Source organism: Phocoena phocoena, chromosome 5 (assembly GCF_963924675.1).
Source record: "Phocoena phocoena chromosome 5, mPhoPho1.1, whole genome shotgun sequence".
Lineage (NCBI taxonomy): Eukaryota > Metazoa > Chordata > Mammalia > Artiodactyla > Phocoenidae > Phocoena > Phocoena phocoena.
The window spans coordinates 70,786,817-70,858,905 of record NC_089223.1 but is presented as its reverse complement, the minus strand read 5'-3'; the positions used below and the strand labels follow the sequence as shown (position 1 = coordinate 70,858,905).

Sequence of the window (72,089 nt, the reverse complement as noted above, 5' to 3'; positions counted from 1 at the left end):
CTTCAATAACTTGGTCTTCTCAGGAATAAGTGGTCTGCATCATGAAAACCATTATCTTATCCCATAAAAGTACATGGAGGAACAGCCTGGTAAAACTGAAGAAAGAGTATAGCATTGTGGGAGTATTTTTTGTTAAGGCAAATAACTCTAGGTGCCCTTAGTGTCCTAAAATCCTACATTACTGGATAGCATATACTAGGATATAAAGGAAATGTAAAATATAATGGGGACGTTGATGGAAAAGTGAATGTTCACATCTGTAAAACATGCATGAATGTACTTTCATACTTAAAATTAACATTCAAAGAAAGATCCCAGTGTTCTGAAGAACATGCTACAGTGACCTGGAAGTTTACTTTGTGAAATGAGCTTTTCAGTGAAGAGAGTCAGCATAACTCTTGATACAAAGGAATCTTCTTTATTTGTATTGAGAATTTATTTTTTCTAATACGTCACCGAATTTTTTTCCTATGTCTTCTTTCAGACAAGAGCTTGAGCAAATAAGTAGCAATGTAATTTAAAATAAACTGAATTGAGGCAGCAAGTTGTTAAACAACTACTATAATTAAAAGAATGGTTACTAAGTGTTTATAACATTTTTAACAAAAGTCTGTGAATTCTAGTTTGCATTTGGGTACCACTTTCTGAGTTAAGTGGTCTTAAAAATCTTTTACCTTGGAAAATTAAATATATTTCACATTAAGTGAGAGAACATGGTTTATTTTGAACTATGTAAAAATAATTCCAGCTTCCAAAATTTAGGTAATTCTTATGTTCAAAAATGCATGTGGATAATTTTTCGCATTCTAAAAAATTGAAATTCTAAGATTTTGGAGCATAGAAAATTATAAAGCTGTAAACAAGGTGGAAAGTCTAGGGACTAAGTTTATGTCTTATCTCCTCTTATTCTGCATAGTACTTAACATGGTACCTTTATATAGTATATGATTAATGATGTTTGTTGAAAAAAAAAGGATTTTGGCAACAGTTTAGACAGTAATCAGGTTTTAGAGAGTATTAGTGTCACTTAGTGACCTTCCTGCTGAAAACCTTTTGAAGCCAAACATTTGCAACTCTAGGCACCGGTTTGTTTTAAAATTAAGGCAGGGGCTTCCCTGGTGGAGCAGTGGTTGAGAGTCCGCCTGCCGATGCAGGGGACACGGGTTCGTGCCCCGGTCCGGGAAGATCCCACATGCCGCGGAGCGGCTGGGCGCGTGAGCCATGGCCGCTGAGCCTGCGCGTCTGGAGCCTGTACTCCGCACCGGGAGAGGCCACAACGGTGAGAGGCCCGTGTACCGCAAAAATAAATAAATAAATAAATAAAATAAAATAAAATTAAGGCAGGAGGAATACACATGTTCTCGTCCATAATTGCAAAGACATGAAAGCATAATTGAAATTTTTTTCTCATAAGACATCAGTTTTGTAAGTTAAACCTGTTTTGATTAGCACGTTAAGCTTTGACCATATCGTTAATAGAAATAGTTGACACTAAATGCATATTGTGCTCAGCTAGGCTCTGTTCTTAACACTTTTTATGTACTAGGCTGTTCAAGTGCTTTACATGTATTAACTCATTTCATTTTCAAGAAAGCCTTGTGAAGGTTCACACTGAAGAGCAGCCATATATGAAGTCCAAAGTCTCATTTATTAATGGCTGCTTAGCTCTGTCATAGCATTTATTTAACTGGTAATAGAAAACTAAAAAGAAACCCAACTCATGAGTCTGAGAATGACCCACTAGAACATACTGTTGTCTACAGCCAGCCAGCTGCTAGGAGGGAACATTGGGTAGGTGACATTTTCTTTCAGTGATCCATTTTCCTAGCCTGGCTTCACAGTTTTTTCCCCTTCCTTAAGTAGAGCATGTTCCCCTTGATTTTTGTACCTAATTTCATAAATGTAAAAAGATGAGGATGTTTGTTCCTTACCGTGGTCATGTAGATCCATTCATCTGAAATTTATATGTAACATTTTGTTTGAAAGTTAGATCTTTTGGGAAGGATATGGCAGGAGGTAGAAAAAAGATATTTTGAAAGGAAAAAAAAATGTAATCTTGGGAAATATAATGTTTATCTATCACTTGGACATTTTTCCTTGTTAGTTTTGACTACGAAGATGCAGGGTACCAGACTGCGGAACTTGTAAAAATGGATATTCTACTGAATGGAAATATTGTAGAAGAGCTAGTAACTGTTGTACACAAGTAAGTTGAATAGAAACTAATCACAGAATGTGAAAGTACCCACTTTTTGACATGTTTTCATTTAATTATTGGTTGCTCATTTTTATTTGACAGCTACATTTTGAAAACTTAAAGGTAATTAAATTTCCATGAACTAGTTTTTCCTTCCATTCTTTTTCCATGCTTCTCTTTCCAAACTGTTAAAAGGAGAACAGAATTACAATAGCCAAAAATAGTAGTGTCATGGAAAGAAATGTTTCCCTTACCACATGAGACAAAGTAAATGTTTTTTAAACTATGATAAATTTAGAATTGAGAACAAAAAGGTTTTTATTTTCATTAAAACTTTTATAATAATGAAAAATGAAATCCCTTGTATGTTCAAGAAATAGTGGATTGGTTAAAATAAATTACGGGGCACCCATATAATAAATCTATTAAGCCATTAAAATTATATTGTAGAGTAATACTTAGTGATGTAAAAAATGTCTATTAAGTAAAAAAGGGTACAATATATCATAAACACTATGATCCAAACTGTAAAAAACAATTAAATATAAATATGTATGCACAAAAATAACTACAAGGATGGATATATGTTTAACAGACATTCTAGAATGTTTTACAGTGGTATTCTATGGGTGAGGGAAGCCCATCAAGGATGGTTTTTATTCTCTAATATATGTTTTGCTAGATTTTCTGTATTGTTAGTTTTGCAATCAGAAAGGTCATATATGATTCAGAGATTAAGTGATGCTTATGTTAAACAAGTTCCATTTGTATCTCCTTAAGAGCCTTTACATTGACTATGCATATTAACTAGAAAGCTACTTTAAATATTCTTATTTAGGATATGTGAATAACTGCATTTTTTCTATCTCAGAGACAAAGCATACTCTGCTGGCAAAGCCATATGTGAACGTCTGAAGGATTCTCTTCCTAGGCAGCTGTTTGAGATAGCAATTCAAGCTGCTCTTGGAAGCAAAATCATTGCAAGAGAAACGTGAGTTGAAATTCATTTTTCAACCAACCCTGGTTGGTTTTAGCAGTGATATACATAGAAAATGAAAGAATATTAAAAAACTTAACATTGTCCTAAACTTTATTCCTACTTATAGATACATTAATCTCTTAATTCTACTAAAGTGATGACTGTTACTTTGAATTACTTATATGACACTTTTGGGTGATAATTATTTAGTTATTAATATATATGCTGTGAGGAGTTTTATTTCCATTTATTTTATTCAGTGACCCCACTGAATTTCATGGTTAATGAATTTCTATAAAGTTTTTATGGTTTTATCCCTTTAAGTAGATTATAAACTAATAGGAACTGGAATTAAAAAGGTGTTGGAGGTAATTCTTCCAAAAGACAAAACTAAATTATGATTTTTACTTGAAGCATTTAATATCACTTCCTCAGAGCTAGTCAGGTTGTAAATTGTAAAAGTGAGAGAGGAATGCTGGTATCATGTTAGGCTTCAGGGGTTTGCAGTAGTCTTGGGATAAATTGTAAGCCTGTATTTGCAGTGAATTTCATTTCCTAACACCATTTTGCTTTAGTTATTTTGTGTTTCATAAATGCCCAGAGATTAGGCAGAGTGAAGTTTATTTATAATAAGGGAACATCCAGGAAAATGCAATTTAAAACAGTTAGCAAATAATCATTCAAACATAAATGTGCTGAGGTAGAGAATACCTTAAAGAAGACTTTTATGTCTTCTTATGGAATACAAAAAAGTGGAGCTATTTTCAAATTTTGATCCTCCAAATTTCTCAGATACATTATAGAAATAGTTTATTGCTGCTTAAATGACTGTATTAAAATTATTTCATTTTCCCTGAAATGGGTTTTATAAAATATATCGTTCTTTATATTCCTAGTCACTCTTGACCCACATTCAGTAGAGTTAGTAATGAGATAATAACCATTTTAGTTTTTTTGGTAGTGGTAGTAGTAGTAGTATTTTTAGGTTGAGCTGGAAATGACCTTTTATAATTGTTGTAATCAAGCTCACACCATGCTTAAATTTGACCTCTTCAAGACTGCCCACAAGCCTTGACCTTTATTAACAAAGTTTGTGTTGATATTCATGTTGAATTAATTTTCTGTTTTATTCCAAATACATGAAAATAAATACAAGAGCATTTAAGCTATCTAATTATTTGCTTATGGCAATGTTATATAGGTGTGACCTGATCTTAATATGTTTACTAAAGGGGAGATTGATTTTGAAAATAAGTACTTTTAAATAGTATAAGCTATGTACTTATACAGAACTTTCTCGTTTACAGTGTGAAAGCCTATAGGAAAAATGTTTTGGCAAAATGCGTACGTATCTACATGTGTTCTATTTTGTAATATATCTATTTTATAAGTTTAGAATCAGAGGGGGTATAAATACATTGGTTTCCATTGCTGGTTTTTATAATACCCTTTATCTCATCTCCACGTTTTCTTTTTAAATAGGTAAATTTCAGCTTGACTTTAATAATAGCATACTCATTTTGATCACATTTTCCCATCTTATTTTAAAATTTTTCCTTATGTGCAACTATCTAAGAACATTTTTATAATAGTTATGATCAGGATAATGTTTGTTTTAATTTATAAGGACAGATTTTGAAGACAATAACTATGTCTTACAATGGGAGTTGAAACTGAAATCCATCTCTCCTGCATTACTTTGCCAAGTTTGCTGTTTTCGTCTATTAAAAAAAAAAAAGATTAAGTTATTACGAGAATTAAACGATAAATGCTTTTTCTAAATCCTTAGCATAGGGACTGACACATTTAAGCCTATGTGAGTCTCTGTATTAGACTACAGCTAAATCTAAAATTTCAAGCGCTTGAATCAGTAAGGAGATGGATAACTTTTCCTTGACATGCATAATGTTGTACTGTGTTTCCTTGAGGATCTTCATCTTCTTCCAAAAACAAATAAATAAATAAAGCCTTTATTCTTTTGAGAAGACAGTAAAATTAGGATCTGCTTGGGGGTAACTTTGGAAGTTACCCTTAGGAAGACACTTTGCAGGTGTCTACTTCATGGATAATAATTGTAAAGTTTTTGTAATTGTATTGATGTCTCTAGGTAATTGTAGGATTATTTTTCTGTGGAGTGATTTGGACTTGTAGTTTTTAAAAATGTTTTTCAGTATGGTGGTGATATTACCCGAAAAATGAAACTTTTGAAGAGACAAGCAGAAGGAAAGAAAAAACTAAGGAAAGTTGGCAATGTTGAAGTTCCAAAAGATGCTTTTATAAAAGTTCTGAAAACACAATCTGATAAATAATTGGTGGGAAAATATAAGGAATTTTCATAAATTAAAAATTGTGTATCTTTTATTTTTTCTTTGTAATTTATAATATGTTGAACACAACAGAGTGAAAATTATAAAATTTGCTTGTTACTTTCCAGGTTTTCAGTTTTAAATAACCTCTTGGCTTTTCTTTGAAAGAGAGTCATGGGTGGATAAGAGCATAGATTCTGAAGCCATATTGCCTGGTTTCAAATTTCTGTTCCACCACTCACTAGGCAAAGTGACGTTGGCCAAATTACCCTCTCTTTGTCTGTTTACTCTTTAGTAAAATCAGGATTATACTATTACTTACCTCCATAGGCTGTGAAGATGAAATATGTTTAAAATATTCAGAAGACTGCATGACACCTAGTCAGTGCTCAGTGAATCTTAATTTTTCAAGCATATTCCTTACTCACACTAAAAGGCCCTGTACTTAAGATTCTATCTAGTTTCAAGCCCAAGATACAATATTTTCATAATCACCTTAAATATCAACTTGTTAGATGGATATATTTAGATATATATGAATCTGTTATTAAATATTCAAATAACAGCATCTAGACATGTGCTGTGGTTTTTCATAAAATTTTTACAAATGTTACTTTGAAACTAGACAGTTTACATATGCATATAAATTAAAATGATAGGGGCTGTCTTATTCTGAGAATTAAAATGCATTTGTGCAAAGTGATAGATGTTTGATATTAGCAGCAGCTGTTATTAATGACAGTTTAATAATGATTGCCTAGATTTCATAATTGAGGAGACTGAGTAAATAACTTACTTAAGGTCACATAGCCAGTAAACGGTTGTCTTACTTTCAAAGCATGTCTACTCAAGTCAATAAACAAACCAGAGGGCAGACTGTATTACAGTAAGATAAAATAATTTAGCCATTGATTTTTGTCCTTTACTTTGAATGAATTGAATGAGGTTAATGTCTTCTAGGGATAAGACTATCAGTGATAAATTTTATACAAGGTTGTTATGAGATAATTACAAATTCAGATAGTGGGGATTTACCTAAAATTGTGTATGGAGGTTAAATAACCCGTGGCTTAGTCCTAGTTACATAAATTAATCAACTGTCTTCCCTATTTCTTCTAGCTCTGGTAGAACAGATGAATTATGAGATCTCATGACCAAAGTGTCAGTATTTTAGAAAATGGCAGTATTTTTGAAACTAGAAAAGCATTTTAATGTAATTTCTAAGACAAGACGTTCTACCATTATTGCCAGGGGAAAGTTACAAGTTGGTACCTGGCACATAGTATGTACGGTGTGTCTACTATTTAGTATTTGTGTCTTATTAGTATGCTTACAGTTTGGATACTTTATTTTCCCCTTTAACCTCTGACTTTTTAGGAAAGTTTATTTGTAATAGTAGTACAAAAAGTATTTTCCAGGTTTTTTAGCATACTCTTAAGTTCTCTCCCCTGGCCACTCTCCTAAACATGATTGAGAGTTGTGTATCTCCCAGAGGGCCTTATATTACTAAGATTTTTGTGTACGTTAAAATAACAAACTATTAGTATTAGAATAGCCACGATTTATTGAGTTTAATATGTGACAGCCACTGTGCTGAGCTCTATAGACAATCCCCTCATTCAAACTACATGGCAGTGGAGGTACAGGCACCATTACCATCCCATTTCACAGGGGAAGAAGCTCAGACTTATGTATCAGTATTGTCCAACAACATCACAGCTCTTGACAGCCGGGATTCAAACAGTGGTTTCTTTCTCCAAACCCCAATTCTTAGCTACCATGCTTTATTGCCTCTTGTGGGAATATCTTCAATAGACTTAGTTTTTTGCTTAACTGCAGCTTAGCTCCTGAGTTAGGGAGTTAAAGTAGCAGGAACACAGTTTGCTGTGGACCTTGAGTATATGGACTTCGAACTTACAGGGCAGTGATGGAATGGAGAGTTTAGACTCTGTTTCAGCTAGCACATTTAAAGCACAGAAATAACAGCTGAACCGTGCACCAATCTTTAGCTTTTTCACTAAACTATATGACCTTCTAAGGTAGTTTGCACTAACCAATACTTTATTACCAGGTGTGGGACTGGGAGATAATGCTGATTTCACTTACTGTTCAAAAACCATTTATTAATACTTAAGGCTATTAGAAGTTCATTATCTAGAATTAAGGCAGCATATTTTATCTTAACAGTCCTATTTATTTTTAAATTTGCTATTTAAATGTTTTAAGGAACTTAACTGTAAATACATTTCAATCACATAGGCAATTAGCAGGTATGTAAGTGATGCTTCTACTAGGTGGACTTACAAAAAGCAAAATATGCAGAGAAAAGGAAGCATATTTTACTTCCCAAGGAGCAGAACTAAGAATTATAGGCAGAGACATTGTCTTTTAATTTAAATCTAATTGCATAATGACAACAAATAAAAAGTAAACACAAGCTCATAGCTACTGTTAATTGTTATTCTTTCAGATGTATGTGTTCAATTTCACTGTTGGAAATAAAATTTAGATAACTTACATTTGTTTATTATAAGCTTTATTTGAGTTAAAGATAAAAAACAATATACTTTTATTTGCAATTTAATAATGCAAGTTGTTATGGCAGTCTAAAATAGTTTACAGTAACTTTATATTATACTTCATCATATGATCCTTTTAGACATTATATATATGTAAGGAATAAAGCTAACCATTTATGAAGTTTAACGATAATCAGAAAATTTTCTTCAAAAAAAATAATTTCCTTAAGTGTGTTGCTAGGTATAAAGCTCCTAATTGCTAAAATACTTAAATTAAGTGCATGAACCCAAGTCGTTAACTAAAAATAAGAGCACATCTGTTTAAAAAAGTGCTACAGAAGGTGGTGCACAAAAAACATGCACTTATACATACTTTCCAAAAGGACGTAAACTGTACTTTTAGGCACTGCAGTCTCTTCAAATTTTCTGTACCAACAATATATAGCAGGACTTTTGATGTCCAGATGCTACTGCAGGAAGATGACTAAGGCAACCACGTGCAGAAAGCTTGTGCAGAGAGAATATTATAAAGATAGCATTCCAGAAGTAAAGGCTTGCAATGATAGTGGTTTGATACCTGAAAGGCTTGGAGTGTCTTCCTGTGATTAAAAAATTAAAATCTAATAATGCCACTGGAGTCTTATACATGGTACTTTACGTACAGAACTGTCACCTTTAAAATGACTTAAAATTTGTAAACAGGCAGACATTTCATTTCTGTGCTATGTTATAGAGTGACTGTGGCTTCTGTAACAACTAGCTGATCCATTGTGAGAGCCAATTACGTACGTCTAAACCCTAGTATAAAATGGACACATTGTAAATATGGAATGTTTAACATATAGATATTAGACTTCAAAAATGACAATATTCAAAGATTCCCCAAGTTTCATCATATTGCATAGCTGAAAATGCATCTATGTATAAAAGTGTTCTGTTCATTCAAGCAGAATTTTTTTTTTTTTTTTTTTTCAAGCAGAATTTTGATCCAGTCTCCTTCCGTTTGCTTCCTTCATACTGTATAGTGGATCCACAAGTTTATTGTGCACGTGCATTAAACCTTAAAGAAAAAAAGCACAGTTCTAGTTGTATTTCTGATTTTGAACTATATCTCATTTAGAAAACAAAAGATTTAATATTAAAATACAAGTATACTGGCTCCCATCTAGTACAAAATAGTTAAATTTATTGGAAAAATGCAAATAGAAATGTTTCAGAATGTTTAGTTTTAACTACCTAGCATATATCAATTTAGTTATTTATGAAACCATGGATCTGGAATGGGTACAGGTTCTTTGTGAGTAACCAGAAGTAGGGGCAGTTCTTGTCTTTAGAACTTCCTTCAGTATGACAAAATAACAAATTTGAATACTAATTACATCTAAAAGTCTGTTGAGTTTGACCCTCTGCCAGTTAATCTAACAGATTCCAACAAGGGGCTCAGAACTGTTGTTACATTAGTTCTCTAATATATTACCCTATCCATTCATCTGGCAAATTATTTTCTACTATTTTGACATGTGTATTTACAATAGGGGTTGATTACAAGCCACACAGGTTTACTAAAACAATAAGATAACCTAAATATCAATTTCCAAGTAAATTTAAATTTCACCTTATAATTGGTATGCTTGTAAACTGTCCTTAATTTTATTAAAGCTTCTTGGGAAATATATTGCAGTTATTCATGTCTTAATGCACATATATTGTATTTGGGGAAATAAACTGTCCCAATTAATGAACTAAAGATTTTATATTGTGCAGGTTAAAGAAATCAGTTAAATTTACCAGGTTGTTAAGAACATGGAGGCTGGGGAAAGGGACTCATAATGTGGTTTTCTTAGGAAATGGGATTACTGGATCGAGGAGACAGGGTACTTGTTAGTAAGAAGGTGTACATTGTCAGAAAGGCTGCAAAAGCACTCTAAAATCCAAACTGTGAAGACCCACTTTTAAGAGATAAGCAAAGGGACATGCAGAGAACACTTAAATATACGTGTAGTAGGAGAAAAACCAGGAGTGAACAGTCTTAAAAGGAGAGAAATATTCACTCGTGAAATTGAAAGAGAGAATGCTAATTAACTCAACAGTTCACTTCAGTGTCTAATCAGCACCTCAAACTTGTTAACAACATCCAGACCCATTTTCCCCTTCTAAACCATTTCTTTAAAAATACTGTATATGGTGTTACCCTCTGAGGAGCTGCTAAAGCCAGACAACTGAAATTCACTGTTGATTTTTTTCTCTTTCCTTTTTAAATTCAGCAGCAAGACTGGTGGGCATTACTTTCAAAATATTGATATATCCCAAATTAGCTACATTTCTTCATCTCCACAGCACTGCCCTTAGTCGAAGCCACTTTCATCTCTAATCTGATTACCAACTCAGCACCCTACTTTCATCACTTCCCATTGTCCAGTTTTTCTAAAAACAGAAGCTAGATAATACCATTTCCCAACTTAAAATTCTCCAATTGCTCTTGTCACTTAGAATATAATTTATATTTTATTCTGTTGTCTTCGTTTATCCTTCTGATCTCGTGTCCTCCCCACTCTCCCCCTTTTGTGTTACACTCAACCCTGGCTTTGTTGCTATTACCTCAGAAAGGCTAAGCTTGGTTGTAGTACAGGGTCCTTATATTTGCTGTCTCATTCAGCCTGGAATGCTCTTCTCCCTGAACAAAGCATGATGATCTCCTTTTGGCTTTTTGGGTCTCAGCCCAAATGTCACCTTATAATGAATTACTGTTTCACTTTCTTTAGAGCAATTTTCACTCTTAGAAAATGTTTTTCCTACCATGTCTCCAACTAGAATCTGAGGTCCAGGACCTTAAATTTACTGCTCTAAGTCCTGGGTCTATAAAGGTCATGATACATGTTGGGAGCTCAAGAAACATTTACTTTAAAAAATCTGTGAAGATTCAGTGAGATGGTCTCTGGAAGCTTTTTTTAAATTTAAAATGAATCTAGAACATATATTGTTAAAAAGGAGGCAGGAGAAAAGGAGGGAGCAGAGACCAAGATTCTGTAGTTCAAGGTCCTGAAGACAGAAAAGTATCAAGGGCACTGGCAGAATGGCTAGACATGAAAGGAAAGGATGCTTAACGATTAGGATAAATTTAAAATCTTGGAGGTAGGACTGTGGAGGGACTGAAGTTAAGCCTTCCATGCAGCTGGAGGGACAGAAGGGTCAAAAGGTTAAAATAAGTAATGGGAAGAGTTTGAAGAAAGCAAAACAAGGAGCACAGCTAACCCAGGAAATGAAAGAATTATGTATAAAAAGTACCAAACTAAGCATAAAGGCACTTGATCGGTTCTGCCTCCACCTCAGGTATATGGCAGCCATTTATCCATCTGGCCTTACTTATAAAATGGAGTAACCTCAGCTCAAAAATTTAAAAAAGAAAGCAATGTACTCAACATAGTGCATAAAAGTCTTATAATGATGTTTGGTATATATGTCTGAGATAATGTAATCTCTGATACTTGAATGTTTCTATAGTGACAGTTCCATAAAGTTATATAACCCTCCCTTCCATGCTTACCAGTGCAGACAAAAAGCCTGTGATAAAAATCCATGAGTACGTGGACAAACCAACAAATACTTCATTCATTAGACTGTTTTATGCAAACTATCCCCGAGGCTGGATTTGAAGCACACTGGTTTATTGGCATTTGTTCTTTGCTCAAAAAATGTTAATACATACGAATATTTTTCTCAGGGCTAATAAGCCCTCCCCCCCCAATACCCTTTTGAAAGGGCACTGATATGCAAGCCCTCATTTGCCTTTTCACTCTTAATTTTGTTTTTAAAGTATAAGCTAGCCCCATTTTATCGGTATACTTTGTTCTCTATTAAGAGGAACTTTTTCTGCGACTGTGTTAGCTCATCCTTACACCTGTGCTATTATGGCATTCTCTTCAAATCTAAGTGTTACCATCTTCTACAGCTCTCAGTCCCATCAGCCCCATTCAAGTTTTCATCAACTACTATTTAACTATAAAAATCTCTCCCTTAACATCCCTTGGACTTCACAGTGATTTACATAATTTAGCACTTAAACTGAAATGGTATCAATGTCATGTGTCATCCATCTACCTGCCCAAACTACCTAGAATTTACCAAGTGTCTCCAGTGTACTAGGTAGGTACCCTTTGAGATGCTCAACTATTGCAATGAACCAAAACTGAAGTCCCTACCGTCATGGAGCTACATTTTATTTTCTCGAATCACTTAGCCAGTTTTATGAAGAATGCCAACTACTTTCAGGCAGGGATACTTGTACTTCTTTCGGGTATAACAACACATGAGACAATGTACTTGAAGGCACTGTAACCCATGTTTCTTGGCTGATGACATTAACTGGAAAATATAGTTTACATTTACCAAAAATAAACATTAAAGGGTAATTTTTTTATACTGTAAAAGTATATATCTGCTAATGAAAAATATTTACCAGATAATTAGCTCTAAATACAACCAATCTTATTTAAAACAATATTTAACTGAAAAGTTTAACAACCAGTATGTAAAAAGCAGCAAAATGGAGATTGGAGAGACCCAAGAGAGGGGACAACAAAGACAATGGTAATCTCAGCCATGTGGTTTAGAAGATATACCTCTTCCAGAGTATCAGCTCTTTGAGGATCATTCTACTTGATATAATTCATCTATCATTCACTTAAAGCTTTGATCATGGAAAGAATACATTAGAGCTTAAAAACACACAACTTAAAACATCAGGATAAACATTAAAAATCCAACTCCTGTAAAGTTTTTTAAAAACTAAACACTGGCTATAACTTGTACATAACATAAAGCTAGTTCCAAACTAAAAAGAATTTTGGAAATTTTAGTACTTGCTTTCTAAATAATAAATCAAGTGTTTACTATGACTAAAGGTAAAAACTGACAACGTTCTACACAAGAATGTGATAAAAATAAATAACTGCTTACTTAAATCATAAACAGAAGTAAATTCTAATGAGTATTGATAAAAATGCATAGACTTTCTGATGTTGCTTGAAGAAGAAAAGTTAAATATAATATTTTATAGTTTGGTTCAATCTGAATTCATTCAGCCTCAATCAAGCTATTGGAGCTATTGGAGTAGGGCCTAAAAAGGATAAAACAAAAAGAATGTTCACCGTGATGATGTTGTCTTGAAAATATATTATCTCAGGACATAAAACATAGGTTTTATTTTTTTAAAAACAACTAGAATAAAACAAATTATTAAAATGTTTTCCTGTGATTTACTTGTATCTTTCAAAAGATATATACTGAAATAAACTTCCATATGCTAATGATTTTTATTGTTTTAGATGTAGTTAACCTAGACTTCAAGAGCTAAATAATTAGAACCCTTTAAGATTCCTCTTGACACTTTTAAAGGGATGGCAGAAGAAACAGTGATGTGAATGGTATTCGAAGAATTACAGATTATAACTAAGGGATTCATTTCCTCCAGTATATCTTGCAGTGATATAATAATAAGGATATGACAAATACATAAAACTACATTTATAACATGTATAAATTTATGAAGTCATTCTACCTAATATCAAAATATCTTACTGTAAGATGAGGTCTATATATATAGCCCAAAACAATATTGCAAATCCATTTTTCTCCATATTGAAGGAGGCATCCTGACAGAGGCTGATGTCCTGAATCTCTTCAGAAATATATACAGCTCCAATGGAAAATAATTTCTAAGTGACTTTAACATCCCTACTAAGCCTGTTAATTCACCTATAAATGGGATTATAAGAGTACCCATGTCATAGAATTGTGAGATTTAAGTAAATCCGTAAGTATAATATGCTTAGAATAGCACCTGGTCATATAACTATTGGCTATTATTAAATGTTTACTTCACTAAAATGTAAAAATTTTCTGATAAAAACTAAACTGACAAAAATCAGACAAGTATAGGGGTTTATCTGGGGATTACTGGTGCTAGAAAATGGCAATGTTAAATGAATCTCCTCAAAACTGTTATTAAAATATGTGGATAGGTTTTCCCTGGTGGCACAGTGGTTGAGAGTCCGCCTGCCGTTACAGGGGACACGGGTTTGTGCCCTGGTCTGGGAAGATCCCACATGCCGCGGAGTGGCTAGGCCCGTGAGCCATGGCCACTGGGCCTGCGTGTCCGGAGCCTGTGCTCCTCAAAGGGAGAGGCCACAACAGTGAGAGGCTCGCATACCACACACACACACAAAAATATGTGGATAATGAAGATTCCTTTTATTAAATTTTTCAAGGAATCTAATATTTGTGATGAAACCTGGACTACATGGAAATAGATCGGTAAAACGCCATCTAAGAGCTCTTATTCACAACCCATAACTGAGCTATTCTCTGCTTTTATCTGTCAAGTTACTAACAAGCTAACAATTTTCAGTTTAATTTGGTATATTTGTGACTTGGTAAAAAACTGGTAATTTAACTGATAAAAATAAAAATGACTGGAAGTAATCTAAGTGCTTAACACTAAGGAAACCTTTAACACCTTTTATTAAAGAGATTTAAAACGTATTTTCATTCATATAGTATCAGTAGTGCACTTATTACATACTTTGTGAATTACTGAACTATATATATGGCTCATTACATAATATTTTCATATCAGCTATATAAATACAGGTGCTTTGTAAAAAGTACCTATTTATACAGCTTGTTTATGTGTGTGTATTTATATGTGGAGTTGACTCAAGCAGGGAATGGCTTCTAAACCGAGTGTATTCAAAATTGTCCTTGAAAATCTCTTAAACACCTATCACAGCAAGTGTATATGGTTTTATATAGATAGATAGATATAAACACGTGTGTGTGTGTATATATATATATATATATATATGGTATGGTAAAGTTTAAAAATTACTGAACTAGACTCTAGGAAGAAGCAAAAGGAAGCTAAATATGCAGAAGTCTGGGCAAACTCTGCTTACTTGCAGAGTTTATTCCATACTGTTTGACATTTAGCAAAATTTATTGTGAAGATTAAATGAGATAGTGGGCAACCCATCTTATCCCCTGATTTCATTCTAAACATAGCTGAGAGGTTAGGGTGGGACAGGTAAACAATGAAAAAATTAGAACGGACATATATACATTTCCTTTGGGGCTATTTAATCTTGTATATTCAATATGAAAGTAAAATATTTAATTTTGGATTTCAAGAAACATCTTGTTTACTGGAAATATAGATTGAAGAGGTTTTCTTCAAGAAAAAATATTAGGAAATTACTTTGAAAGCTAGTATTATCTGAAGTGAGACATTTCTAATCCTCAGCACAGTGCCAGTTTTCAATAGGCCACAATGCAGAATGTAACTCCCCAGTCATACTAAGTTTTAATTGTCATCTACAATGGAATATTCTCCCAGTCTGCTTTTGAAATTTCAGTGCTCACCTTTAAAGTATTTCACAGTTTTAACTCTTAATTCTAAAGTAGCATCTTCATCACATACAAAAATAGTTCGGGGATGTTGCTGGAAGGCTGAAACAGTCCACATGTGATTGACTCCTTCTTCTATTGCTTTGTAGAGAGCAAATGCCTTGTGTGCACCTGTTATGAGGATCATTACCTGAAAAATCGTGGACATTACCTGTCAATTCTTAAAACATGTTCCAAATGAGTAAGAAGCTCTATTTTTTTTAAACAAAGAATTTAGCACCAGTATTTTTCTGAGGGTTAAAATAAAAATAAACAGCTCCATATTTCTTCATAGTTCAAGGTATTTATTTCTGCTCTTTAAGGTAACAGGCAAGCACAAAGTGTATCTCTACTTCTGGCTGAACAAAGTAAAATAGTGTCTTGTAATGGAGTATTATTGAATATACCATAATGCCTATGATAATTAACACATTAAATACTGATGTGCAAGAAGAGACCTGGGAGAATGAAGAAAAAGAAACAAAAGGGCTGTTTTGCAAAAGCAGAGTTACAGATCAACAAAGAATTTATATAACCAGAAATGATATATCAAATTGCTCTAGCCCAGATAAGCAATAGATATTACTTTGGAAAAGCAAAAGACTCTGAAATAAGATATTTTAAAAGTAATCTAGAGAAATGAGCCTAAAGATTGTTTCACTGAACGGGTTCTATCTAAAGCTGTTTTGGAACAAAACTAGATTTAAAGAAGGGTTCAGAATCTACTTAAATGCAGGAACTGTCCTTTAAACACACATAACTGAGACCATCCTTAGGTACAGAAAATCCAAGGTCTTTGTCCCAGATCCCTGATAGCCTATGAGATAAGTCAAAGAATGTATGCAAATGTGAGTGAGTGTATACAGGTGTCTGAATGAATCTTTTCTTTAACATTTTTAGCAGTAAATCAATCCTGTTTTTACAAGTTAAACAGTTTATGTAATGTAATAAATCTTTAAACATGTTTTTTTCTCATTATTTTTAAAAAAATGAATGTTAAAGTGGTTGTAATTCTAAAATATCTGTAACAATGTAAAAATTCTGTATTTCACATTTTAGAACCAGACCTTCTAAAACAGGGAGGAAATTAAAGATTAATGAACCAGATATTACTGTATTTCTTTTATCAAGATTCATTACTTTTCATTTTGAAGCTATATTTGATTAATATCAAAGCCCATGAATGAAATAAGATACGTATGAATTCTTACTGCTTTTACTGATACTTCTTGTTCTTAAGTATAGAGATCTAGGCTCAGTGAAGAATTAATATGCCATCACCTATAATTAAAAGCATTTTTTAAAAATTAGCAATGCTTGATATAATAAGGTAAGCACAGCACTGATTAATGGGTCTATTAGTTTTCCTTACTGGAAATTAATATTTTTTTCTTAGGACTGATACGTGTTACAGAGGAGTTTGAAAAAAAAAATATTCAAGTTCTTTGCTCCATCCTGTCTTCTAATTCAGAATCTTTGGGATTAGGACCCAAGAATCAGGGTCCCTTAAGTGATTAGTATGCAATCTGGCAGAAGTCCTTATCCTAGCACTTGAAAAGGCTTTTTAAAACTATTTTCACACACACTACATTAAATGAGAATATGTAGTGATTGCTGCATGATGGATATTTTCTGAAGTTTAATTTATTTCAGGAGTTTTAAAATGTGATTTGGTGGTTTCAAAGTTAAACACCGAACTTAAGCACTTTTCGTGAATTATTCTCTCATTTAACTACCCACATCAACAGCGTGAGATAAATACTATTCTTACTCATATTTCACAGATAAGGAATGAGGCACAGATATTCTGTAACTTGCCCAAGGTCTTGGTAAGGCTACTATATAAACAAGAGGTCTGATTCCAGCATCCATATCCTTAACAACTACAATAAGACATATATAACCTTTAATTGAGAATTAAGAAGAAATATCTGGAAAATCAGAAATTGAAGAAAATCCCTCTTGGAATATAATTTGACGTTGATAATACGTGATTATTTCTACTCTATCTGCTCCACTATTCTCAAGGAGAGTATTTCTTGTATTGTGAAAAAGCTTAAGAGTAGCCCTATCTGAAACCAAATCTTAAGGATAAGCAGAAAAGAAAAGGGGGCACTTCAGACAGTTATGGGGTGGTCAATAAAAAGCTAGAAATTTGGTAAGGCTGAGCATAGGGAAATGAGATGGCTGAAAACTGAATTTTGATAATACAGAGCATTTTATGCCAAAGAGGCTAGATATCATCTTGTGGTGAAGCAGCAAGGAATCAGACTCTTCATTATATCCATGAGTAGTAACTATGTTTTGGGGAAAAAAAAAATTCAGGCTGTAATAGAGAACAGGAAAGGGAAAGAATGGAGATAGCCATGATTTAGGATGCGTTTGCAATAATCCTTAAAAAACTGATATAGACCAGAAGTAAGGCAGCTCCGATGGATTTATCTCTGTTCGATGGAGGGCTGGATCCTTATTTATCTCTAAGTTAAGTGGTGGAATGTGGTGACTGATTAGATGTGAAGAAGCTGAGAATGACACACGTTTCAAGTTCAGATAATTTTCATGGAGGGTGTTGCTATTCACCAAGGGAGGGAGACAATTTTGGTAGAAAGATGAATTTAAATTTTGAACAGTTTAAATAAGGAGTCAATTGGAAATATGAAATCTGCAGCTTCAGAAAAAGAACTGGCTAAAGATACGTACTGGTAGTTATCACTGTATTGAGCGTAGTTGACCTTTTTAGAATAGTACTAAATCTACCAAGAACAGGGTTCCAGGGCTTCCCTGGTGGCGCAGTGGTTGAGAGTCCGCCTGCCGATGCAGGGGACACGGGTTCGTGCCCCGGTCGGGGGAGATCCCACGTGCCGCGGAGCGGCTGGGCCCGTGAGCCATGGCCGCTGAGCCTGCGCGTCCGGAGCCTGTGCTTCGCGACGGCAGAGGCCACAACGGTGAGAGGCCCGCGTACCGCAAAAAAAAAATAAAAAAAAAAAAAAAAAAAAAAGAACAGGGTTCCAAAGTGTGACTGCCCAGAAGTATGCATAGTGAATACACAGTGCTAGGAGATGACCCCCTAGGTAAGAACAACATTCAAAAGGCAGATGGAGGAAGAAAGAGCCAGGGAAGCATACTGAGAAAGAATGGTCAGAAAGAAAGAAGAGTAATGGTAGAGGTTTATGACAGAAGAAATAATCCATAGGAATAAATGATGAAAAGAAGCCCAGTAGGATAAGACCTGTAGAAAAGCTGATGGTCTTAACAATTAAGAACTTGTCACTGGTGACTTCTGTGACATTCAGTAAGTCAACAAAATCAAAAGATTTTTAAGTTTTACTGGTTTTTCCTTATGTCATCACAAGAATAAACATTCAAATTATTATAATTATATATAATAAGCAATTCTAAAGATGCTACAGTAATTAAAAACAATTTGTGTCTTTTCTTTTGGAATTACCTTTAAAATATAAAGCATTATCTTGAAATATATCTCAGTAAAAACAAATTTTAATCCTTTGAGGGTAAATGTGGCTTCCGTCAAACAGCCAGAAGTCAATAAAAATCAGATCTGGTTCAGGTAGACAGCCAAGCTGTGGATAGAACCAACTTTGTCCAAAATGAATTATGGGCAAAAGTAATGCATTCAAACTATTCTCAACAGTTACTGAATACCTATTATGTGACAGGCAGTGTACTGTGCTAGATATACATGACTCATAAACACTTGGAGATTATAAACTAATGAGGAAGGGTATTAAACAACGAAACATACAGAAACAATTATAAACTGCAAAAAGTGCTATAAACAAAAACTGTGGTAAAAGAAAATAATTTTGATTATAAGAATTATGGTCAGAAAATGGAACTCTGAAAGCTGAAAACGGGTGCCATTTTAGCTAAGCAAGGGCTAGAGAAGTAGAACATTTCACAATTAATTAACATCAATGTAAGGCCTCAAAGCAAGGAAGGAGTGAAAATTGAGGGCAGTGACTTGTGTGGTTCATTACCTAGTGGACAATTCCCAAGTCTTAAGAAACCTGTAATAACTTCTGGGTTGTCACTTCCAGGGTCTGTACAGAAGGTCCTCATTATCTGAGTTGCCAAAGTGTGAAGATACTTATTGATGCACTGACCACTTAAAGATTTGTCTCCCATTCAAACCTACTTTCCACTCAACAGTGACATCTGTCCCACACATGGATTTAAATTTTAAATATATTTGCAGTTATTGAAAATGACACTGACGAACAGCTCACATCACAGTTAAAACCACTGGCAGATGAAAATGTGTACACATGAAGCCCATTAAAATCGAAGATAAAGAAAGTCATTAAGTATAATCATGTGATACTTGTTTCAAAAGAATGCTATGAAAAATCTAGCAAGACAATAGCCAAGACAGTGGAAACAACCCAAGTGTCCATCAACAGAGGATTGGTTTAAGAAGATGTGGTACACACACACACACACACACACACACACACACACACAATGGAATATTACTCAGCCATAAAAAGACTGACATACTGCCATTTGCAGCAACATGGACGGACCTAAAGAATATCATACGAAGTGAAGTAAGTCATACAGAAAAAAACAATACTATATGCTATCACTTATATGTGGAGTCTAAAACACAATACAAGTTCATCTATATAAAACAAAAAAACTCACAGACATAGAAAAGAAACTAATGGCTACCAACGGGAAAGGGGGTAAGTTAGGAGTATGGGACTAAAAGATACAAATTACTGTATGTAAAACAGATAAGTAACAAGGATTTACTATATAGCACAGGGAACTATTCAATATCTTGTAATAACCTATAATGAAAAACAATCTGAAAAAATATATATATAACTGAATCACTGCTGCACACTGGAAACTAACACAGTATTGTAAATCAACTATAATAAAGCACTAAAGTCCTTGGGGAAACTACTAAATAATAAGAGTTTTGCCATAATTTTCTTTAGAGTCATGCTGGGAATGAATACTGTGAGGTGAATAGCATCATATAATTTTGTTGGAAAAGTCAAACAAAAGAAAAAAAATCAATGTTTGAATAATTCTGTTAATTCTAAGAATTAGCATAAGAGTTGCACCGTAACTTTAATTTTGTTATATGTAAGAAATCGTTTTGCATAACTTTCATATTTTAGAACTAAGATTGCTCTAATTTTTTTCAATTTATTTACTATGAAATTTCAGTCTTTAAAAGGTCTTTCTTCATAAACCAATTATCGTTAGATGTAAAACTCCATTTTGAATGACAGTTCTATTTGTGCATTCAAGTCTAGATATATTTACATTAAGATCAGTTACTCATTCACCACACCTTGTCTGTACTCTTTCCTCTGAACCTGTCCAATCCTGCTGCCAGAAGGGAATGGAGTTTTGGGTTTCCATATAATTTAACCACTTATAATCATGATCTGACTATAATTTGGTCTGTTATTCTCAGGGCAGGAAATGACAGCCCAATTAAAAACTAAAAAATTTGAGTCTACTGTTCAGAACTCTTGCCTTCTTAAACATACCAAATTTAGAACAGATCCAGCCCTAAAGGGGTTCTTTTTCCACTGGAAACCAACTGAGCTATCCTCCTACAGTCAAGAATCACATTACATGAAATTATCCTAAGCCTCCAAAAGCAGTTTAATGTTAATTATGACTGCATCTTTGTTGCAACAGTCCTTTCACAAGACTATATGATCAGTGTGATTTTAGGACCTCAAATTGTGAAACAAGAAGAGGCAAGTAAAGCAGTACCCCAAAAGAGATGGTGCCTAATTTTTAGTTTCCAGCTCCAAAGACTTAATTTACTTGAATTCTAAACATGGCAATGAGCCTGAAAGAAATTACTGAAAGCTAGACAACAATTTATACTGCAAATAGGATTAACCCAAAATAGCACTTATTTGACACCACAATTTCTCCAAAGTCTATAGACATCAAAGGAAAAACATCAAAGAACATTTAATTCTTACTTCTCTAGCATCCATCACTGTCCCCACACCAACTGTTAGAGCCATAGTTGGCACTTTTGATAAATCTCCATCAAAATATTTAGCATTTGCCAAAATGGTGTCCATTGCTAGAGTCTTTACTCTTGTCCTTGATACTAAACTGGATCCTGGCTCATTGAAAGCAATATGACCATCTGGACCAATTCCTTTCAAAAGAAATACATATACACACACATATATACATAAGTAAATAAGGTTTCTCAAAGTTCAACATGATTTAAAGACCAAAGAAATAGTCATAAACACGCTTACCTTGTTTTATTTGATAGCTGAATTTCTAATGCTGCAGTAAAAGATTTGTTCCTGTATTTGATTCAACAAGTATTTCAATGTTTTCCATATGCTTAGCATTGAGCTAGCATGATTCTAACAGCAAAATTAAGTATCACTTTATAATAATACTTTATAAAGCAATTTCACATGCATCCTCTCAACAACACATATATTTAACAATCTTGTGACATAGTCAGGTTAACCATATCTATTTACCTCATCTCCCCCTTTTTTTTAAGCTCAAAAGGAAACTTTGATGCTAAAGGATAATATATGATTTGTTCAAGGTAAATAATTTAGTAAATACTAAGACAAAACTCAAATCTAAATCTTCTGATTCCTAACGCAGTGGTCTTTATATTCACACTTTAACTTGCTTGGTTCTAGTCTAGATGGGGCAGTTAACTACTGGACCTCCCTGTAGTATAGTTTCCTCACTTATAAAAATGTTTAGATTGGACAAGATATTATCTAAGGCAGTAGTTTTCTTCAAACTTTGACTGCAACCTACTGCAAGAAATACATTTGACACTGCAACCTACTACACATATAAATACAATTAAAACAAGAATTGCATGAAATAATACCCTTACGAGGAGCCATTCAAGCTATTTTTGATTACATTTTGTTTCATTAACAAAACGTACAAAGGGAAATGGTGGATGTGACTGACCATATTGATTTCATGCCCTAATAATGTGTGACAACCACAATTTGAAAACTCTGCTTTAAGGAGATCTACTGCCAGCTGAAATATTCTAGGACTGCCTCTAAAATATAGATAAGAATATGACATTTCTTATTTGAAGGAAATTGGAGGTAAATCTTTTCATAAAATCAAGAATCTTTCTATGGCTTAAGTAAATCAAGTTTTATATACATGGACCCTACTTGCTAGTCAGATTTCTGGCAACTTCAATCAAAAAAAAAAAAAACCCCACAAGTTCTCTGGGTCAAAATACCGGTTATACTTATATTCTGCATATTTAATGATATATAGGTGTATCTTATTGGCTCTTAACACACAATTCTAACAACTTTTTCCCAGGCTACAACAAAGTAAAATATGACAAAGAGTAACCTGGTTTTGAATGAAGAAGGAAGAACTGAAAACCTTAGGAAGCAAATATGAACTACCAAAGCACAATAATCTAGGAATTTTTAACAATATAGGATTAATTTTTAATCTAGTACGTAAAGCCAGACCTGTATGTGGTTAATATGTATGGTTTGTTTCCACTATTAAGTATATATATGCTTGTCTATTTTAAATCACAGATATGCATATCTCTCTAGATTTGTAAAACTGTTCTGCTTTTCCTCTTAAGTATACATCTACCTAAATACTTTTAATTATATTTCTCTATGGAGGAAAGGATGGAACCAGGAAAATAAAAGAGTTCCAGAAAAAAATAGGAGGTCCTCAAAGATCAGTATTAGTGGTCTCACCGTTGATTTGGGTCACACAAGTGTACAGCAAAGCTGAAATTATCAGGAATGGTTCATGATGGAGAAGCGTCAATACATTCCCTTACTATCAGTAACTATCAAAAATTGAGCTTTTCCTGATATAAAATTATATTTTTAAAATGTTCAGAATGTTTTACAAAGCCTTATAAAATTTTCTTAAAAATAATCATGAACTCTAAACACCATGGTTAATTCTTATTCAGTCTTTAAGTGTAGACTAAGACATCAACACCTTTTTTTTTTTTTAATTTATTTTATTTTTGGCCGTGTTGGGTCTTCATTGCTGTGCACAGGCTTTCTCTAGTTGCGGCGAGCGGGGGCTCTCTTCATTGCGGTGCGCAGGCTTCTCACTGCGGTGGCTTCTCTTATTGCTGAGCACAGGCTCTAGGTGTGAGGGCTTCAGTAGTTGTGGTGTGCGGGCTCAGTAGTTGTGGCATGCAGGCTCCAGAGCACAGGCTCAGTAGTTGTGGCACACGGGCTTAATTGCTCCACGGCATGTGGGATCTTCCCAGACCAGGGCTCGAACCCGTGTCCCCTGCATTGGCAGGTGGATTCTTAACCACTGCGCCCCAGGGAAGCCCGAGATAATCAACACCTTTATGAAACATCCCTAAAACCTCTGAGTCTGGATTGTGTGTCTTTCCTGTGTCTATAGTTCTGTGGGCTAGAAGGTAAACTTCATGAGAGTAGACTTTCTCTTCTTCATAACTGTATCCTTACTATTTAGAACACATGACACACAGGAGGCCCTCAATAAGTAACGGTTGAATAAATGAATGGATGGTTGGTATTGTTCAGAATGTTCAGTACAGTTTTTGCCCCCTTCTACCCTGCTCTGCTCCCCTCACAACAGGGGCTAGACCAATCATAACACCCTATATCTCATATCGTTTAGGCAGAACTGTTGTGATCTAAGGACAAGTACTTAGGCCACGCTGAAACAATCAGAATTTCTCTCTATAAATCTGAAACTTGACCAGGAACACAGAAAGAAAGAAGGCATCTAGAGCTGAGGCATTTGATGACAGCACTGCAGGAGAGGATCAGGTGAGTCCCTGCTTCAGTTGATCTGGTTCTTGTTCTTTTAAAGACTTGTTTTTTCCAACTCTGATATCAATTCTGTGAGTTACCCCAGAATTATTCCAATAAATTCACTTTTAGTCTCATTGGTAGACTACATTTACTTGCAAATCAAAGAATCTAATCGTGTAACCAAAGTAGAGGGTTAAAAATTTCCCCAGTGTCTTATTTTTACCTTTTAAACACAAATTATCTTAAGATAATTTTAAAGTTAATAATGCTTTTAGAGTCTATATATAGGTTTCCATGTTTGTGTACTTTATTGCTGGGTATGGATCAGGAATTGCATGATACACCTTATTCTTTCTCCCAACAATTCTGTCATCAGATGAAGAACTTCTGAGTATGTATTTCCTCCTTTCTCCTTTCTATAGAGGGAAGGGAACTCTTGCTCCATTTCCCAGGAGTGAGCAATGGTGGATTAATACTCTGGAGCTCTTCTCTGGTCTTACTATTCCCAAATTCAGAGGGGAGGAGTAGGAAACCCCATTCTGGCCTCAAGCCCAACCTGCAATCTCTAATCCAACTTTACCTTTAATAAAGCTGATATTTTGATCCCATTTGGCTCAGTTCTTAGTGTTTTTATTAACCAAACCCTGGAACAAAAGAAGGGTAAGTGGTAAGACCCAGACACCAAGCCTCATCTTGAATATCCAATGATAACAACCTAGATCAACAAAGGTGAAGAATCAAATGAGATTCTTTCATGAGACAGATCCAATAATAGGGTATCCCAAACAGGGAAAAGTTCAAAGAAAATGTAATAAGCCAACCCTCCGTTCCCTATACACAATTATATGTCCCTTCGATAATAAATATAAACTGTCAGACCCTGGATTAGCCCACGACTACAATGAAGGTATTAATGGAAGAGGAAAGGAAATCCTGTTAAATTTTTTTGCAAGGGGAGAACTACAGGAAGTTTAAGACAAAAATTGGTTAAAAAACAAAGTTCTTTTTAGTAGTAAGAGTCAGTGATAAACATAAATAATTATGATTATGCTCCATTAGTTTCAAAGGTAGAACTAAGGTGAGTTATTGTGAGGAAATGCACTGAAAAACTTTAGCTACAAAGAAACAAGAAGTGGCTTAAAGCTATGGGGAAAGAAGAAAGTTTACTATAAATCTCTGAAAAGAGAGATTAAACCTTAAACATTACACTAAGCTAAAATATTTTCTGGAAAGTAGGCAAAAGGGCAAAATGGAGTTAAAGAGCTCTTATCAGTTTTTTTTCCCCCAAGTAAATTCTACTTCCTGGCATTGAGACCCCAAGGGATTTGTCACAAGAATCCTTATGTAAGGTCAATAAATTAACAGGAAAAAATAAGTCCTCAAATAAAGAAGTAAAAAAATACTATTTATGTTATCCATTCAGCCATTTTTAATACTAAAGTTTTAATAATTGCCATATCTTTTTGTATAATGGTAAATGAGTGAAAATATTTCTTGATATAACTAAGATAAACAGTTTAGGTATATTATTTTACAGTAATTCTACTTGATTTTGGTAGAGTTTAGAAAATCTAAAGAATGCATGGGTAGCGCACTCCTTAAACATTTTCAAATATCTACTGCCTTGGCCTTGATATTGGTAGGCGCAAACGGTAATTATCTCAGAATTGAGCAACACAGACAAAACTAGAATGCAAATGTTTTCCAGGAATAGTGAAGTAATATTAGCAAGTTTTATTTAAAAAATAGATACTTTCTATTTTGAAAAGCAAACTAGTCTAACTTGGATTCTTGCTCAGATAAAAAAACCATCCTATGCAGGGGACGCGGGTTCGTGCCCCGTTCTGGGAAGATCCCACATGCTGCGGAGCGGCTGGGCCCGTGAGCCATGGCCGCTGAGCCTGTGCGTCCGGAGTCTGTGCTCCACAACGGGAGAGGCCACAACAGTGAGAGGCCCGCATACAGCAACAAAAAAAAAAAAAAAAAAAAAAAAACCATCCTAGACTGTCTATTTAAGAAAGTAATTGATATTAGTTATGCTAGGTAGAGATAACAATTTCCTCAAAGAGAAAAACTTCAGTCTTGCTGGATACCCTTAGAGGTAAATCAGTAAAAGAGCAGGACATTCAATGAACTAAGGAAAAATTACTTCAGAAACTACACCTCAGAGACAGAGTGGAGTAGCACTTAATGGATTACCAACTACATACCAAGCACTGCACAAGGCATTTTATACATGTTATAATGTGGTTAATTCTCATCAATTCTGAAATGGTTAATATAATCTTGTTTTACAAATAACTTAATTATATTGAATTAGTATACTGAACTAGTTTACTGAAATCAATAAATTTCCTAAGATCTTACAGATAGTAAGTGGCCAAAACAGGATGCTAATTTTTGTCTGACGATAAAACCCAATTTTCTCCAAAGGCAACCAAACACCTCTACAATACCTGGCCACCTCAACCATAAATTAACCTTAGTACAGGTCTATTGAAGATCTAATTCATATAGTTTTGAGCAGTCTTCTAATAAATTAATTGTAAGATACACCTGGATCTAATGGATATATCTATCTCTATATATCTAATGTTAATTTAGAGCTTTAGTATGTTTAGTTGAATACTAAAGAATCTGGCAAAAAACAATTTTGGTTTCAGTTTAGATGATGCACTATTCATATGCTTCATACTGATAGCAGAAAACCGTATTGTCATTACAAAGGAAGAGATTCTTTCACCTCTTCAATGGTAGATCATGAACACACAATATACATACACATATGTATGTTTGTGTGTGCATGTATATATATAAATTTCAAGTGGAATTTAGTTAATTAAACATTTACTTTAGAGTTTATTAAGACAATTATACAGCTTAATTCATATTAACTAAAGGCTGATGATAAAATTTTACATTCTTAACTGATTTCTTAGTGAAATGAAGCAATTTGAATGATCAGTAGAGAAATGTTAAAATCCACCTGTTCCACATGCAGACTTTCAGAGATTTAACGCTGTAATTTGATAAGAAAGCTGGGTTGGGGTTTTAAAGAAACAGTAAAAGAATAAGAGTATCACTGAGGAAAAGAAACATCACTCGTTTTCTAAGATGTGGTAAACTATCAGTTCTAAAGAGGTAATTAGGCAGGGATTAGGACCTATTTCTCAAGCCATAATTTAAACAATCCCCACTTGCAACATTAAGATTATTTTTTGATGAAAATAAAGTAAAATAGAAATCAATAGCTGAATAAATGGGTATTACAGACAGTCACAGATGTTCTTTACATTACACAAAGGTAAGTTTTTTTTTTTTAAAGCACCTAATCCAAATATTAATAAATGATTAATGACAAAATGTTTTACGTACCTCCAACAAAAAGATCAATTCCTCCAGCTTCTTTTATTTTCTTTTCAAATGCATCACATTCTGCTTGTAAATCTGTAGCATTCCCATCAAGGATATGAGCATTATTAGGATCTATATCAATATGCTTAAAAAAGTTATTCCACATATAAGAATGGTAGCTTTCAGGATGATTTCTGGGAAGTCCTAAATACAAAGTTAATAAATAAAAATGTAACTATTTCCAGAAATAAATCTAAAGTTTACTTTTCTGATTAAGCCATAAATGCTATTTAAAATATGTAACATTTCTATACCATATTCAATTTAAAAGCATTTTTATATGGAATATATGCTTATTATGTGCCAGGCATTATTTTAATCACTGTACATGTATGTATTAATTAATGTGTACAATGTCTATGGAAATAACTATTATCAATCTCACTTTATAGATGAACAGAAACACAGAAAAGTAACTTTCCCAGGGTCACAGAGCTCACAAAGGGGCTGGAGCACAGAAGTCTAGTTCATGTACATGTAATCACTATATTCCCCTTCTCAAATACAAAATTTTAACCAAATAAAACTGATTTATGTGTTAAATTCAACATAAATTAAATGGCCACACAACTGAGATCTTGATCTACGTTCTTCCTCTGTTATTCCTATTTACATACAAGGTATACTAAATTACAACAGTTCTTTGACAATGACTCAGGCTACTGTTAAAAATGTGTACCTATAAAATTTAAATTTTAACACAGAGTTTATATGTATCACTGATCTTTCTAGTTAAGCAAGGTCACAATCAATAAATTATAAAAGCTTCAAGGCTACAAATAGCCTTATATTTAAAAAATATTTTACTAATTACTTTTACATACATATTAATTCATTTACCCCCACAACAATACTGGTTTTAACTTTGCCTTAAGAAAAAAAGAAAAAGAGAGAATGAGAAATGTGAATGAATTGGCTCAAAGTCGATGGAGCCAGGACTGTGGCATAGCTGAAGACGAATGCAAATCTTCTCATTTCTAGTCTCACGGTCCTTCTACTATGTCATGCTGTCATTACAAAAATATTTTTTTTATATAAACTCCCAACCCCACTACAAGGTAATACATTATACTCTAGAAATATATTCATATTACATTCAAAACAAATTTAAATAATGTTAATATTCTCAATATATTAATTTTTTAAAAAATATAACATGTCCAAATAATATAGCTTACCTACATATTCATCCATGTTAAAGGTCTTCACATATTTAAAAGAAAGGTCTCCATTCTTGTGATATTCTATTAGTTTTTTATAACATCCTAAAGGTGTACTCCCTAAAACAGATAAACATTCCATTTTCTAACATAACTTGAAAATCTAATTTAAAAAAAAGTTTATATTAACCTTATTCTCTTCTTAATAGTATTTTATATTTCTAATTTATTAGGCAAACAATTATTAATTTAAATACACATTCAGTTAACAAATATATGTTGAATTAGTCTCTCTACAAGGTAACCTAAAATTTTAGTAAACTAGAATTTGCTGAATAAAGCTGGGAATCTGTCAACAGAAATTACAGCTTGGAAAATTATTCTTGTGTCGCTGGATATTTGGAATTAATGGTGTATATTCCAGGATTAGAAACTTCTAGAGAGCACATGTGAATCAGAAGAAAAATAAATGTCCCACCTTTAGAGAAAAAACTATTTAGAGAAGGATTTGTAGCATAAATGATACATAAATAGGTCAAGTATTGACCATTCAATGAAATCAAAAGTGAAACCAGAGCTGAATTTAAACACTGCCTCTACTTTCAAAATAGAAAGTGGCAAGGATTGAGTGAGGAGGCTTATCCTTTAAGTTTTTAACTGGAGCTCCTGTTTCTCATTTTGTGTTATTTTCAGCATATATCAGCTAAAATGTATAAAGTAAAATGATTTCTAGGAAATGGGATCTTGGCTTTGGATACTTCATCTGAGTTCTTAATGTTATTGTTTTATAAGTGTGATTCTTTTATGTTTTATAAAATTAAGATCTGCTTGATAGTGCACCATGAAACGACACAATAAAGATAAATGAATTTAGCCACTTGAGGATGGCCTCCCTTTGTTTTTTAAATTTGCTGTATTTTTTCATTTTAACTACAAATTCAAAGACTAGATTGACTACATTCTTACAACAAGCAACCTGGCCCACACAATCCTGGTCAGAGTATTGGTTTCTAGTCTGCCCACCATCACAAAACAAAAGAAAACACCCAAACACAAAATTTCTACTCAAGAGGCAGGGAGAAGTATGGCAGAACTAAGCAGTCTCTGGCAAAAAAAAAAAAAAAAAACCACCAGAAAAACAAAAAAACAACTAATACAAAAAAAATCTAGAGTAGTAAAAAAACTGACTCTCATTTAAGATGACAGAATAATAGAAGTGGCTAAATATCACACAGACAGGTTCACAGAACAGAAGACTAATAGGTTTTCTTAAAGTTAAGCACACATACTGTTTTAAATTGTCATTAATAATTTAAAATTTATGTGGTCAAACTTTACAATTCCTTCTCAAAGAACTACAGCCCACTAACATGAAACCTGGATAAAAGATGGATAAGTAAGCTCTTCTTTCTCCTTTTCTAGAAGCATAACAAACTTTCTGTGTGTATCTTTCAGTGTCAAGAGAATAGTTATAGGACTCCCTCCGTAATTTAAGGACATATGAACATAAAAAGAAGTCACAATAGTGATAAAAATCACATTCATTTTCTACTTTTTAATCCAAGTGGCTGAATAGAAAAAAATCAATGGAAGATATGGTACACGGTGAACTGGTAAAAGAAACTTCATTTTAATATATTTGCTTTGCAATACTCATTTACTAACATAACTAATTTAGCAAGTGCTTACTATGATTCAGATAAAACAAAGATTATGACTGTTTCTACCCTAAAAGAACTCACAGAATATGGATAGACAAGTACAAAGTAACTATAACACAAGGAAAAATATAAATAACCTATAAGAAGTCTGGGGCAGTATAGTGAATCAAAGAAAAAAACACTATAGTCTTGCTTGTGGGAGAAAGGATGAAAGACGGCATTTCAACTGAGTCTTTGAAGAAGAAGTGAAATTCCCATAATCAAAGAATGGGTTAAGTTGTAATTGAAAATAGAAAAAAGATGGGGGAGGAGGTTCAGAGATGACACTTGTATGCCTACCATGCGCTAGATGCTATGCTGGTGTTTCATACATTAGCTAATGTAAATCTCACAAGTTTGGGAAATTGGCATTCTTTCCCATTTTGAAGGTGGGAGAATTGGGGTAAAAAAATTAAGGAATGTGCCAAATATCACACACACGGCAGTGAAGCCAGATATTCAAGAGATTCTCATAAAGTTCTTATTATACAGTATGCTAGCAGCAACATGAGTGAAAGTAAAGCCAGCAAGTTCAGGCCTGTTCTTTGAACTACAAGCAGTGTAACCTGCCTACCCTGATTCAGTGTAGAGGAATAGTGGGAATAAGTCTGGGAGGCAGGTTGGGCCCACAGCATGCAGGCCCTTAAATGTCAAGCTTGTCAACATCACTTCAATAAATATATTACTGAACAGGGCTTCCCTGGTGGTGCAGTGGTTAAGAATCTGCCTGCCAATGCAGGGGACACAGGTTCAAGCCCTGGTCCGGGAAGATCCCACATGCTGCGGAGCAACTAAGCCTGTGCGCCACAACTACTGAGCCTGCACTCTAGAGCCTGCGAGCCACAACTACTGAAGCCTGCGCGCCTAGGACCCATGCTCCGCAACAACAGAAGCCACCGCAGTGATAAGCCTGCACACCACAACCAAGAGTAGCCCCCACTCACCATGACTAGAGAGAGCCCACACGCAGTAGCAAAGAACCATCACAGCCAAAAATAAACAAATAAATAAATTTTTTTTAAAAAGATATATCCTGAACAGATATTCCCCAGAATTGTGCTTGGTGGGGCGTAATTACAACATAGCATGTTGTTTACAGAAATGTATGTTCAAATTTCAAAAGCATGGGGTGGGGGGAGGTAAGGATGGGGCATGATTAACACTGTCATTGGTCAATGAAGGAGAAAAGTAGAAAATGTTAACAAAGGTTTTCCAGAGATATACCCTTGGCAGATGTATTATTAGGCAGTAATACTATCCAAAATAAAGCAGAAGAATTGCATATCAAAATACACAAAAACATGTTTAGCACTGCTGGCGTTTATGGCTCTGAAGCCTTTCTGCTCCCATACTCAAATTACTGTCTATTTCTTCATAATTAAGACAAAGTGATTAAGGCAGCTAGTCTGAGCATGGCCCAGGTTTACAGAAGGCAAACTGATACAGAGGCCATGTTCAACCACTGGGGCTCACATATCAGAACTGTGGGTGCTGAGGGGGCCCATTTCTGGTGTGCACAATTAAAAAAAAATCCTCTTTGACATTCTTACCAACACCTACTGCCATGGACCGAAAAACAAAAAGCAAAACAACAAACAAACAAACAATCAACTTGGTGAGCTAACAGTATCTTTCATGGAAATTATGCAAGTGAAAAACAATTACGATTGTAGCTTTTCTATAGTTGACATGTATGGGGGGAGGAGCAAGAGGAAAAAGTACTGTTTAAACACACTTAAGAGAACCTTAAATTTACATAGTGTTTACAGTATACAAGGGACTTGCTCTTACTTGAGCTTCAAAACAGCATTGTAAGCTATTAATTTCCTTATCTTCCTTAAAAGTAAGGAAAACAAGATTATGGTGTAGAATAAATGCCCTTCAGTCACCAAGAAAGTAGCAGCTCTGATTCCAGGTCCAATACTCTTTCCTATGTAAGTCAACAATATCAAATAAAGTACCATGTATCAGTGACACTACTTGGTAATTTTTTAAGAAAAACCTTAACCGAGAACTAAATCCAATAAAGTGTATAATTAATGCTTATGTTCATTCTGTCATGAAGACATACCTGTCTTCAATTTTTCACCTGTAATACTTCTAAAATAGAAAATAATCACAGAAATAGCAAAGGGCTAATAAGCTAATATGAGGCATATGAGGTAAAATTAAGAGGCAGTAGTACATATTTTAGGTACCTCTTAATGATCAATGAGAAGGCTAATCTCCCAAGAAATTGCATGAATAGTGAAAGCAACATCCCTAAATACAAACAAAAGACTACTAGAAAAAGGTACAAAAAATATCATGACCATGACCTGAGCTATATTTCCTTTTCAATTCTGGAGTGGTAGGTGAGACAGAATTTTAACAAATAGTAATGAAACTTAGATACCAGATATGTCTGTATCTATATATTTGACTTGATATCCTAATATGTTAAATCAGAGATATGACAAGAAATAAACAGGAAACATATTTTACTAAGAAAAAGCCTTCAATCCCACAACCTTGAGTACCTAATATGGAAAAAAAATGGTGCATTACCTGTTGGCAAACCCAGTGTAAAATATCTGTCCTGTCCAGGTCTGAATTGAATGATGCGATTACAGATGTATTTGGCTGCCCATTCACTAGCCAAGTCATAGTTATCAAGAATTACAAGCCTCATTATGGTGATGCACAGCTTCCAGGACAAGAAGTTCAAACCTGAGAAAATTCCATTGTAGAGCACTTTAAGTAATTCACAGTCAAACAGAAGTAAAATACATTGATGACTTTAGAAAGGACAGTACTTAAGAAAGACATGCTTCTATACAAATACAATCTATACTTTTAAAATAGTAATAATGGCTGTTCTCTTTTGGATGAACTTTGAGTTCTGGGCAGTGGGCTAGGTCATTTAAGTACAAATATCAATTCTTACAACAACCTTCTGAAGTACATACAACATCCAGTTTTAGATGAACAGAGGGACTGACACAATTTGACTGAGTTCACACAGTTACTAAGTGACAAAGCTGAAATTTATATCAAGGCAAATTTACCATAAAGACATCACACTGCACTATCTCTACAGGTATACTATATAAAGCAACATAAATCTAAAGGCAAACAAAGCAGCACTCATTTATTGATTGCAAATTAATGGTAGTAATGATTACTCAGCACCTTTTGGGTTACTTACTAAAATCCAGAACTCTCCCTATGAATGATGTAATAACCAAACCTCCCTTCTGTATAAAAGTGATACCTGCACTTAAAAAAATTTCAGTCAATACAGAAAGATAAAAAGAAGTTAAAAAAAAAAATCGACCCAAATCCTGCCACTCCGAAATAATGCTCATTACTATTTGGTATACATCGTTCCAGCTATCTATCTAATGCACACATATAAATAGGATGTATAGAAATAATTTCTAACAATGGGATCATACTAGACATGCTATTTTTAACAAAAAGCATAACGAATTGAATTCTTTCTGCATTAAACAGAAGCAAAAGAAAATAAAGTGAACTAAAGAAACTGCTGATCTCTGGGGGAAAGAATTATTCACAAAAAAGCAATTTCAGTTCCTAAAAGTATTCTAAGGTTAAGAAAAAATATTATACAAATATTAAGAGATCAGCATCATTTAAAAACTATATGATTCCATTTTACACAACATGTGAAAATTGCATTCTTACACTTCCTCCCACCCCGATTTCTGTAAGATGTATTATTTTATACTGCCAAGATTTATAACATTTACAATGTGTTCTACAACTATAATTCCCAGATTTTAATTCTCAGTTTTATTATACTTAAATGGATTTGTTACCCACACCAATCCTTTCACAAATGGCTTCAGCAGTCCTGAATTCTGTACCCACAAACCATACATACAGAAGTCAAAATCTTTACATTAGAAAACACTGAATCTAAATATGTCCTTAAGAACATGATGATTTAGATTCTGGCATAACAAAAACTTACAATCACCATGATCTAGAGTTATGGCACAATAACAAGAGATAAATATCATTTACAGACAATAATTTACACAGTTAAGTCATGAATTCAGTCCAACAGATGGACTTGGCCTCCATTTAAATTCATTAATAATCTAATGGCAGAAACAATTTCAAAGTTACACCAAAGAATCAGAAACATTTCCTGGCTGTTTTAACCATCAAGAGATATACTTATCTCTAATAAGAATATTCAGCAAAATGACTACTGATAAAAAGAGAAAAAAAAAAAAAAAAAAACCCTGTAAGGTGAGGAGGAGGAATGGCATTAGAGCTTTCCAAGTGTCTTCTGTGTTTTGGGGCATGCTATTTCTTTTCTCAGTTCAACACACTTGTGAGGGAGGGCCTCACAATGCCAAGCACTAAGCTCTGTAGACACAAAAATGACAAAGATAAGGATCCTACTATCAAAGGGCTTAGACTCAATAGTCTCTGGGGAAGAACTTATCCTCATTTTTCAGATAAAGAAAAGTGCAACTCACAAGTTTATTACTGATGTTATAAAGCTATTAAGTGGTGGAGGGCCTATCTGACTGAAAGATACATGCTTCCCAAAAGTGCCTTATAAGGACGAATCACTTAGGATGCCTGTTAAAAAGATTCCCCAGACCTTTCCCTGGACATGGTGTTTCAAAAGATATGAAATGGGGTCCACGGAATCTGCACAAATATCACAGGTGATTCTTACAATCAGGATACATTTGGAAAATAACATCATACAAGATGACTTCATTGCACAGAGGTTCAAGTAAGCCTCTCAGACCAAACACAGGCACGTTTTGCTTTCTTAAACTCTTCCGCGAGTCTACAGTTCAGTTCTAAAAGTCCCAAATGAATCACCTCACCCAGAGAAAAGTAGAATGCCACATGTGTTCAGATTTTTAAATATGTCTTTTTCCAGTTTTTGCCAATCCTCACACATCTGAACTGCTGCTGCGGTCGACCATTCTCTGACATCTTGACCCGACAGCACTCAAAAAATGACACAGCACCACCCCTGCCCTCATCTTCCTCTGGTGCTGATTCATTTTGGTGTGCGTCCCTTGGACAAAGAGCTGCCAAACACAAACCTGAACTTTAAAGCTGGATGGGAACTTCTAGACGACTTGGGTTACACAGCTATTTTAGAATCTGTACTAGAATCTGGAATCTAGGCTTACAGAATCCCCGCTCTGCGCTTTTTCCCTAAAACACACTACACCTGACCTCAAAAGATTCCTGAAGCCCGACCAGGAAGGGGGCTCTCAGAGCAGGGGTCCAGGTCAGGGTCCCGACGAGAGGCGAGAAGCAGCAGAGAAGGCTGTGGTCCCTGCCCGGAAGGCGAGGGCTGCAAACTCACCTCACCTGCCAGGCCGCTAGGCCCGTCTCTCCTTAAACCCTAACGAATGCAAATGAGGATGACTATTACGAATTTGTAACAAGTGTCAGGAGAAGACTGCCAAAGAGCAGGGGCCAGGAAAGCCCCGTCCCGAAGAGGACGACCAGTCAAGTTGGAGGCTCCCGGAACCCCCATCCGCCCCGCGTCCCCGTCTCCGCATAGAGCCCGCCGGTGGGTGCAACAAACAGCCGGGCCCCCGCCCGACTCCCCTTCCAGGCCCTTCCCGTGTACTCACCTGCCGACCTACCGGCTCTTCTGACGCTGGAACAGCGAAAACAACCAGCAGCCAGTCAGCCCGGAGAAACACCAACCAGCGCGAGGAGCGTAAAGCCTAAGGAGCCGGACGTAAATCTAGGCGCCGAGGGGAAGGCGGAGCGGCCTGCGGGTCCTGCGCATGCGCGCTGGTGCTGCGCATGCGCGCGCCTCCGGCTCGCCCAGAGTGAGCTGCAAAGAGGTCTTTGTGAGTTGCGCGAGACCGGAAATCTTTACTTAACGTGAGTCTCAAGTTGTTGGGTCGTCACCTCGACGTTGTTCGTTTTTCATCTCTCATAGGTTGAATGGCGGTAGATTCTTTGGGTTTATGAGATTTAGCATGTAGGACTACAGTGCTCATACATAAGCATTACTTTAGTTCCTGCTTATAATAGCAATATAAATTCATGTCTCTCTACCCCAAGCTATTGAATGTCTACTTTGCAAGCACAATGACAACTAAGCGCTTTTTATCAATAAGCTCATCAAAGTTAAATTTAACATGCTGCAGAAAGGCAAATCTTGGAGTGGCTCAATAAGCGTAAACTCTAGAAGGAAATTCTGATGAGATACGAATTTGTGCTGAGATTCTAGGAAAGGGGTAGAAGAAGCAGAATCTGCTTTGAACTGAGTATCATAGATCTTTGTTCGTGAGGTGGATGGAAGGAAGCAGGGCTGGGGAAGTTATTGTTAAGAAAGCAGCAGTCACTCAAAGGAAGGGTCTTGTGGCCTCACCAGGTCCCATTAGAAACACTCTTTAGAGTTCTGGGGTGACAGGCAGACTCAAGTTTCCTTGGACACTGCAAAGTTAAGATAAATGTGTAATGCTACAATCCCAAATTCCTTATCTGAAGTTCTGCACCTGGGTTGTAAATCCACCCTGCTTCTCTGGATCAAATGAACCCCCCTGGCTCACATTTTTAAGGCAAGAGTAGAATGTTCCATTCTCAGATAAAACTTCAAACAGCAAAATTTCTCACAAACTGGTACTAGGGGACAGAGTTTTTTGGCACTATAGCTTTGAGTTAGTTTACAAAGAGTTTCAAATACCACCCCAGTACTATAATTTATCATCTAACAAAAATCTAGTGTGCATCTACTGTAGTCAAAAAGACCTACAAATAATAAAAAGAGCCTTGCAGGGAATATTATTGGAGCATAGAGTGATATTTGTGAAATGTATTCTTTCTCAATGGTTTTACTTCTTCATGTGTTTCTGACACTAGAAAAATAAGTTCTGTCCCTGCTGTAAGTGCTGACAATGGTTAATTCTGCTTTGATTGCACTGTTTCATGTCCTGTCTTCCTTTTCTCCCAAGTTGGTGTTTCTCACCTCTTGCAGCCCATATGCCATGCTTTGTATAAGATTAAAGCAAGAATTACTGCCATCAAAAGCAAAATATTTAATACTAAACAGAAAAAAGTTGTTTTTGACAAGGACAGGGACAAGTATGCTGAGTCACTCATTTTTCCATTCAATAAATATTTAGTGATTATGTGTCAGACACCAACATGAGGAAAACAGACACACAGTCTTTGCTGTCAGTGAACTAAGAGTCTTGTGGGGATACAGACATTACCCAGCAAATCCTAATAAAGGAAAGTAGTCTCAGTCATGAGACTCTAATTGAGACATTCCTTTATGTTCGGGGATGACCTGGGCATAGAAACAACCTGTGTCTTGTCCTCCAGATAAAGCCCCAAGGAATGATAATATTAACAGAAAGATCCTATGAACCAAGGTTTTAGATGAAGAGTTTGGTAGGAAAATTTTAACAAGCGATCACCCAGGGAAGGTGACAGATTTACAGCAGCATAAGAGCAGTACAGTAGAGGTAGCTAGATAGGTGACAGGAAAATATGCCTGATGACAGCCCTGGTCTACTACAGGTCACAAAGAGAAGCATCAAACAGCAGTCATACCCTGTCATCCTGATAGCTGGCACGGAGCTGAAGTTAGCTGATACAGAGCCTGAAATTGTGCTTCAGTCAACATGTATCATGCAAATGGAGGCCGATGGACAAAAGATGTTTCAGCAGACACCAGTGAGGATATATACTGAAGACCAAAATGCAGAGGAAGAGATACCTATCCATTAAGTGGATGTCAGAGAAGAGAAAATGGCCCCAGAACAGATGCCTCCACCGATGTAGATGCCAGTAGCCTCCCCACCTTAGATGCCATCCTAAGTCAAAGGTGGGGAAGAGGGATAGAAATGACAGAATTTACATTTGAAATGACTAAGGAAACACTAAAACAATTAAATGAACCTGAAAGATAACTTTTGTTTCCTGCTCTCATGAGAATGGGGCTTGAGGGAGAGATTTAAGTAAAAGTTACATTAAAGCTGTATATTATATAGAGATATTACGGAAAAATAAGAAATGGCACATTGGAATTTATGGCCTATGCAATTTCTATATGCTACAAAAGGTTTTAGTAGGGTATACCATGATCAGATGTGTATGTTAAACAAAAATTACCCTGTATGCCTGTAAAGAATAGACTGAAGTTGGGGCAGGAGTAGATCAGGGAAAGCTGGATTTTGCCAGAATGAATACAGAGGGGGATACTGTAAGCCCAGGAAATAGTTTGCACAAAGGTATGCAGGCAGGAAAGTAAAAGGCATATATATGGAATTCTGAATGACTACCAAGTGGCTAAGATAGGATGTATTTCAAAAACTAGAGAAAATGAATCTGGAAGGCTATGCATACAAATTGGACTTTATATTGTAAGCAGTGGGGAACCACTTAAGCTTTATGAGTGTAGTAAGAGACTAGCAGATTGTGTTTTAGGAAGAAGGAAGTAGAATGAGTAGGGATTGTACGATAGCAGCAAAAATCCAGACATAAAAAGACTCTAGGCTCATTTTCTATTTTCCCTGCCCCAGCCATAGTACTAGGCATTTCACTAATTGCTGAGAGTTTTTGGTTTTGCTCTGTTTTATTTTGTTTTTTATCAAGAATGTTAGGTTTTACCAAACGCTTCCTGTATCTATTGAAATGATGGTGTGGTTTTCCATTTTAATCTGTTGGTGAATTATGGTGATTGATTTTTGAATATTAAATATACCTTGCATTGCTGAGATAAAGCTGACTTGGGCATGGCTTTTCTTGTCATGGTCATGGACTTTCAGTCAGAAGCAACTAAACATTTGCCTGGATAGTTTTTGACAAATGACTCTTTCCCCAAGAGTGGCTTGAGTACTAGGCAAGAGTTCTGAATTAGACAAAATAAGAAAAGCCTTTCAGTGGCTTCTTCCAAAGTTCTTCTGTCTTAAAGAGAGAGGTAGGGCTTCCCTGGTGGCGCAGTGGTTAAAAGTCCGCCTGCCGATGCAGGGGACACGGGTTCGTGCCCCAGTCCGGGAAGATCCCACATGCCACAGAGTGGCTGGGCCTGTGAGCCATGGCCACTGAGCCTGCGCGTCTGGAGCCTGTGCTCCACAACGGGAGAGGCCACGACAGTGAGAGGCCCGCGTACCGCAAAAACCAACCAAACAAACAAAAAAAAAAAAGAGAGAGAGAGAGAGGTAAAATAATAATGACTGTTTTGGGGAATGAGGGTTTGAAAGTGCTCCAGCCCAGTTTTTCTCCCTATAGTACTTGGAATGTAAACTTGTTTTTGTTTTTGTTTTTCCCAAGGCTACCATAGTTCTGGGAGCAGGGAATGGGATACGGGTAAGTTAAAACAAACAAAACTGACCATTCTTATTGATAGTCCTTCAACTTTCATGAAAAAGCTTCCCAGGTTGCTGAAAGACTTTCAGTAGTCTTCACAGTTTTCAGAAATGTAGATTTTTATAGTTTGTCAGTTTTCTTTTTGTTTTTATGGGGGGATAAAATTTTGGATATCCTTACGCTGCCATTTTTGCTGAAATCCTCAATTGATTACTTTTTGAGTGAGCGTTGACAGTTTGTCTTTCAAGGATTTTTAAAATTTATGTTGCAAAATTATCGGCATAACACTGTAACATTCGTTGTTATCTGTGCAATCCTTAGTGATTTCACTGCTCTCATTTCTGATATTGGTAAATTGTATCTTCATTTTTTTTCTCCCTAATCACCGTGGTAAGATGTTTATTAATTTAATTGATCTCTTCAAAGAACCAAATTTTGGATTGATTGAGTTTTGCATTGCTTTCTGTTTTCCATTTCATTGATCTCTACTCTGATCTTTACTATTTCCCAAGGTCTGCTTACTTTGGGTTGAATTTTCACTTCTTTTTCTAGTTTCTTAAGTGGAAGCTAAGATTAATGTTTTGCAACCTTTGTTATTTTCTCATATATACTTGTAGTGCTGTATATTTCCCCTCTTAGAACTGCTTTAGTGGCATCCCACAAATTTTTATATCTTGTCTTTTCATTTTCATTCAGCAGAAAATTCTTTCTAATTTCGTTTTTGATTTCTTTTTGACCCACAGGTTATTTAGAAGTGTATTCTTAGTTTCCAAATATTTGGATATTTTCCAGATAGCTTTCTGTTTTTTATTTTACTTCATTTTTCTTCAAAGAACATCCTTTGTATGACTTAATTTTTTAAAAATATATTAAGATTTTTTGTGGCCCAGAATATGGTATATTTTCAAGTTCATTAGAAAAAAAAAAATGTGAATTCTATTTTGGGGTGGATTACCCTGTTAGGTAAATTAGGTGAAGTTGGTTGATAGTGTTCAAATTTCCTATATCTTTACTGATTTTATGTTACTAATTTTATGAATTAATGAGAGAGTAGTTTTGAAATTACAGACATTTGTGTATTTTTTGTTGCCATTTTATCAGTGTTTGGTTCATGTCTTCTGATGCTCTGTTATTAGGTACATAAACATTTAGGTTTATTATGTACTCTTGATGAATTAAATACTTTATCATTATGAAAGGATCTTCTTTATCTTGAGTGATATTCTTTGTTCTGTAATCTTCTTTGTCTGATATTAGTATCATCATTCCAACATTTTTTTGATTAGTGTTTGAATGGAATATATTTTCCATTCTTTTAACTTATTCACATCTTTATGTTTAAAGTTTTAAAAAAACAGATTTATTGAGGTATGATTGATATACAAAAACTGCACATATTTAAAGTGTACGAGTTGATGCATTTGGGCATATGCATACACCCGTGAAATCATCATCATAATCTAGGAAATAAACATACCCATCACCTCCAAAAATGTGCATATGTCTCCCTCTTGCCTTTAGTTAACATGAGATCTACCCTCTTAACTAAAATTTTAAGAGTGCAGTACAGTATTGTTAATGTAATAGGCACTATGTTACACAGCAAATCTCTAGAACTTGTTCATCTTACATAACCGAAACTTTATATACATTGAACAACAAATTCTATTTTCTCCTGCCCCTAGCTTCTGGCAACCAACGATCTATTCTCTGCGTCTATGAGTCTGGCTATTTTAGATACCTCATATACGTAGAATCATGCATTATTTGTCCTTCTATGACTGGCTTAATCAAAGCGTAATGTACTTCTAGTTCATCCATGTTGTCTCATATGGCAGAATTTCCTTCATTTTAAGGCTCAGTGATATTTCATTGTATGTGTATATCACATTTTATTTTTTATCCATTCATCTGTTGATGAATATTTGGATTGTTTCCATAGTTTGAATATTGAGAATAATGCTGTAGTGAACATGGGAGTTAAGGTATCTCTTGGAGATCCTCATTTCAGTTCTTTTGGATATATACCCAGAAGTGAAATTGCTGTATCATATGGTAGTTCTGTTTAGTTTTTTGAGGACTCTGTTTCCCGTAGTGGCTACCAGCAATGTCCAAGGGTTCCAATTTCTCTATATCCTCACCAATATTTGATATCTTCTTTGTGGGGGTCAAGGGGATAATAGCCATCCTAACTGGTGTGGCAGGATAGCCACTGTGGTTTTGATATGCATGTCCCTCATAATTAGTGACATTGAGCACTTTTTCATTTTGGTCATTTTTATGTCTTCTTTGGAGAAACATCTATTCAACTCCTTTGCCAATTATTTGAGTCATTTGTCATTTTGCTATTGAGTTGTAGGAGTTCCTTATATATTTTGGATATTAGCCCCTTACCAGATATGTGGTCTGAAAATATTTTCCCCCATTCCGTAGGTTGTCTTTTCATTCTGTTGATTGTTTCCTTTGCTATACAGAAGGTTTTCGGTTTGATGTAGTGTTGCTTGTTTATTTTTGCTTTGCTGCCTGTGCTTTTGGTGTTATCTTCAAGAAATCATGGCCAAACCAATGTCAAGAGTCTTTTCCCCCATGTTCCTTCTAGGAGTTTTACAATTCAGTCTTACGTTTAAGTCTTCAATCTTTTTTGAATTGATTTTTGTATCCATTTCATGATTTTGCTTGTGGATATCCAGCTTTCTAAGCACCATTTGTTGAAGAGACAGTTCTTTCTCCATTGTGTACTTTTGGCTCCCTTGTCAAAGATCAGTTGATCACTTATACTTGGGTTTACTTTTGGGTTCTCTATTCTGTTCCATTGGCCTATATGTTTATCTTTATGCTAGTTCCATACTGTTTTAATTACTATAGGTTCACATTATATTTTGAAATTGGGAGGTGTGATGCCTCCAGCTTTGTTGTTCTTCCTCAAGATTGCTTTTATTCTTTGGGGTCTTTCTGGCTTAATATTACTTATAGGATTTTTTTTTCTAATTCTGTAAAAAATACCATTGGGATTTTGATGGGGATAACATTGAATCTGTAGATTGCTTTGGGTAGTATGGACATTTTAACAATATTAAGTCTTCCAATCCATTAATGTGGGATGTCTTTCCATTTATTTATGTGTTCTTTAATTTCTTTCATCTGTTTTTTGTAGTTTTCAGTGTTTTGTAGTTTTCAGTCTTTCATCTGCTTGATTAAGTTTATTCCTAATTACTTTATTCTTTTTGGTACTATTGTGAATGGGATTGTTTTCTTAATTTCCCTATATGGATAGTTCTTTGTTAGTGTAGAGAAACAAAACTGATTTTTACCTGTTCATTGTATACCCTGAAACTTTACTGAATTCATTTATTAGTCCTAACAGTTTTTTTGTGGAGTCTTAGTTTTCTGCATATAGGATTAGGTCATCTACAGAGATAATTTACTTCTTTCTTTACATTCTGGATGCCCTTTATTTCTTTTTCTTGCCTAATTGCTCTCACTAGGACTTCTAATATTACATTTAAAAGTGGCAAGAGTAGGCATCCTTGCCTTGTTTCTGATCTTAGAAGAAAAGATTTCAGCTTTTCACCATTTACTATGATGTTAGCTTTGGGCTTACTATATATGGTCTTTGTCATATCGAGTTAAATAACTTCTATACCTTGTTTGTTGAGAATTTTTATCACAGAGGTGTGTTGAATTTTGTTAAATGCTTTTTCTGTATCTATGATGATAATCATGTGATTTTTGGCCTGTATTCTGTTAATGTGGTATATTATGTTAATTGATTGGAATATGTTGCACCATTCTTTTTTTTTTAACATCTTTATTGGAGTATTATTGCTTTACAATGGTGTGTTAGTTTCTGCTTTATAACGAAGTGAATCAGCTCTACATATACATATATCCCCATATTTCCTCCCTCTTGCATCTCCCTCCCACCCTCCCTATCCCACCCCTCTAGGTGGTCACAAAGCACTGAGCTGTGTTGCACCATTCTTGAATCTCAGGGGTAAATCCTACTTTGTCATAATGTACGATTTCTTAATATGCTGTTGGATTCAGCTTGCTAGTATTTTGTTGAGGATTTTTGCATTTAGTTCATCAGGGGTATTGGCCTGTAGTTTTCTATTTTTCTCTTTTGATTATATGTCTCTAATATTTATTATTTCCCTTCTTCTAATAACTTTGGGTTTGGTTTATTTTTCTTTTTCTAGCTCTTTGAGGTGTAAAGTTAGGTTGAGCTCTTTTCTTATTTTCTAATGTGGGCATTTATCACTATAAACTTCCTTCTTAGAACTGCTTTTGTTCCATCCTTGTTTGATTTATTTGTTATTCAAGAGAGTGTCGTTTAATTTCAACATATTTGTGAATTTTCCTTCTTCTGTGATTTCTAGTTTCATTCCTATGTGGTCAGAAAAGATATTTGATGTGATTTCAGTCTTCTTAAATTTGTTAAGACATGTTTTGTGACCTAATAAAATACAGGGTATTTTCCATCTCAAACACTGTAGTTTTCATCTCTAAAAATTTGATGGAAGTTTTTTTTATTGTCCATGTTTCTACTTAATATATTCAATCTTTTCTTTAGCTTCTTGAACATATAGAATATAGTTAAGATAATTTTTTTAAGGTCCTTGTCTACTAAGTTTATTATTTGTGTTATTTCTAGTTCTCTTTCAATTGATGGATTTATATGTTTTATTCTAATTGTGGGAACAGGAACTATGTCTGTCTCTATGAGTGGCTCTGATACTGTTTCCTCTAATCTTTTCAGGTGGTTCTCTCAGCCTCAGATAGTTTCCTTAGCTGTGTTTGCTGATCAGTACTCAACTGAATACTCCAGGGGAACACTCTTCAGAACTTTAGAGTTCTCTCTGTGTGCATCTTGCTTCTCTGTGGTACTCTGCCTTGCAAACTCTAGCTACCATGGCTTCCCTGGATTCTCATCTCTCAACACAGAGACACCATGGGTCTCTGCCTGCATCTCCTTTCCCTATGCTACAGTGTGGAAACTTTCTCTAGACATTAACCTGGGACAATTGTAGGGCTCACTTTTTTTGTTTCTCATCACTCAGGGATACTGGTCCTTCATTGCCTGATGTTTTGTGTCTTGAGAGATGTTGTTTCATTCTTTTTTTTTTTTTTTTTGCGGTACGTGGGCCTCTCACTGTTGCGGCCTCTCCCGTTGCAGAGCACAGGCTCCAGACGCGCAGGCTCAGCGGCCATGGCTCACGGGCCCAGCCGCTCCACGACATGTGGTATCTTCCCGGACCGGGACACGAACCTGTGTCCCCTGCATCGGCAGGCGGACTCTCAACCACTGTGCCACCAGGGAAGCCCTTTCATTCATATTTTGTCCAGCTTTTTAGTTGTTTAAGTCAGAAGGGTGAATCAGATCCCTCTGACTCTATCTCAGCTGGATTTAAAGAATGGCTGGATCCTCAAAACACAATTTAATGAATTCTTATTACCCAAATTCTGTTTAATTCTGAAAAGTAAATTGCTGTGGCCAGTGAAAAAGCAATAAATTTTCTTCCGCTGGTTGTTACAACCTATTTGCTTCCTATAAAAGTGACTATTAAACTTTCAGAGACTTTGTTGAAAAATCATTATCAAGAATTACATATTGCATGTCAAGCATAAAACCTGATAGAAAAAAAAATGTTATGTTCATGGAATCAAGTTCAAATTTCTCAGATAATAAAAATAAAAGGATTTTATTTAGAAGTTTTATACCAATTAAAATTTAATATCTTTCTTAATACTTTATATTTCATTTTTTGTCTGACTTTTGTAATATGAAGAAATTAATAAAATTTTCCACTAGCCTGATATAGATGCCCTCAAAACTCCTTTAGTTTACTTCAGTGTGCTGTACATATTTGATCTTTCTCTGTGTAACCCCTCACATGAAAAGTGAGTCTAAATCCTGAAAGACCCTTTGCTATAAGTAGCAACTGTAGAGGTGGGGATGGGTGTGAGTGAGCTCATGACTTGGTAGGGGGCACCCAGAATGTTTGTGTGTGTGCATAAATGTATGTTTTAGTTTTCCTTGTTCAGAAGGTATAGTAAAAGCAAAAGGAAGGTCAGATTTGATTTAGAAAGGAGATCATTTTATAGTCAACATTGCATTACTAGACATCTTGTAGCATACTGATTGCAAAAATGGCTTCAATCCTCTATCTCTCCTTAGATCCACACTCTATCTATTGTGACTGTGCTTGGCGGTGGCTTATTTTACATGATTGTTATAGCAATTGCTTACTGATACACATCTGTTGTAATGCATTGGAGAAAGAATTCAATAATATGTGGATCCTTCCACACTCAAACGTGTTGGCAAAGCTCTCACAGATGTTGGATATATCTGCTGAGCTGGGCTTCTTGACTCCCAAGCAAAGATGTTGCCTTACCTTTTGCATCATGCAGGGGTGAATGTTTGTCAGATCAGGTACATTGGCTCATGACTCTGGTCTCTATGGGCAAGGCAGGCAGTGAAAGCTGCCTTAAAATTTCATAAGTTATCATTCATAATTTTAGCCAGATACTTGAATATACGATAAAATGAGGCAAAGCATTCCCAGGGCAAAGTGGAAAATGCTCCTATCATCCATTTTTAAAAGAAAATATGATACATAGTCTGAGAAGGCAAATGGGGGATTTAGATTTTTAATGTAAGTGGGGTTTTGAGTCAGTCATTTGGTTGTAAAGAGAGACTGGGAAACTTGACTTGAAGCTACCTTTGCAGAGCAGGCTCTTTGTTTTATTTTTTTATTTATTTATTTTTTTTTAAACATCTTTATTGGGGTATAATTGCTTTACAATGGTGTGTTAGTTTCTGCTTTATAACAAAGTGAATCAGCTATACATATACATATGTTCCCATATGTCTTCCCTCTTGCGTCTCCCTCCCTCCCACTCTCCCCATCCCACACTTCCAGGCTGTCACAAAGCACCGAGCTAATATCCCTGTGCCTTGCGGCTGCTTCCCCCCAGCTATCTACCTTACTACGTTTGTTAGTGTGTATATGTCCATGACTCTCTCTCGCCCTGTCAAAACTCACCCTTCCCCCTCCCCATATCCTCAAGTCCGTTCTCCAGTAGGTCTGCGTCTTTATTCCTATCTTACCCCTAGGTTCTTCATGACATTTTTTTCCCTTAAATTCCATATATATGTGTTAGCATACGGTATTTGTCTTTTTCTTTCTGACTTACTTCACTCTGTATGACAGACTCTAGGTCTATCCATCTCATTACAAATAGCTCAATTTCATTTCTTTTTAAGGCTGAGTAATATTCCATTGTGTATATGTGCCACATCTTCTTTATCCATTCATCCGATGATGGGCGCTTAGGTTGTTTCCATGTCCTGGCTATTGTAAATAGAGCTGCAATGAACATTTTGGTACATGACTCTTTTTGAATTTTGGTTTTCTCAGGGTATATGCCAAGTAGTGGGATTGCTGGGTCATATGGTAATTCTATTTGTAGTTTTTTAAGGAACCTCCATACTGTTCTCCACAGTGGCTGAACCAATTCACATTCCCACCAGCAGTGCAAGAGTGTCCCCTTTTCTCCACACCCTCTCCAGCATTTATTGTTTCTAGATTTTTTGATGATGGCCATTCTGACTGGTGTGAGATGATATCTCATTGTAGTTTTGATTTGCATTTCTCTAATGATTAATGATGTTGAGCATTCTTTCATGTGTTTGTTGGCATTCTTTATATCTTCTTTGGAGAAATGTCTGTTTAGGTCTTCTGCCCATTTTTGGATGGGGTTGTTTGTTTTTTTGTTATTGAGCTGCATGAGCTGCTTGTAAATTTTGGAGATTAATCCTTTGTCAGTTGCTTCATTTGCAAATGTTTTCTCCCATTCTGAGGGTTGTCTTTTGGTCTTGGTTATGGTTTCCTTTGCTGTGCAAAAGCTTTGAAGTTTCATTAGGTCCCATTTGTTTATTGTTGTTTTTATTTCCATTACTCTAGGAGGTGGGTCAGAAAGGATCTTGCTGTGATTTATGTCATAGAGTGTTCTTCCTATGTTTTCTTCTAAGAGTTTGATAGTTTCTGGCCTTACATTTAGGTCTTTAATCCATGTTGAGCTTATTTTTGTGTATGGTGTTAGGGAGTGATCTAATCTCATACTTTTACATGTACCTGTCCAGTTTTCCCAGCACCATTTATTGAAGAGGCTGTCCTTTCTCCACTGTACATTCCTGCCTCCTTTATCAAAGATAAGGTGTCCATATGTGCGTGGGTTTATCTCTGGGCTTTCTATCCTGTTCCACTGATCTATCTTTCTGTTTTTGTGCCAGTACCATACTGTCTTGATTACTGTTGCTTTGTAATATAGTCTAAAGTCAGGGAGCCTTATTCCTCCAGCTCCTTTTTTCGTTCTCAGGATTGCTTTGGCTATTCGGGGTCTTTTGTGTTTCCATACAAATTGCGAAATTTTTTGTTCTAGTTCTGTGAAAAATGCCAGTGGTAGTTTGATAGGGATTGCATTGAATCTGTAGATTGCTTTGGGTAGTAGAGTCATTTTCACAATGTTGATTCTTCCCATCCAAGAACATGGTATATCTCTCCATCTATTTGTATCATCTTTAATTTCTTTCATCAGTGTCTTATAATTTTCTGCATACAGGTCTTTCGTATCCTTAGGTAGGTTTATTCCTAGATATTTTATTCTTTTTGTTGCAATGGTAAATGGGAGTGTTTTCTTGATTTCACTTTCAGATTTTTCATCATTAGTATATAGGAATGCCAGAGATTTCTGTGCATTAATTTTGTATCCTGCTACTTTACCAAATTCATTGATTAGCTCTAGTAGTTTTCTGGTAGCATCTTTAGGATTCTCTATGTATAGTATCATGTCATCTGCAAACAGTGACAGCTTTACTTCTTCTTTTCCGATTTGGATTCCTTTTATTTCCTTTTCTTCTCTGATTGCTGTGGCTAAAACTTCCAAAACTATGTTGAATAAGAGTGGTGAGAGTGGGCAACCTTGTCTTGTTCCTGATCTTAGTGGAAATGCTTTCAGTTTTTCACCATTGAGGATGATGTTTGCTGTGGGCTTGTCATATATGGCTTTTATTATGTTTAGGAAAGTTCCCTCTATGCCTACTTTCTGGAGAGTTTTTATCATAAATGGGTGTTGAATTTTGTCGAAAGCTTTCTCTGCATCTATTGAGATGATCATATGGTTTTTCTCCTTCAATTTGTTAATATGGTTTATCACATTGATAGATTTGCGTATATTGAAGAATCCTTGCATTCCTGGAATAAACCCCACTTGATCATGGTGTATGATCCTTTTAATGTGCTTTTGGATTCTGTTTGCTAGTATTTTGTTGAGGATTTTTGCATCTATGTTCATCAGTGATATTGGCCTGTAGTTTTCTTTCTTTGTGACATCCTTGTCTGGTTTTGGTATCAAGGTGATGGTGGCTTCGTAGAAGGAATTTGGGAGTGTTCCTCCCTCTGCTATATTTTGGAAGAGTTTGAGAAGGATAGGTGTTAGCTCTTCTCTAAACGTTTGATAGAATTCACCTGTGAAGCCATCTGGTCCTGGGCTTTTGTTTGTTGGAAGGTTTTTAATCACAGTTTCAATTTCAGTGCTTGTGATTGGTCTGTTCATATTTTCTATTTCTTCCTGATTCAGTCTTGGCAGGTTGTGCATTTCTAAGAATTTGTCCATTTCTTCCAGATTGTCCATTTTATTGGCATAGAGTTGCTTGTAGTAATCTCTCATGATTTTTTTTATTTCTGCAGTGTCAGTTGTTACTTCTCCTTTTTCATTTCTAATTCTATTGATTTGAGTCTTCTCCCTTTTTTTCTTGATGAGTCTGGCTAGTGGTTTATCTATTTTGTTTATCTTCTCAAAGAACCAGCTTTTAGTTTTATTGATCTTTGCTATTGTTTCCTTCATTTCTTTTTCATTTATTTCTGATCTGATTTTTATGATTTCTTTCCTTCTGCTAGCTTTGGGGTTTTTTTGTTCTTCTTTCTCTAATTGCTTGAGGTGCAAGGTTAGGTTGTTTATTCGAGATGTTTCCTGCTTCTTAAGGTGGGCTTGTATTGCTATAAACTTCCCCCTTAAAACTGCTTTTGCTGCATCCCATAGGTTTTGGGTCGTTGTGTCTCCATTGTCATTTGTTTCTAGGTATTTTTTTATTTCCTCTTTGATTTCTTCAGTGATCACTTCATTATTAAGTAGTGTATTGTTTAGCCTCCATGTGTTTGTATTTTTTACAGATGTTTTCCTGTAATTGATATCTAGTCTCATGGCGTTGTGGTCGGAAAAGATACTTGATACAATTTCAGTTTTCTTAAATTTACCAAGGCTTGATTTGTGACCCAAGATATGATCTATCCTGGAGAATGTTCCATGAGCACTTGAGAAAAATGTGTATTCTGTTGTTTTTGGATGGAGTGTCCTATAAATATCAATTAAGTCCATCTTGTTTAATGTATCATTTAAAGCTTGTGTTTCCTTATTTATTTTCATTTTGGATGATCTGTCCATGGGTGAAAGTGGGGTGTTAAAGTCCCCTACTATGAATGTGTTACTGTTGATCTCCCCTTTTATGGTTGTTAGTATTTGCCTTATGTATTGAGGTGCTCCTATGTTGGGTGCATAAATATTTACAATTGTTATATCTTCTTCTTGGATCGATCCCTTGATCATTATGTAGTGTCCTTCTTTGTCCCTTTTAATAGTCCTTATTTTAAAGTCTATTTTGTCTGATATGAGAATTGCTACTCCAGCTTTCTTTTGGTTTCCATTTGCATGGAATATCTTTTTCCATCCCCTTACTTTCAGTCTGTATGTGTCTCTAGTTCTGAAGTGGGTCTCTTGTAGACAGCATATATAAGGGTCTTGTTTTTGTATCCATTCAGCCAATCTGTGTCTTTTGGTGGGAGCATTTAGTCCATTTACATTTAAGGTAATTATCGATATGTATGTTCCTATTTCCATTTTATATATTGTTTTGGGTTCGCTACTATAGGTCATTTCCTTCTCTTGTGTTTCGTGTCTAGAGAAGTTCCTTTAGCATTTGTTGTAAAGCTGGTTTGGTGGTGCTGAACTCTCTCAGCTTTTGCTTGTCTGTAAAGGTTTTAATTTCTCCATCAAATGTGAATGAGATCCTTGCTGGGTAGAGTAGTCTTGGTTGCAGGCTATTCTCCTTCATCACTTTCAGTATGTCCTGCCACTCCCTTCTGGCTTGTAGGGTTTCTGCTGAGAGATCAGCTGTTAACCTTATGGGGATTCCCTTGTGTGTTATTTGTTGTTTTTCCCTTGCTGCTTTTAATATGCTTTCTTTGTATTTAATTTTTGACAGTTTGATTAATATGTGTCTTGGCGTGTTTCTCCTTGTATTTATCCTGTATGGGACCCTCTGTGCTTCCTGGACTTGATTAACTATTTCCTTTCCCATATTAGGGAAGTTTTCAACTATAATCTCTTCAAATATTTTCTCAGTCCCTTTCTTTCTTTCTTCTTCTTCTGGAACCCCTATAATTCGAATGTTGGTGCGTTTCATGTTGTCCCAGAGGTCTCTGAGACTGTCCTCAGTTCTTTTCATTCTTTTTTCTTTATTCTGCTCTGCAGTAGTTATTTCCACTACTTTATCTTCCAGGTCACTTATCCGTTCTTCTGCCTCAGTTATTCTGCTATTGATCCTATCTAGAGTGATTTTAATTTCATTTATTGCATTGTTCATCGTTGCTTGTTTCATCTTTAGTTCTTGTAGGTCCTTGTTAACTGTTTCTTGCATTTTGTCCATTCTACTTCCAAGATTTCGGATCATCCTTACTATCATTATTCTGAATTCTTTTTCAGGTAGATTGCCTATTTCCTCTTCATTTGTTAGGTCTGGTGTGTTTTTATCTTGCTCCTTCATCTGCTGTGTGTTTTTCTGTCTTCTCATTTTGCTTATCTTACTGTGTTTGGGGTCTCCTTTTTGCAGGCTGCACTTTCGTAGTTCCCGTTGTTTTTGATGTCTGTCTCCAGTGGCTAAGGTTGTTTCAGTGGGTTGTGTAGGCTTCCTGGTGGAGGGGACTAGTGCCTGTGTTGTGCTGGATGAGGCTGGATCTTGTCTCTCTAGTGGGCAGGTTCACGTCTGGTGGTGTGTTTTGGGGTGTCTGTGGCCTTATTATGATTTTAGGCAGCCTCTCTGCTAATGGGTGGGGTTGTGTTCCTGTTTTGCTAGTTGTTTGGCATAGGTTGTCCAGCACTGTGGCTTGCTGGTCGTTGAGTGAAGCTGGGTGCTGGTGTTAAGATGGAGGTCTCTGGGATATTTCCACCGTTTAATATTATGTGGAGCTGGGAGGTCTCTTGTTGACCAGTGTCCTGAAGTTGGCTCTCCTACCTCAGAGGCAGAGCCCTGACTCCTGTCTGGAGCACCAAGAGCCTTTCATCCACACAGCTCAGAATAAAAGGGAGAAAAAGTAGGGAGAATTAGTAGAAGTATGAGTAAAGAAAGAAGGAAAGGAGGAAAGGAAGGAAGGAAGAAAGAAGCAAAGAAGTAAAGAAAGGAGGGAGGGAGGGAGGGAGGAAGGAAGGAAGGAGGGAAAGAAGGAAAAAAGACAGAAAGAAAGATGATACAGTAAAAATAAAATAAAGTATAATATAGTTATTGAATTAAAAAATATTTAGAAAAAAAAAAGGGACGGATAGAACCTTAGGACAAATGTTGGAAGCAAAGCTATACAGAGAAAATCTTACACAGAAGCATACACATTCACCTTCACAAAAAGAGGAAAAGGGAAAAAAATCATAGATCTCGCTCCTAAATTCCACCTCTTCAATTTGGGATCATTCCTTGTCTATTCAGGTATTCCACAGATGCGGGGTATATCAAGTTGATTGTGGAGCTTTAATCCGCTGCTTCTGTGGCTGCTGGGAGAGATTTTCCTTTCTCTTCTTTGTTCTCACAGCTCACAGGAGCTCAGCTTTGGATTTGGCCCTGCTTCTGCGTGTAGGTCGCTGGAGGGCGTCTGTTTTTCGCTCAGACAGGACGGGGTTAAAGGAGCCGCTGATTCGGGGCCTCCGGCTCACTCAGGCCGGGGGTTGGGGGATGGGGGAAGGAGGGGCACTGCGTGCGGGGCCGGCCTGCGGCGGCAGAGGCAGCGTGACGTTGCGGCAGAGGCCGGCGTGACGTTGCACCAGCCTGAGGCCTGCCGTGCGTTGTCCCGGGGAAGTTGTCCCTGGATCCCGGGAACCTGGCAGTGGCGGGCTGCACAGGCTCCGCGGAAGAGGGGTGTGGAGAGTGACCTGTGCTCGCACACAGGCCCCTTGGTGGCGGCAGCAGCAGCCTTAGCGTCTCCCGCCCGGCTCTTGGGTCCGCGGTTTTAGCCGCGGCTCGCGCCCGTCTCTGGGGTTCGCGCTTTTAGCCGCGGCTCGCGCCCGTCTCTGGAGTTCCTTTAAGCAGCGCTCTTAAACCCCTCTCCTCGCGCACCAGGAAACAAAGAGGGAAGAAAAAGTCTCTTGCCTCTTCGGCCGGTGCAGGCTTTTCCCCGAACTCCCTCCCGGCTAGTCGTGGTGCACTAACCCCTTCAGGCTATGTTCAAGCCGCCAACCCCAGTCCTCTCCCTGAGCTCCGTCCAAAACCGAAACCCGAGCCTCAGCTCGCAGCCCCGCCCGCCCCGGCGGGTGAGCAGACAAGCCTCTCGGGTTGGTGAGTGCTGGTCGGCACCGATCGTCTGTGCAGGAATCTCCCCGCTTTGCCCTCCGCACCCGTCGCTGTGCACTACTCCGCGGTCCCGAAACTCCCCCCTCTGCCTCCCGCAGTCTCCGCCCGCGGAGGGGCTTCCTAGTGTGTGGAAACTTTTCCTCCTTCACAGCTCCCTCCCACTGGTGCAGGTGCCGTCCTTATTCTTTTGTCTCTGTTTTTTCTTCTGCCCTACCCAGTTACGTGGGGAGTTTCTTGCCTTTTGGGAGGTCTGAGGTCTTCTGCCAGCCTTCAGTAGGAGTTCTGTAGGAGTTGTTCCACGTGTGGATGTATTTCTGGTGTATCCGTGGGGAGGAAGGCGATCTCCGCGTCTTACTCTTCCGCCATCTTCAAGGTCCCCCCCTCTTTGTTTTAAATTAGATTTTAGGTTTATTTAGGGTTGTTTGGGGTTTGATATACTTGGGGGAGGGTTTAAAGTCACCATGCATAAGACTAACCTTAACTAGGGGTCCCCCAACCTCCAAACACTGAGGTAGAATAAGAGAATACTCTTATAGTTAGAATAAAAGGGGTTGGGTAATTGAGTAAATGAGAAATACACAGTGGTCCTCACACTTAGGAATGAGGGGACAACCTCCTGATAATTGTTAAGGGTGAAACAATAGTCTATGTGTAAAAGGTAGAATGCTAGAATGGATGATTACTGACTTAAATGTTTCATTGAAATCAAATTCTCTTAAGATCTGCCTACTATGGTTTATATCTTATCATATCTGCTTTTATTATAGAAAGTTTCATTATGGGCCATATTGTCATCTATCTGCAAGCCATCACAATTAAGTTTCTGCTCCTTTAAATTAAAACAAGAACTTTTGTCTTCAAAACCCACAAAAAGTAAGTAAAATTTAAGAAATTTATGTCAGCTCTGAGATTTTCAGAAGATTTCTTTAGATAAGAATCATAAAAATGCAGATGGTAAGAATATATAATTGGATTTAGGGAATTTCAATTTTAATAACATAGACTAAAGCACTGTCTCTTGTCTATAATTTAATAAGGAAAATTTTCCTGGGATCATAAACTATGAAATTTTTATTTCATAGTTTATTTCATAGAGGCTTCTCAATGACAACTAACACTAAGATTAAATAAGAGCTTTAGAATTAAACGTCACAGCATCATTTTATTGAAGATTATATCTTTGTAAATAGTAGCTATAAAACTAAATCAATGGATTATGAAATTTTTACCACTAGAAGTTAAGGAGAAGAGTTTATGGCAAGCTAAATCAATAATTTAAGATTGTAGACTAAAGAAATTAGCGGCAATATTTTTTAGCTGATAAAATTATTTGTACCATATAATGAAATGCTAAATCTTCATACAGAAGTTTTCAAATGGAATGTAAACTTATGTAATAATTAAAGTAAGTCCTAAATAATCTCCATGAGGATAGGGACCTTGTAGGTCTTGTCCACAGCTGTGGACTCAGCACCCAGCCTAGCACCTGGCTCATAGCGAGTGTGTGATGTTCACGGTGTTGTACTGAATATTTCAATTTAAAGTTGGAGCTGCTATGCTACACTTAGACACAAGAGGGCATGATGGAACCTGGTATAGGACAGGCTGTGCTGATTTTCTTATAAACTGTGGTTTTTGTTTTTTCCAGTTGTTCTTTGTGAATAGCAGGTCACTCTGGCTGACCTTCTATAGCATAGCAGTAACATATAGTAAGGACTATTAAAAAGCTGAAATTTACTGAAATTTACATTTACTCTATATAAAACTTAATAACTACTTTCATTTATAATATTTAAGAGATTTACCAGAGAACTGAAAAAGAAAAACACAAAATAGAGTGATGTAAAATTTTAGGATATTTTAAAAATAGCAACTCTTCCATGCAAACTGGAGCTCTATCTCAGATCACTGCCATAGAAATCAGGCTTTTATTTGGATAGCATACTCTTTACATTGCATTTTTGCCCATTTTTGTGAGTAGTGAACTGAAGCAATTTAGTAAAAGAAAATTAACCTTGTAAAGAAAATGTATTCTTCAGCATATAAAACAGTGATGATAAGCAAGGGCTGGAACTGGAACAGTAGCCCCCAATATTTTATATGTTGGGGAGATGGAGGGAGGTTTATTGAGCATCCTGGACGCTTGGCAGGTGGCTGTGCTGGTTCTATAAAGATCCAAGGCACAGACACTTCCTGACAGTTGTATATTACAATTGTATAGCCATTATAGATCACTCTTACCCTCCTGTTTTCCAGCTCTCTCCCATGGGCTTGCACTGCCCTCATAAAAAAATGAAGAGCCTAATAGATAGCCAAAAAAAAAAAAAATCACTTGTCTCTAACGAATTCCCTATATATTTATCTTACTTGGCAATGGTCACCATGCCAACATGGCTAAAATTGATAGGCATTCTTCATCTTCTTATTTGATCTCTGGGAAGCATTTAATACCATTGGCCTCTCTTCCATCTTAAAATATTGCTCTCTCCCTTTTCTTTTTACTTTCATGGACTTTCCTTTGCAGTCTGTCAAATGGGCTTCTCTTTCCAAGATTCCCTCTTTGACCCTCTCTGTAATCACACTGTGTCTGGACACTTTTGCTCTGTGACTTCAGTTATATTGTCCCAAACTTATATAACTCTAGCTTAGCTCTCAATCTTGAGCTCTAGACCCCTATGAAACTGAGCTCTGGGCTTTCCAGCTAGAAATTCAAATGTGTTCAAAGATATCGCCTCACTCCCTACCCCAAACCTGTTTCTCTCTCATTGCTTCGTCCATGAATGACAATACCATCCAGACAATGGTCTAAGCCAGGTGTCTAAGCAATCCTTTAGAGTTCTCCTTCTTTCTCAGCTTCCACAGCTAATTAGATCCTCTGGGAGACACTATTGGTTGTCTCTCCAACAGCCAATTCCAACCTTCTCTTCACTGTTGTTAGAATCTACCTCCCACTATAGAGGCTGAAAGAGCCAGATTTTGTTCTCTCAACTTTCCTTGCATTGAAGGCATGGGCATTTGGCCCACTCTGATTAATGGGATTCTAGGAAAGGTTTTCCTCTCTGATTAAAAAACAAAGAGATGTCTGTACAATGGAGGTCTCCCCTTCTTTCCTGTTGTGGGCATTGCTGTTTGAGGATCCAATGCTCAAGGCTGCTGCTTGAGACCATGAAAAAGAGAAAAACTACATGGAGAAGTCAACCTGGAGTTCTGACGGGCATGTGGAAACTGTGCCTGACTCCGTTCTTCTTATGTAAGAAAGTGACTCCCAATTACTTTCGTACTTACACTTGAAATTTTCTGACTTAATGTTGTAAGGATACAGCTTGAAGGCCAATTGATTTTAGCTCCTAAATATCTCTTGAATCTGCTTCCTCCTTTCAGTCCCTTGGTTAACCCCTCTGTTGGGCCTTTTTCATTCGTGCGGGGATTGCTGCAACAACAGCCTGACTGATGTAACTTCTTCCACTCTTGTTTCTTCTTCTCCAGGACCACTTTCCCTCTGATATCAGAGGGATTTTAATTTCAAACTTCAAATCAAATCACACCTCTTCCCTTGTTACAAAATTTTCAGTGGTTCCTCTTCAATAGTAGTTAAGTAATCAGACAGTTGCTAAGCTTCAGCTACTACTTCAGCTGCTAGATCGATTTCCCACATTTCCATAAATGTGGTTGGTAAGGAAACAGTGAGCTTAAGTGGATTGAGATGTTTATCACTCATGAGACATCAGGCAGCAGGAGTTTCCCCTTTGCTCTCCCCTCATGTCACGGGGGCGATGCAGAGTGGATCCTGGTGGACCTTGCAAACATACTGGATGTAGGTCACAGCTGAGCTTAGGAAACCAGTTTTTTTTTTTTAGGATTTATTTATTTATTTAATTTCTTTATTTTTGGCCTCATCATTGCAGCGCATGGGTCTTAGTTGCAGCGTGTGTGCTCTTCATTGTGGTGCATGGGCTTCTCTCTCTAGTTGTGGCACGTGGGCGTCTCTCTCTAGTTGTGGCATGCGGGCTCCAGGGTGCGTGGGCTCTGTAGTTGTGGCATGTGGGCTCCAGGGCGCGTGGGCCCTGTAGTTGTGGCACGTGGGTTCCAGAGTGCGTAGGCTCTGTAGTTTGCAGCACACAGGCTCCCTAGTTGAGGCGTGCAAGCTCAGTAGTTGTGGCACGCCGGCTTAGTTGCCCCGCGGTATGTGAGACCTTGATTCCCTGACCAGGAATCGAACCCACGTCCCCTGCATTATAAGGCAGATTCTTTACCACTAGACCACCAGGGAAGTCCCAGGAAACCAGTTTTATAAGGGGGTTGCAAGCTGCAAGCCAATCTGTCTATTCTTTGCTTCCAAAGGAGACATTACCTTAAGTATCTTGATCAGGAAACAAATCTGTCCTTAAACCTGGAGAGAGACACTCTTTTAGTCTCCGAGGATGTTTATTGTATAAACATCCCTGAAAAGATAACCTGAGACATGCAGAAATGCGATGGAGAATTGCTCCCAACAAATAGGAACTAGGTTTGAGAATCAAACAGATCTGGAATTAAGTTCATATGTTTATATATATTAAATTAGATGGCTTCCAGATTTATTTCTCCAGCCCCAGAGTCTTTTCCCTAGACTCTAGTCCTATATATCCAACTTCCTACTTGACAATTTCTAGTTGATTTGAACGTCTGGTAAGGATATCAATCATACAATATCCAAGTCTAAGCTCCTGGTATTTACCACCAAACCTCTTCTTCCCAAATATTAATGGCAATTTACCTTTCTCCAGCTTCAAACCTTGCTGTCATTCTTGTCTCCTCTCTTTCCCTTACACCCCCATATTCAGTCCATCTGCAAATCCTGTTGGCTCTACTTTCAAATATATTGAGAATCTGACAACTTGCCACTCTTCTACTGTTATCACATTTGTACAAAGCACTACCTCCTGCCGTCTGAATTATTGAAAACATCTTCTAACCAGTCTCCCTGCTTCCTCTCTTCAGATTGTTCTCAGCATAGTAGCCAAAGCAATCCTGTTAAAACATATCCTTCTACGATCAAAACCCCATTTTCCTATCTGGAACAAACACCAAAGACCTGACTATGAACTACAAGGTCCTGTATGATCTGCCCCCTCCACCATTACATCCAGATCTCATCTTCTGCTCTTCCCTTCTCTCCCTCAGCTCCAGCCACATCAACCCCCATCTCAGGACTTTTCTACTTGCTATTTGTTCTTCCTTACATGCCTTCCCCTTAGGTATCTGCTCACCCAACTCCATCACTATTTTTAAGCAATTACTCAAACGTTGCCTTCTCTCGTGTATTCTCAGCCTACTTGACAAATACATCTGGATGCCTAACAAGCATGTCAAACTTACCACGTTCAACAAGAAGGCCTTCCTGAACATCTTACTTAAAATTTCAATCTCCATCACCTTCTGTTTCACTTCCGTGTTTCATTTATCTCTATCTGCTAAACTGTGTGTGTGTGTGTGTGTGTGTGTGTGTATAAAATATACTTAATTTTTATTTTCTTTGTTTTCTGTTTCCCTCCCTAGAGTATAATTTTCTTGACGGTAGGTATTTTTATCTGCTGTCTTCACTACTGTAATCTCAGCATCTGGAACACGCCTCTCACACAGTAGGTGCTCAATAATTATTTGTTAACTGAATGAGTTTTGGCTTTATCCCTTATTTTCCGCAGGCTTTGGAAAAGTTAGTTAAACTGAACCTTATCTTTCTCATCAGTAAAAAGGGAAAAACAATAGCACTACCTTGTTGGATTATTGTGAGGGTTAAATGGTATAATGTGCATAAAAAAATTAACATGCATAGTGCCTGGCACACACTAGGCAGTCTGATTCCCTAGGGCTGGAGGTACCTCACCATCCCCCTTCCAGTTTGTATCAGCCATGAATCCTCATAGCATTCTGCGTCTTACATTGTACATTAATTGTTGAAGTTACTGTCTAATTCTTGTTTGTCTGCCTAGCTTGGTGTTTGACTTATAGTAGGAACTGAGGGAAAAAAAGTAATTTGGTAGGTTACAATTTGCTTTAAATACATTATCTAATTTGATCCTTAGAACTAACCTGCGTGGGGAATAGACTGGTAAAATCATAAGAAAAAGCAGGTTTAGCGGGATTCACAGCATTGCCAGATCTTATCTGGTGATGATTTTGTTGTTGTTGTTTAGATAAAATGAGTCTCACATTTTCTAAATGGTACTGAAATGAAAGCATTTTTTGAAACAGAAGCAATCCATATACCCATGAACATTATGTGAGTTCTTCAGTTCCCAATTGTGTTGGACCTTCCCAGGCTTAATTTAAACATATTTTTACCATTTTGATGAAATTGTGTTAGAAGTGAGATATCACCTTTATTCTCCTCATTCTCTTGTGCTTCACTTATATACCTATTATTGGTAGATCAAACAAAAAAATGCCTAATTTTGTTAAGTAGTTTGTTCTTAAAGAAGAGATCAACTCACAACACAAACAACTCTTGTCTTCTCAAAAATAAAATATAGCTCATTATTATGTGCTATTTGAGGATTTAAAAATATATTTGCCTCTAAATTATGTCTGAATGGCATTAATTAAAATAGTTGTATAATCAGTATTTAAATATTCATTAAGTCTTTGCTAATATCTTTTCTAGTAATTGTTTTGACAAAGTAATTTATAGAAAACATCACTATCTTATCAACTGAAAATTTTCATCTTACAAATAAAGATAGTTTGTGAGTACCAATAGATGATTGAAATAGGAAAGATATTTGACAAGGAGGGAGCAGTTTCTTGGCATCTGGGGAAAGCTGGAACGATTTTTCTTGGTGTATTAGTTTCCTGTTGCTGCTGTAAAAATTACCACGAACTTAATAGCTTCAGGGAGCACACATTTATTATCTTATCGTTCTGGGAGTCAGAAGTTTGCAGTGGGCCTCATTGGGCTAAAATAAACGTGTCAGCAGGGCTGCCTTATTTCCTGGCTGTTCCAAGGGAGAATCCACTTCCTTAACTTTTCCAGCTTCTAGGGGTTTCCTGGATTCCTTGGCTCGTGGCCCCCTTAATCTCCAAAGCCAGCAAAGTCTTTCTCATGATGCCATCTTTCTGGCTCTGACTCTTCTGCTTCCCTCTTCCACATTTAAGGGACTGTCATGATTAATTACATTGAGCCCAGCTGGATAATCCAGGATAATTTCCTTACTTTAACTTCAGCTGATTAACAACCTTAATTCCATCTGCAACTTTAACTCTCTCTTGCCATGTAATGTAATGTTCACAGGTCCTGGAGATTAGGATATGGACATCTTTAGGGGCACATTATTTTGTCTACCATAGTGGGTAACTCAAAGATAGAGGCCTAAAATGGTATAAGATTGTACCATATAATTATGTTTGTTTGTTTAGGTAAGGAGTTAAGGGGTGAATACACACTACAATTTAATACTTGCTCACATCTCAGTTTGCTATTTATTTTAAGAAGTTATCATTTTAGAAAGTTCTGATCATGCTTTGTGATCCAGATTGAACCCATCACTGGCAATTACCTTCTTTAACAGTACTTATTTTTCTGCTGGCTTGCCACTTTTATGTTTTTTAGCAAATGATTTTTCAGTTATCAATAATATATGCCAATTGAATATGAACTGCCCCATACTTGATGTCCCTTTCTTGTTACCTTCTGGCAGGTAGTGAACAATGTTATTCGTTATACTAATTTTAGCTCATATAGATTTCTACCCACCACCAGGGGAAAGGGTTTGCATTAGAAATAGCAAGAGATGCAAAAACAAACAGTAGTTTTCAAACACTTAAAGCATTTACAGAACTTTTTCTTCAAATTATATATTCTGTGGAAGTCTGTAGACCATTATTTGAAGCACATAAAAACCGAACTCTGTTGTTGGCAGAGAGAAAGCTCTAACCTCACTCCTCACTTTCTTGGCAATTCCATCTTGAAAAAGAGTAAATTCATGTGTCCTCAGGAAAGGTACTAGGAAGTTAAGGATGAAACAAATAAAAACTTCTATTTTTTATTAAAAATGTTTTCCCCAGCTTTATGGAGATGTAATTGACATATAGCATTGTGTAGGCTTAGAGTGTACAATGTAATGATTAGATACGTGTATATATTGCAAAATGATGCCACAATAAGGTTTGTTAACACATCTGTCCTCACACACAGATAAAATTTGGGTGTGTGTGGGGAGAACTTAAAATCTACTCTCAGTAGTTTTCAAATATACAATAGAGGATTGTTAACTATAGTCACCATGCTGTACATTGCATCCCCAGAACTTATTCATGTTATAACTGGAAGTTTGTACCCTTTGACCACCTTCACCTTTTCCCCCCATCTCCCACCCCCTGTCCCTGGCAACAAATAAAAATTTTAGTAGAAGGCAGAGTGTCCAGGGTAGACAAAGAGTGAGGTACAATGTGGACTGGAAGTCCAGGAAACAGAAAAATCGTAATAAGCTGCTGGAATCTGTGGTACTGAAGTCATGACTTAAAGTTCAAATAAGATTTTGGACGAGCCGAGACACAAAGGCAGCAGCACAGCAGAGAGTAAAGAGGTGAGTGAAGGTAAAGAAACCAAAGAAGACAGGCCACGTCTGTGGATAGCACATAGTTCATCTGGACACCAGCACTGGCTGAATTTAAGAGAAGACTGAGAATCGGAGTCAAGACATGACATGGGGCAGGCTGGAGAAAAGCCTTAAATAGCAGAGTGAAAAAACTGAGTTTATTTGCTCACGGGAAACTTGCACTAAACACTGGAGTCAGGAATTAGAAGCAGGTTGGATTAAAAAAGTGAAGCTCATTTATAAAAAGCCATTGATAGTATGACAGTCTCCTTTGAATTAAGCAAAGAATGCATGTTGGTGAGCCATGACGACTACTTTGACTTTCTATCATGCTGTGTAGTGTGTCCTAGCTTGTGACAATGAATGTGCTCACTCATATCTACTGATCCCAAAGATTTTCTTTCTTACAACCCACTCTGCTATTTTCTGTAATAGCACACTCGAAATTTTCCTATCCCTAGAAGGGCATTTAACTTAATTGAAACATAGAGTTCAGTGAATATAAAGCCTATTTTTTGATATGTTGCATCCTTTCATTGTGGTGAATTCCCACAGGAAGATCGATTTGGCAGATGTGAGCAGGACTTTATATGACTTTAGACCTCAAAGGAAATCACAGCTTATTTTCATACATTCTGTCAGTGTTGGTTATAAAAGTTCAGTAGATTCCAGTGTCATATCGTACAATGTATAGTTTTTCAGTAACAACTTTTTCTTTTAATTGAGTCTTAAGCTGAGTATTTCTACCATATTCTTTCAGTTGCTATTGCTATGTTATTTGTGTAGATTTCTGGTTCACACCACTGGGAAAAACATGCATGGAAACTTTTATTCACTTTCTGGGGAAAACCCACCAGTGAGGGACCCTTTTGGCCCTATCTCTGTAAATGGCACCATCATCCCCTCAGTTTCTTAGGCAAGAAACCAGGGAGTCATCACTGATGTTTTCTTTTGCTCTCTCCCATTAATTAGGTTTTTTTTTTTTTAGATGGTGACAATTATCTACCCTCTAGGCTCCCCACCATTTACAATGTGACTTTAGCTCCTCCCATCAATAGATAGATCTACTTCTCTCTTTGAATTTGAGTAGGCCTTGTAAATCTTTGGAGAAATGCTTTGTAACTTAATTGATTAATATATGTGCTATTTCCAGGCCTAGGTGTCAAGCAACCTTGCACATTTCTGCTGTTCTCACCTATACCGCCTATACCTCTGTTCTGCCACTATGAGAACAGACCTGGGCTAGCCTGCTGAGGGACAAAAGACCATGCACCGTGAATCAATTGATTCATCCCAGCTGAGGCCCCAGACATGTAGGAGAACCCAGCCAAGATCAGTAGAGGTATCTTACAGCTGATCTGCCATGTGCTATGTGCTGTGAGCTGTCTTGCAGCTCAGTTCACTGAGACACATGTGCAAGGTCCTTCCAAACTTTCCTGGCCCTAGCTAATCCATCAGTTTATGATTTAAGTAAATGCTTGTTATTTTAAGCCACTAAATTTTGTGTGGTTAATTATGCAACGAAAGCTAACTGATATATCCTCCTTCACTTAATTGTTCTCTGAGTATTATAGCTTTTACCGCCTTAATATAATTTCTCTGCATTTCATTTTCTCCTCCTTTACTGCCTTCTATCTCAATTTTAATCCCACCTCATTTCTACTACTAGAATAGTCATGTTATTCTTCTACTTAAACCCCTTTAATGGTCATCATTTTCAATGGAATAAAGCACACAGTGCTGAAGGGAGTCACCCTGATGGCTATGAGCCCAATTTATTATGTCAGACTCCCTGGCTCCCTCACTTTCTGGCTGTGTGACCTTGGGCAAGTTACTAAAGCACTCTGTGCTTCAGTTTCCTCATGCTTAAAATGGAATAAAAATGAGCCATTGCAAGTAGAGTCTAGAATAGAACCTGGCACATCATAATTATGCAAATTATATGTACTACAATTTTTACTCCTTAGTATGAAATATAAGACCTTCTGTGAACTGGCTCTTTTATTCTCTCTCTAAAGTTGTATGTCACTATGACTTCTTCACAACCCAAGTCAAAGCCCTTGGTTCTTCCACTATGTACCATGTTGTTTAAAGCCTCCATATTTTTATTCATGTTGCTTCAATGTTTTGAGTGCCTGGTTCCTGCCTCTCTTTTCTCTGGCCTCTAGTCCCCTTCTCTGACTATATGAACTTCTTCTCTTTCAGTGCTTACCTCAAGCAGTGCCATCTTAATGAAGTCTTTTCTAGACTCCACTGGTATAATTAGTTATGCCCTGATTCATGCCCCCATAGTATCCTGCCCATACTCCTTGCATGGTATGTATTGGCTTATACAGTCCAGACTGTCAGTTCCTTTTAGGAAAAAACAGTGTGCTATTTGTTCTTGTTTCTCGATCATCTAGAACAATGCCTGAAACATAGTCTGAACTTCAGAAATGATGATTACAAATTTAGGACACTATAAAGACACAGAGGAAGTAATTGAGAAGAAATGAATCAGGCTCTAATTTTCTGTTTCCAAAATGCTAAAGCCACAGGTGCTCTTGGAGTGATTGCACATAACTATAGGCAAGGAGGCCATTGGGGTGGGGCTGAATGTAGGCAAGAGTGTGTGGGTAGGGCACTTGTGGGTAATGCTGTATGTCCTTGTGGATCTTGAAGAACTTGGAAGATGATAATATAACTAAAACACTGGGGAAAAGCTGAAGTCCAGGAGCATGGCATTACTAAAGACACGTAGAAACTGCTTACTTTGGTTAGAATAGACAGGTTCCTACCATTTTAGCTACTATGAATGAACGCAAGGACAATTTAAAAGTTGGGATCTTTGACAATAAGATAATCTTCAAGTTATGTATGCTGTGTTCTAACTTCATGCTTGTTATATATATATATATATATATTTTTTTTTTTAATTAATTTATTTTTTTGCGGTACGAAAACCTCTCACTGCTGTGGCCTCTCCCGTTGTGGAGCACAGGCTCCAGACGCGCAGGCTCAGTGGCCATGGCCCACAGGCCCAGCCGCTCCGCGGCATGTGGGATCCTCCTGGACCAGGGCACGAACCTGCGTCCCCTGCATCGGCAGGCGGACTCTCAACCACTGTGCCACCAGGGAAGCCCCTATATTTTTTATTAATATTGTCTCTTCTTATAAACTTAATGTTCTTAAAAAGGAACGATGGAATGCTTATGATCATATATGCTGTAGGACATAGGAAAGTTGGGATGGGAAATATTTCATGAAGTTGATTTTTCATGCATTTAGTGAACCAAGTTTGTGATTTCCAATGATTAAAAAAGCACTCCAGTAGAATCACTGTTTGAAAACCAAACATCATGTAATACCTCAATGGAGAAAGTTGGAACTCTTTATCAGTTATACAATAACTCCCCGTAGCTTCTCCCCCAACAACTGGAAACCATCATTCTACTTTCTGTCTCTACTATAGGAACTTCATATAAGTGGAATCATATAGTATTTGTCTTTTTGTGATTTGCTTATTTGACTTGGCTTAATGTCCTCAGGATTCATCCCTGTTGTAGCATATGTCAGAATTTCCTTCCTTTATAAGGCTGAATCATAAATCATTGTATGTATATAACACATTTTGCTTATCCATTCATCCATCAATAGACACTTGGGTTACTTCTAAGATTCAGCTATTGTAACTAATGTTGCTATGAACATGGGTTCATAAACATCTCTTTGAGACTCTGCTTTTAACTCTTTTGGTTAGATATCTAGAAGTGGAATTACTGGATCATATGGTAATTCTATTTCTAACTTTTTGGGAAACTGCCATACTGTTTTCCACAACAGCTGTACCATTTTACATTCCCACCAACAGTGCAAAAGTATTCCAATTTCTCTACATCCTCACCAATACTGTTGGTTATGTATTTATTTGTTTGTTTATTTATTTATTTGTCATCCTAATGGATGTGAAGTGATGTCTCATTGTGATATATATGGGGTGAAATTTCACTGTAATTTTGATTTGCATTTACCTAATGTCTAGTAATGTGGAACATATTTACATGTGCTTATTAGTCATTTATATATCTTTGGAGAAATATATACAGAAGTCCCTTGCCCATTTTTGAATCATGTTTTCTTTTTTAATTGAGTTTTAGGAGTTCTCTATCTATTCTGGATTTTAACCCCTTATCAGATATATGACTTTCAAATATTTTCTCTCACTCTGTGGGTTGCCTTTTTACTCTGTTCATAGTGTCTTTTGATCCACAAAATTTTAAATTTTTCATCAAGTTCAGTTTGTCTCTTTTTTCTTTGGTTGCCTGTGCCTTTGGTGTCATATCCAAGAAATCATTGCCAAACCCAGTGCTATGAATCTTTTGCCCTATGTTTTCCTCTAAGAGTTTTATAGTTTGAGGTCTTATGTATGGGTACATTTTGAATTATTTTTTGTATATGGTATTAGATAAAGGTCTCACTTCATTCTTTTGCATGTAGATATCTAGTTACCTCAGAACCATTTGTTGAAGGGACAGACTGTCCTTTCCCCATTGAATGGTCTTGGCTCTCCAGTTGAAAATCATTTGACCGTATAGGCAAGGGTTTATTTCTGGGATTTCTATCTTTTCCATTGGTTTACATGTCTGTCTTTATGCCGGTACCACACTGTTTTGATTATGGTACTTTTTCATACGTTTTCAAAACTTTTTCATAAGTTTTCAAAACTTTTTCATAAGTTTTGAAATCAGGAAGTGTGAGTCCTCCAGCTTTATGTTTTACACATTTTTGTGACACCCTGATCCATGGGTGCACTTAATGGATCCTTCAAACACTTGTGGATTTAATGATGGAACTGCAACTATCATCTAATGTGGGACATGCTGGGAAACTTGCTCTTATCTTGCCAAACCTAGAGTAATTTCCACAGAACTATTTTCAACAAGAAAATATCAAACATATTTTTCATAATATAAGATATTCCAAATACTGCTTACTGGTGAAGAATGAATTGATTTATTCTCACAGTGTGTTGCCCTCTTTTATATTCATTAAAATTCAGGTGATTGGTATTACAGAAAGAAAATCTCTTTCAGTTTAGTCATGGATTCTGAGCATGAAGTTTTCCAATGCTAGAAAATTGATCTGGCACCATTTCTTATCCATAGCAAAATAGCATGATCTCTTTATTACAGTTTTAACTTAACATTATGGTATGTATTAAAAGTCTAAGGGAATATGATAGAGGATGTTAATGTTGTATTTAGCAATGCCATGATATAAAGATATGAAGACAAAGTGATTAGAATCTAGGGAAGTAAATATCAGAAGTGATATACATTATAAATCACCTTAGTAAAAGAAACCTAGTGCTAGGCATTCTAGTTTTATTGAACCATAATTTCTGTTTGTTTTTAAATTTATGAGCATAATATTTATAATCTTTTCATTTTTTTTCTGATTAAAACTAGGAGTTTCAGAACTTTAAGGCATCTGAAAATTCATTGTATTATTTAAATTAAGACTTGTGTGCTGTAATAAATAGAACTAACAGTAGTTTAGTGGCTCAGAGAAAGTAAGTTTCCTTTTTCCCTCATGCTGTAGTCTGAGATAAGCATTCTAGGTTAGCCTACAGCTGTGCTCTGGGCAACCTTTGAGTACCAGCTTCCTTCTACTTTGTTTTTGATGATTTCCTCGGGCATTGTCTTTACCTGCTTGAGTGAAACTGGTTTCAGGCACTTCCTTAGTCTAGTTTGTGGAAGAGAACTTGAATGCAGGAGCTCAGTACAAGGTTTTATAGGCCAGGCTGGGAAGGGGTAAATGTCACTTCTGCTGACGTTCCATTGGTGAGAGCTCAGTCACTAAGCCACACCTGGCTACAGGAGGAACTGGGAAATAAGGTCCTGGGTAGGCACTCATGTCAGCTATAGCTCTCTTACTATGTAGAAAAGGAAAAATGAATTTTGAATAACAAGCAGTGTCCTTCTCAATCACCCAGACCGAAGCCCTCAGTTTCCTAGTGAGGGTAGGGAGACTGGAGAGCAATTAATCACTTACCACCTAGGTGACCTTGGACATACAGCCTTTACCACTTAATCAGCCATCTGACCTGGACTACCTAACCTTTACTACTTACCACGGATATGACCTTGAACACATAATTTCTACCACTTACCACCCATCTGACCTTGAATAATTAACCTCTGTCATTTATTTCTTATAGACATTGGACACATAATCTCTACCATTTTTGTGACTTGGTGTCATGACCTTTACCACATAACACCTTTATGACCATCTTGTAATTTCTACCACTTAACACCTATGTGACCATGGCCTATAACCTCGATAAGCATATTCTTCTCATCTTTACCTCATAGGATTGTGTTAGACAAGGTAATTAATCTAAAGACATTAGAAAAATGATGAGCACATAGTGCTCAATAAATATACTCTGCTGTTGCTGCCATTACCACCATTACCACTCATGTTCCTACTATTTGTATTACCTAGCTAACAGAAAACTAATAAACATGATAATTAATGAATGTTTCAGGGTCTCCAGGTTATTAATATAGAGTTTAGTTATTGCTAAGCATAGAAATGCTCCTGAATTGAAAAGTTATAGTCAATATAATGTCACCTTTACAAGCATTTAATATACACACTTTAATAGTATGTAGTAGTTATAGTCTCAGATTAAGTGGGAGAGTAACACATTTGTATATTCTGGTTCTATTTGCCAGTTTTAAGATTCAGTGACTCGTTTATTGGGTATTGGTCCTATAGGAGAAATTAGAACATAAAAAGATAATTTATTCTGAATATAATATTAGAGTTAAATAAACTATCAATATATTTTATTCATCCTTTTGTTATGCTGACATCCCAGGGAAGCTAAGTGACCCTGATGATTATTAGCTCAAAGCATAAACCATTTAGTTGGAAACAGAAGTCAAAGAACTAAGTGGGAGAGAGGGAGATGCAAGAGGGAAGACATATGTATATGTATAACTGATTCACTTTGTTATAAAGCAGAAACTAACACACCATTGTAAAGCAATTATACCCCAATAAAGATGTTTTTAAAAAAAAAAAAAGAAGTCAAAGAACTAAAAACTCCAAGTAGCTGTTTGCCAGATTTTCCAAAATGAAATTCAGTTAATTTGTAAATAGGTCCTTAAATGCAAATGATTTATTCCTTCCTGCATGGAGCAAAATAACTTGGACAGTTGAAAAGTCCTTATGAACTAAAGAGAGTAAACAAATCACTATAAAAGTCAGAATGCATTTTCCTATGTTTTACAGACATCACAGCAAAAATTTTAAACATTCAACTTCAATTGATGCCATAGTTTGCTTTGTCTTTTCCCTAGATCAGTTTATGTATATATTATCTAGAGTTCCCTTACAAAGTGTGTTGATACCTCAGTTACCCTAAATGAGAGTTCATACTTGTTGATTGCATGTACAGTGTGATTTTCAGAGAGACTATCTATCTGTAAAGGTGCAGTTTTTGATGTATATTTTAAAGCCTAGCAATTATTCAAAGAAATTTTCATAGAATGCAGAAGATCTTTAATATTTGTAAATTATGTGTGCGCCCACAGGCATACATACACACACACACACAAATTTAATGAATTTATATTCTGTGGAAAATGAACCTGAGAATGAAATGAAGTGTTATTGCTGGTGATGGAAATAATGAGAAGATACAAAGTGACTTATTAGAAAATAGAAGTTTGGACTAAATTAAGAGCAAGCAGTCAAATCTGTGGTGGCTTGGCTGATGTCATGAACAAGTCCACCATGTGTTTTATGGAGAAATGTGAAAATAAGAACCCTGAAATTATTTCAGTGAGTGCTCCAGGAAGAATTAGGTTTTATAGGGTTATTAGTGGAAACATTGAGAGCTGTTTTGTAAAATCGATAAGGGTATGAAAAGACACCAAATTTTTACATTTCGTTATGATATATTATGAAGTAAATTATGTGCATTATAATATTTAAGGATTTGGGGAGTCTTTATAGCCTCAGCTTATGTTCTCTGCAGTGGCAATATTTATTTAGCAAAGAATAATCATTTCACTCACCACTGATCTCTTACTCACTAAACACATACTATCAATCTGTAAGCCTAGACACTGGATTGTGTTCTGTCTAGATTTTGCTGAAGTAGCACTAACATGAAAATGTAGTTTAAGGCCAACTATTTAAAAAAAAACCCTCTAGTTTATGTTTATAGTTACAGCTTTTAACTCAATTTTCAAATTAATTGATTTTCAGAATATACTGAAAGTGAAAAATGTGTCACTACAATTAGAATTAAACAACAGTGTGTATTTAATTACGCACAGTTAGACAATAACTTTCTAATTTTCATGAGAGATTTCATGGAAATGCAGGTGAGAATCATCCAGTTTCTTTCATTTTATTTTAGTAAAGGTATGTTTACTTGAAACTAATATTCTACTATCAGTCAAAACATTTTCCTGAGTAGTCTCACTTTATTTTAATTCTTCAGTTTGCAGATACTAACAAGTTTTACCCCTGGGGGTCGCTATTTACCTATATTTTGAAAAACCAGTTTCTTGATGAAGTGATGTAACTGGATAACTGTAGTGTGTGGTTTACAGTTTAAAGAAACATTGATTCTGGAAAAGTCTAAATTTAGATGAAAGTTCCTAGGGACTAAAATACTATCCTTTGTAAATTAAGTGATTCCACAGAGCCAATGATTTTTCTAGAGATTTCATTCAGAGATAACTAAATAGTAATTATGTTCAAAATAGCCATGTATGTATTTCAGGAGACTTGAAAATGCTTTACCAATCTGAGGCAGTTACGGGCTAGATGCTTTCCCAGTCCCCAGGGAATGGTGGAGGAGACACGGGGCTTGAAAAAGGACAAAGGACTCAGGCAGGAGAGTTAGGTTCTACTCTGGCTTATTTTTCACTGACCAGGGATCTGATCCAGTCTCTTATGCCCAGATTTTCCCTTTGTAAATTAAGGTAGAAGGCTCTGCATTATTTCAATACTCCCTTCTGGTCCTATCTTTCTAAGAGCCCTTGTCACTATCAGTCAGATTTTAAAGTTTTCAGATGAAAGGGAATGAAACTATTTTTACTATTTCATCTCCATGGTAGACAAATTGCAAAATAGCAAAACAAAAGTATGATTTTTTTGTGTGTGATACAGCAGAATGAAGTGACTATCACTAGAAGATTTTCTTTTTCAGTGATGTGAAGGGGGAACTGATGCCCTGGAAAGTTTATAGCTTTTTAGGTCAGGTTAAGTGCTTTTTATCAGTTTTGCTTAAAGAATTATTATTTTATCAATGCCTATTTTTTTTCAATTATTCACTTGGTGCTGATTGATCCAAAAGAGTAAAAAGTCCTGGCCCAAGAGCTGCTGGATTCTTTTTCTTTCCCAACTTGCAGCCAAGAAAGCTTCACTCTCAATGAACCACATACCCTTCATTTTCAGACTTGGTGCTGTTTCAGTCTCCAGGACTAGTTCTGTGCCAGGCGTCCCCTGATCCTGTGCCTCTGATCAATGATAACAAAAATACCTAGTGTTTGTAGCACGCTCTAAAAAGAATTTTACACGTTAAATGTTTTTCATAACAACCCTGCGAAATCAAGCAAGTAGTATTACCTACCTAATTTTGGACTTCTGGAAATCAAGATCCAGAAGGAGTAAGTGATTTATCCAAGTGATTTGTGCAGTTTATAAGCTAACTATGAATTGAATCCAGATTTTCAGTCTCCAAATGTTTACTTTCTGAAGATCCAGATTCTCTTTTATACTAAGTTCAGTTCACAGAATTCTGTTCTGACATTTTTCTCGTGTTTGAGGCTCTGGGCTAGTAGATTGTCTTACAATGCCATCTATTATGGGCTGAATTGTGTCCCCACAAGATTCTTATGTTGAAACCTTAACCCCCAGTAACTCAGAATGTAACTGTATTTAGATAGGGCCTTTAAAGTGATGATTAATTTCAATGAGGCCATTAGTGTAGGCTC

The 72,089-nt window shown here is 36.2% G+C and overlaps 2 protein-coding genes across 3 annotated transcripts in view; one reads left to right on the top strand and one right to left on the bottom strand.

Moving 5' to 3' along the window:
- The window catches only part of GUF1 (GTP binding elongation factor GUF1), a 21,511-nt gene extending 15,988 nt beyond the window's left edge, over positions 1–5,523 (top strand). Inside the window, exons 14-17 of one of the 2 annotated variants that reach the window (XM_065877846.1) lie at positions 2,105–2,206; positions 3,069–3,188; positions 4,484–4,520; positions 5,348–5,523. In XM_065877846.1, the coding sequence (XP_065733918.1) occupies positions 2,105–2,206; positions 3,069–3,188; positions 4,484–4,520; positions 5,348–5,485 (397 nt within the window). In that variant the 3' untranslated portion in view covers positions 5,486–5,523. The remainder of the gene's footprint in view (positions 1–2,104; positions 2,207–3,068; positions 3,189–4,483; positions 4,521–5,347) is intronic. The other variant, XM_065877847.1, reaches the window with a different exon arrangement.
- A 9,883-nt stretch (positions 5,524–15,406) lies between these two features.
- GNPDA2 (glucosamine-6-phosphate deaminase 2) lies at positions 15,407–36,181 on the bottom strand. The gene is made up of 7 exons (XM_065877752.1): positions 36,135–36,181; positions 33,764–33,768; positions 33,058–33,219; positions 28,829–28,930; positions 27,612–27,794; positions 21,423–21,607; positions 15,407–15,592 (listed from the first exon to the last, which is right to left on the bottom strand). Exons 3-7 carry the CDS (start codon positions 33,179–33,181, stop codon positions 15,407–15,409), a joined length of 780 nt encoding a protein of 259 aa, XP_065733824.1. The 5' UTR covers positions 33,182–33,219; positions 33,764–33,768; positions 36,135–36,181.
- Between the last annotated feature and the right edge of the window lie 35,908 nt (positions 36,182–72,089).

Coding starts and splice junctions, on each gene's coding strand:
- GNPDA2 (XM_065877752.1), bottom strand. CDS start 33,181: ATGAGGCTTGTAATTCTTGATAACTATGACTTGGCTAGTGAATGGGCA. Junction 28,931..33,057: donor TACACTGGGTTTGCCAACAG/GTAATGCACCAT, acceptor TATCTGTTTTAG/GGAGTACACCTTTAGGATGT. Junction 15,593..21,422: donor CAGTGATGGATGCTAGAGAA/GTAAGAATTAAA, acceptor ACGATTTTTCAG/GTAATGATCCTCATAACAGG.